General features: G+C 43.8%; 1 protein-coding gene and 2 long non-coding RNA genes across 6 annotated transcripts; 1 reads left to right on the forward strand and 2 right to left on the reverse strand.

Moving 5' to 3' along the window:
- Positions 1 to 799: 799 nt before the first annotated feature.
- Positions 800 to 6221, reverse strand: LOC140578473 (uncharacterized). Its single transcript, XR_011982652.1, has 3 exons — positions 6090 to 6221; positions 1386 to 1499; positions 800 to 1208 (listed from the first exon to the last, which is right to left on the reverse strand). It is a non-coding gene; the product is annotated as an uncharacterized lncRNA (long non-coding RNA).
- On the forward strand, positions 4899 to 12181 carry socs6a (suppressor of cytokine signaling 6a). 3 transcript variants are annotated; one of them, XM_023794599.2, is made up of 3 exons: positions 4899 to 5543; positions 5647 to 5736; positions 7662 to 12181. In XM_023794599.2, exon 3 carries the CDS (start codon positions 7789 to 7791, stop codon positions 9370 to 9372), a length of 1584 nt encoding a protein of 527 aa, XP_023650367.2. In that variant the 5' UTR covers positions 4899 to 5543; positions 5647 to 5736; positions 7662 to 7788; the 3' UTR covers positions 9373 to 12181. The 3 variants fall into 3 exon arrangements, with proteins under 3 accessions (XP_023650367.2, XP_023650366.2, XP_023650368.2); XM_023794598.2 differs by lacking the exon at positions 5647 to 5736; XM_023794600.2 differs by lacking the exons at positions 4899 to 5543; positions 5647 to 5736 and adding an exon at positions 5745 to 5961.
- Positions 12182 to 30099: 17918 nt separating this feature from the next.
- Positions 30100 to 33518, reverse strand: LOC111834924 (uncharacterized). 2 transcript variants are annotated; one of them, XR_011982741.1, is made up of 5 exons: positions 33292 to 33518; positions 32940 to 33034; positions 31495 to 31726; positions 31058 to 31235; positions 30100 to 30935 (listed from the first exon to the last, which is right to left on the reverse strand). It is a non-coding gene; the product is annotated as an uncharacterized lncRNA (long non-coding RNA). The 2 variants fall into 2 exon arrangements; XR_002836101.2 differs by lacking the exon at positions 32940 to 33034.
- Positions 33519 to 72089: the final 38571 nt, after the last annotated feature.

The raw sequence follows: 72089 nt of genomic DNA on the forward strand, positions 1-72089 counted from the left end.
TGCTATGAGAGTGTCAGTTAAACAGCATGGATAAAAAACAATAGCGCACAGTTTATGGCCTAAATTAGTCTAGCGGCAGTAAACACTATTACCCACTTAAAGTAGCAGTGACACTAATTAGGCAGCAGATGAATCATCGAGAACTTGATGTTTAGCTTACATTTCAGATTCCAAGTTATTCACAACATACTTTGAAAATAGTTAGCAGGCTATATGTTTTGTATGAAAATTACTGCTTGTTACAGCTCTGTTCTGCAATCCTAGAGCCATCCATTTTCTGTAACCATTTAACTTATGCAGGGTCATGGGGGGTTTGGATCCTATTCCCGAGGCTGCAGGCATAAGACAGGGAACAATGGGGAGCCAATCCATTGCAGGGCACACACACCTATGGGTAATTTTGTAACTCCAGTTAACCTCGGCATGTTTTGGACTGTGGGGGGGGGGGGGGGGGGGAACTAGAGTACCTGGAGGAAACCCCAGGGGGAGAACATGCAAAATCCACACATATGGAGCCATGGCAGATACTCAAACATTGGTCCCAGAGGTTTGGACGACAGTGCTAATCATACCGCCCCAGGCAATCCTAGACATCCCAAAAAAATCATATCTATATTTTTGACCATTATCATATATATCATTGTCTGCTCTGAGCAATTTCTCATCAGCTGAGTGGTAAGTTAACCACCATTAGATGGTTTAAACAAGTGACACATTCATTACAGCTTTTAAAGAGGGAAACAGAGCCTCGTAGAAAGTTACAACTGGTACAAGGATAAATAACAGTAAATCGCTTTATGATCAAATAAAGTTTGACAAAATGACCGATTCGGCCACTATATCAAGGCATAGAGTTGGTATGGAGGCATTTGTACAGAAAAACACTGTTTAGAAAAGGTATCATTTTATAGTTGCAAAGGAAGTGCCATTACAGATTTGTGGCTTGGTATAAAATGGTCGGATACGGGTTGAAGTGGGTGTTGACATTCCAGCAGCAGCTATGTCAGGTGGGGGATTCGTCTGCGCAGACAGACGCCCTCCCTGTGCGCGTCCTCACACCTGCTGCTGGTTACACAGCTGTTCTTTAGCCGCAACGGCAGCAATGTTCCCGCATGGGGTCTGGAGGCTGCGCTCGTGATCCACAGCCAACCTGAAGAGCACTCTAGCCCCACAGCTTCTGCACCTTCATACGCTTGGTGACCCTCTAGCTGAGCAGAAGATAGTTACATTTCAATTACGATGTTATTAAAGCTGCGAAACAGACACAGGCAGAAATGGGCGAATATGCACACTCCGTACCACACTCCTATCCGATAACCCCAATCTCGTGTTCATATTAGCAAACTAAAGAAGTTGGACAAAGGGATTTTTTATTGCACACCAACCATCTGTGTTGGGGATGCTGACTGAATGTAAATTGGCTCACATCCCCTCAGGTGGGCCGGTGGGAGCGAGTGGGGAGCGATCTCCTCCGAGCGGCGTTCCCTGCTCCATAAAGCCTGGAGCCAATCGGGGGAGAGGAGCAGGTGGCTGTTAGCACGAGCACTGGGGATGATCTGTGTGGCAGTCTACATCCCCCAAGCCACCGGGGGTGTCCCGCTTTGAGGTGTAAGGAGCAGGTAACTAGCTACTCTAATAGAAAAGGAAAAAGCACGCCTTGACCTCCATTACATCGTTTAGTTTCTGATATAACAGCCCAAAGTTTCCAGCAAATCCACAAGGCTCATGGGTAAACCAAACACCACAATTTTTCTAGGATGGACTTAAAAGCCATTTATTTCTAACATTAAATGCAAAGTATCACTTACACATTCAGAGGTGTTTCTTACTTTCAGAGAATAGCTGTTAAAAATTTTAGTTTGTAATACAAGGCTTCAGCCCTGAGAAATGTGTTTAACCTTTACTGCCCCAGCAAAAAAAAATCCAACTATCAGTAGATTTTTTGTGAGTCTACTTAAGATGGAATAATGACATATTCCATCTGGATTTTCGACTAGTAATAGGTATTATTCATACACAGAGGACCAGTGAATAAAATATAAAGGAATATATTTACCAAGCTATTGTGGCACTCGAGAAACAACACGTTTTATCTCCAAGCCCTCAGTATTTGTTAGTGTCAAAACACTTTCTTCTGTAAAGTATTCATGGCTGGGGGCTTGGTACTTTAAATATTCACGAGTTTTCTGGATGCCAGCTTCTAGGCAGATTCCAGCAGGATCCTGCTGAAGCAACACTCTACCAGCCTATTTGTCCTGTAAAACATATGCAAATACTCTCTCTCTCACACACACACAGGTGTGTGTGTGTGTGTGTGTGTAATATATATATATATATATATATATAAAAACACATAGTGTGTGTGAGTATGTATACACACACACACACACACACAAATATTTTTGGATAAACAGAAAATGAATTGTTTGACAAAAGCAATTCTTAAATCAAGTATGGTTTATACCAGGCCTACTCAAATTTTCCCTGTAATGAGATAATTCATTGATAATGCTTTCAAGAAAGGGTACATTTGATTTACCCATGGTCACTGAAATCTCCATTACAGCCTAATATATAATTTTCAGGAATGAATTTTAAAGTTCTTCATTAACATCTCTTCACCTTGGTATAAGGCCAAGGAGACAACAGAGCCTGGAAGGGTTTAGGATGATTCCCTTTAAGGAAGACCCCGCCCCCCACCCCCGATAAACCAGCTTGTCCATTCTGTAATCAGCACAAATATTTCAGCATTCATGCAATTTCTCGACTCCTCAGAAGCTCCTCCAAAGTCCCGCCTTCATAAGCTGTGCTCTAGGCCATCTCCCCTAACCCAGCCTTTTCAAACATTTCCATTTCTATGGCTGTCGTTTAAGTGTGTCTCCTTACATATTTTTTACAGTCATGCGTGGCTCAGCGGGTTCGGCCTCTGTGTCTGTGCTCAGAAGGTCACCATTTCAAATTCCAGGGTTGCAGAATAGCGACATCTCAGTTGGACCCTTGAGCAAGGACCTGAACCCCCTGAAAAATGCCCCAGGGACTCTGGATGGATGAGCAAAAAAAAAAAAACACCTTCTAATATAGCTATTGTACAAATGGCAAATAAAACTCATTTTACTTTTTAATGTTGATGTAGCTGAATTTTAGGTCTGCGGTTGACAGCACGGTGACACCCCAGCAGTCCCGATGCCACAGATAACTGGCAGCTGTCCTGCTTCATAAGTGCCCCATGCATTGCTGAGCTGGGAGCACACGGCTTTGACAGCCCAGGAATATCTCAGAGGAGAGCGTGCCCAGCCAGTGAAAACAAGCAAGCCATCCCAGAAGCCATCACAACCTTATAGCTAGTTCATATGTCAGTCACAAAAATGACCTTCCTGTGTAAATCAGGTATCCCCTTCCTTCAGCACCAAGCATATCCCTTGTTCCCCATCTCTCAGTATATTAGGCCCATTTTATTCATGTCCGTGGTACCTTTGTATTAAATTTTTAAACCTATTAATATGCCTGTTTCTGTATTGTGACTCATTTACCAATTTCTCTGAAGTGAGAACTACAATTGAAAATTACATAGAACCAATATGTGACAAGTGCATGATGCCACTCATAATACAAATGTTATTTGGTAGGTATTTGTCCCATTACCCCACTTTGGAGGTAAAACAGAATAAAATATCCCTTTTTTTGCATTTCACAGAGATAAATTTACAGGCATGTAAAAGGTTTAGTGTTTTGCACCGTAAACTTCTCAATCTACTTATGATTAATACAGTACTAGGTCCTAATAAAGATCCTACTTTTTTTGTCTGAGCTGCAAATAGTTAAGTAAAATATATGTATGTGAGATGAAACCAGTGTCTGTGCTATTAACAGTTGCCCAGATGGACAGACCCCACAGCCTTCAGAGCTTCCAGTGGGTGGTGAAACCTAGATGTTTCAGCTAAGAACACATTTCATGTGCTATCACAAGCAATTGAATATGCATACTAGTTAAAATTACTAGAGCTGCTAACAATAATCCATCTACCCATATTCCAACTGCTAACCTTCGCATTGGGGGGGGGCACAGTCTAATACATGGCACAATACAGGCAATTTGGAGATGCTGATTAGCTTAACTGCACATTTTGGATGGTGGGAGGAAACCACAGGATCCAGTAGAAACCTAGACAACACAAGGAAGACATGCAAACTGCACCCACCCACAAGGAGTGAAAGTGGGATTCAAACCAACCAACCCTGCAGGTATAGCAACAGTACTCAGTACTGAGCCAGCTTGCCACAGTACTTGTACTAATAATACATAAAACTATTTTCAGGATGCTATGTTTGTGTGCCATATACTTTTAAAAACTTACTACGTTTACCTGTCTTACACTATCTTGTTTCGAACTGTTTCTTTGTGTGCACCTTATATAAATGTTGCTACCATATGTGCAAGAATTTCCCCCAGGGATCAGTAAAGTTCATATCTTCTTACACACAAAATACATAATGCACATAGAGCAAAAATGTACACATGTATACACGTCCTATGCTTGAATTTCACATGCAGCATTTTCTTCTTTTTGATGTCATAGGTATGCAAAAAAACGTGTGAAAATATCCCAAACATAATATGCATAAACCCATACACAACGCCTTTAAAAACTATTTTAAATTACTGACGCCAACACTAACCAGTGTACACAATGGAAAATCTACTTATATGTAAGAAATGTTATAGTCCACGGGGATATCGGATGATGTTTTTTTTAGTTAATGTAGTTTTAAGTTAACAAGGTCACGGTTTGGACTGCAACACGCTTGTCCATGTCCAGAATATTGCGTAACTGCATACGTCTCAGAAGAGTAGAAGGGGGTGTAACTGATGACATCATTTTAAGCGCTGTCGTTAAAACCAAAACAAATTAAAACTATAGACGTAGACGTAAGAAACATACCAAACGAATAATTATCAAAATTAAACATGACCCCCTCTAAGGGTACATGGCACTTTGATAGGTGTTTGAGAAGGCAGAAAAAACTCCTTCGAAAATCCAATTATTTTTTTCTACCTGTAAGCCTCCTTTCCCATAATGCAACAGGCGAAGATGAGAAGGGGGGGAAAAGCGACAGAAAAGTCAAACAACTTAACTGGGTCCTGGAGACGTTCAAACCCATAAAGAGTTTAAAGCGTTTATTGTTGATATTGTTAAGTCTTTAAAGAACAAACGCTACTGCTTGACAGCTTCCGCTCTGTCTGTCATCGTTTACCAGAGTTCGCTTCGCTTGTACGTTTAGAGCCGAATTAGCCTAGCATAGCATAGCCTAGCCTCTCATAGTTCAGCCCGTTTCATTTTTAACCTAGCCTAGCTTAGCCCTTCTTATTTTAACATAGCTTAGCTTAGCTCAGCTCAATCCCTCCGCTGGGAAATGAATACGATGGGTACTTAGCCGGCTAGCATTAGCACGGCAGCTTTGGCTCGGGCTCGACTGTCACCCGTAACGTTTAATGAGCACAAAAGATCCCGCATCCCGGGCGCGACAGATGCGGAAGGAGAAGAGTAAGTATCACGGCTTCTAGACCAATATTTTCATCAGAAAACCTGTGCTTTTCGGCCGCCCTGCCCTCACAGAGCTGTCTTTGTGGGGTTTATCCCGCTCTAGGTGTTCGACCACCTTAGGAACAAAGGGACGGTCAAGGTGGCCTGATGTGGTAGCGTACCGACATGGCTTTGGCCGCTAGCAGTCTTGCGGGTACGGGGCCGGCCGCCTCACCGCGTCAGTCCTGCTGTTTTCCCGGAGCTAGAGGCGTCGCAGTTGGTTGTTAGATTATCGAGACTTGGTGTACGGCTGACTTCTTAGCCTGGTCGTTAGCCGCAGGCTGCGGGGCCTGCATACGAGAGCCTTAAAACATTTAAAACGCACGTTGAATGCAAGTTCCATGTTTAGAGACGGGGAGCCGGATGTCACACGGTGTCGGTGAGTGTATATGCCAGTGTAATTAGTGTTGTTCGCGTCTCCTTATGTCCCCAAAATGGAGGTTCGGGTCTGCCGCCCCTGCAGGCCCGACCCTCTCGGTATGAGCACCACTAACTGCCATTGTTAACCTGGGTCATGGCGGCCGTTAGTCCGTGTCCTGGTACGGGTAGATCACCGGGAAGCACTGGCCGTGGAAATGCGTGCTCCCACTTGTCCCGGTTGCATTTGCTGCTTCGGACACGAATCAGTGCTACCATATGAATCACGTTTTATATACAGTGGAGGGGAGCTAGTTAATTGGCTATTGGTAAACAGTATTTAAAGCCCCTTGTGCAAAATTAAATACCCCCAAGTGGAACAGTGACCATGTATGTAAAACATATCTTGTTGTAATTTTGTCGAAAGGGAGAGCTGCGCGTTTGCCTTGTGGCCCAGGCTGCCACTTTGTCTTTGGCTGAAACTGTGAGGTTTCTGCATGGGAATATGACGTCCAGGGCTGGAAATTCCTAAAACCTGATTATTGCGCCGGCCGGTTTTTAATAGTTAGGTGAATTATAGTAGCAGGATCAGAAGCAGCTTTTAAATAACGGATTAGATTGACTCAGCTAGGTAGACCACGAACATAGGGCTCCTCTATGGTGACAGTGGCACTGGCTCTAGATACATACTTTAATGCCTACCGAGTCATACCCAAGTATAGACCGAGTTATTGCATGGCCTCATATGCAAAGCGGTTTAACTTTGAATTTAGGAACTCATTAAAGGTACTGTAACTGTGAACATACAGACTCCTTGGAATATTCTATTTTTCTTGGTTTTTGTAGTAGGAGGAATCTGCACCTATCATAAGCTTCTTTTTTTTTGAGCTGCAAGCATGTACTGTTATTAAATTAATACACACTGGATTATTAAGTACTTTTTTGTTTTGCATGGTAAGATCTCATTCAGAGTAGTACTCTTGTGTCTGACAGTGGAAAGATGTCACAGGTTTGGACTGTGCAAAGTTAAGGGTTCATTGTTAAATTTTGAAGCGAAATTATCCCAGTATTTGCTCGATGTTGTTAGATAAGATGACTCCTTTCTATAGGTGATGTCATGTCAGAATGATGTAATCTGATATCTGACACATTGCAGTATAGGCCCTGTCAGTTTTATTTAATCATTACCCTACACTTAAGGGACATTTACATCCATCCAGACCCTAATGCTTATCCTGTGAGAGCTGCATATTAATCTAACAGCTTGATGTCCATGCACCAACTACTGCAAATTTCTCTTCTCAAGAAGGAACACCTCCACTGTAAATAGTAAACTGATGAGGGTGTATCCATGCACCTTTACTGTGTATTTCTGTCTAAAGTCAACAATATTAATCGACCAAGAACTAAAGCAAACAGACTAGTGGTATTGATCAGCTAGCATGCTGGAAACCTATCGCAGAGATGCATTCCAGTATTACAGTGCTTGTGCTGAATCCATTTAGCCTGTTCTTTATAACAGAGCATGATGCACTTTTATGTATGAGATTAAGGTGTTTTTCTCTTTCACTTTTCTTTGTGTATATACAGTATATGCATTTGTATTATCTGCCAGAAATTCAGTGTAGTGCACTTGTTGGGTATATTATCAGCAGACAGTTTTATTTTTATGTGGGGGGGGACTCATGTGGTATTTTTCTCTCTCTCCCAAATTTCCTGTAGGTGATGGCAGCACAGCTATTTGCATGACAGGCTGTGGGTAACTTAATGAAACAACACTTTGGATAGCATCCTTTAGGCATCATAGCTGACTCGCCCTTCTCCCTCATCATAAGGAGGGACTCTCAGAATGAAGAAGATAAGCCTTAAAACGATCAGAAAGTCATTTAACATAAACAAGGGTAAGGAGGAGGGCGAATTTGTCGTGGTTCAGCCAGCACTGGCTGCTGACTTTGCGAAAGACGATCCGGTTTTTGGAGGTTGCTACAGCAAAGACCTCGCGACCTGTGACCTTAGTGCTGAGGAGGACAAGGGACATAAGAACCGGTCCAAGAGTGAGTCTCTCATGGGTACGCTGAAGCGGCGCCTATCTGTGAAACAGAAACCGAAAGTTAAAGGAAGCTCTCCCTCACTTGGCTCAGTGGACGACGACACGTTTTCTTCTAACTCTGCCCCGATCAGCTTTAACGAAGTAAAAGCCCAGCGCCCCTTAAGATCTACGTCTCTCTGTAGTCATCATTATAGCCCGACCCCTTGGCCGCTTCGGCCTGCCAACTCGGAGGAGACGTGCATCAAACTGGAAACTAAGGTGAAAGCCTTGGTGCATTCGCCTGGCCCCAGTCCAGCTCTCAATGGTGTTCGGAAGGAGTTTCATGACCTACGGATGGACAGGCTTTTCCAAAACCCAAGTAATTCCCTGAAAAACTCTGAACCACAGAGTGACGACTTGCATATAAACATTGAAGACTTGCCTGTGGTTATTGGACTCGCTCCTCAGGACTATATTCAGTACACAATGCCTTTAGATGAGGGAATGTACCCTGTGGAGGGATCACACTCATACTGCTTGGATAGCTCCTCCCCCATGGAAGTGGTGTCACAAGTCGAGAGGGGTTCTCCCTCATTGGCGGACGGACAGATTGACACTGACTTGGTGATATCACCTGACATCTTTATGGAAACGTCTCTTAATGGTCTTCTGATTGGTACCACAGGTGTGGTGCTTCAGAGCTCCAGAGGCAGCGGCCCACCACTCTCACCTTTGCTACCTCCACTCCCTGGCAGCCAGATTCAGAGGAACTTCCGGCGGCTGAGTAGTGCTGACGCTCAGGTCGTGGAAAGAATGAGACACCACCTAAATTTTGATCCCAACTCTGTTCCGGGCGTTGGCAGAGTTTATGATTCTGTTCAGAACAGTGGGCCCACAGTGGTGACAAGCCTCACGGAGGAGCTGAAGAAACTGGCAAAGCAGGGATGGTACTGGGGCCCTATAACTCGCTGGGAGGCGGAGGAAAAACTCGTCAACCTACCAGATGGCTCGTTCTTGGTGCGAGACAGCTCTGATGATCGCTATCTGCTGAGCCTGAGCTTTCGTTCCCAGGGTAAGACGCTTCACACGAGGATTGAACATTCAAACGGCAGGTTCAGTTTTTACGAGCAGCCTGACGTGGAAGGTCATACGTCAATAGTTGACCTCATTGAGCATTCTATAAAAGATTCTGAAAATGGAGCATTTTGCTACTCCAGGTCTCGCTTACCAGGGTCTGCGACATATCCTGTTCGACTGACGAACCCTGTTTCCCGGTTTATGCAAGTGCGTTCACTGCAGTATCTCTGTCGATTTGTTATCCGCCAGTATACACGGATAGATCTCATTCAGAAACTGCCTTTGCCAAACAGAATGAAAGATTACCTGCAGGAGAAGCACTACTGAAATGTTTAAAATGGGACATATTTGCAACTTGCACTTTTTGGGTTCAGTAATAAAATGAAACATGGTTTACAAGCATCCGTTGGTTAAAACATGTTTGGTGCCATCATATCCTTGTGTCAAGATGACCGTTGTATACTGGACTGACAGCATGAAGCTTGAACAGTTTGATTTGTTGTTGCTCAGATCTGACCATGTTAAACAGTAATGGTGTAAAACTAATTTGCCTGCATTTGTATGAAAATTCTCCCAGAAAGCAAAAACTCTAGAAAATTGAGAACTGTGGGGGGGGGACCCATGCATCAGTTCTGTTTTTGACTAAACGCATAACACAAAAAATAATAAAAAAAAAAACCTGTTTACCTTAGTTTACAGGAGCCCAATGGTATGTTTCTAGGTAATTTGAACTTGTTTTCATGAGTCACAACCTGATTCTCCACATTGATTTTATTTTTAAAGACTCATTGTTCAGTGTTACTTTTACATAGTCCTTTACAAATGTAGAAACCAAATACAGGGTTCTCAATTGCAGTTTATTTCTGTAACTCTAAGGGAAACAGAGAAATAAGCAAACTGCTTCTGAAGCCAAAGCTGGTGCGTATCTAATCAGCGTGCAGAATGAATTGAATCTCTCCTTTGTGTATCCTTGATCACCTGGTTGAATTGGACCTGCTTGACAGCTCCTGAAACAATGAGCGATTATTCCTTACAAGATATGAAAAGCACAGCTCTTCCTTTCCGAAGTCGGTTAGCTACCTGCTTATATCAGTGATCAACATCACTGTTGGACACCAAAATATGATTATGATGTTTGTCATCATCCCTACTGAGTGTTTATCCCTGGGTGGGACATGGTGATTAAACGCTTAAAGGCCCTGCGTTTCGCTTAGGGACTGGTTAGGCCGATTAGTGCATGCATTGAATTTAAAGCGCTTAACTTTACATGCTTCCCCAGTAATAAAGGCACACCTTATTCAAAATAAAATGAATTCAGGGAATTTCTTATGTGATGTACTGTTATTTAAATAACTGTATGGTACAAAGAGATTTTTAATAGAATTGGGAATGATCTTGATATTAACTTTGCTGTTCAACTACCCATAAATGTTTCACAGCACTTGCAGAAAGTTTTGTGGGGTGCAGAACAACCCCCTAAATAGACACATTTATTTGAATCCTCTGCTCCTCTAAAATGTCCTCCTTACTACAATTTTTAATGCTTCTCATATTCTCTACAAGTCCTGGATTTCAAATGCTTCTGCGTGTCTGCAGTATTGAAAAGACATACATTGGTAGGATCATTCTGCTGTTAGTGCTATGGGTCTGTCACTAAATGTGGAATGATTGTAGACGCCCAGTTGTTGGACATGCCTAATAGTGTACATCAGAGCATTTATGAAATACTCTTTAGTGTGAAGTTGATCCCCTTGTTTTTTGATGGTTTTGAAATTCATTTTTGGAAGTTCCCTGAGATACAGAATTTAAGGAAAACTCCCCTGTTCTCAAACAACTCTTTAAAGCTGATTGTTCAACATTAGTGTTTATCCTTGAGCAAAATACTGCATTTACTTAGGCCAGGGGTGGCCAATCTTATCCGCAGAGGACCGGTGTGTATGTGGGTTTTCGCGGCAACTCCCTAATTAGATTACTAATTAGAGGACTGATTGGCTGAAGAGTCCTCACATCTGGGTTTGAACAGCTGACCTAAAGGTTATCCCAAAAACCTGCATACACACCGGTCCTTTGCGGATAAGATTGGCCACCCCTGACTTAGGCAAATAACTGATATTCAAATACAATTATATTTTTTCAGGTAGGTGATGCACAAACATTATCCAAAAGGTTTTGGTATTCATTAGCCTGACTTGTATTATTTAAACATCTGTGCAACAACAAATTAAGAAACTGGTACCTAAGTTCTGTGAGATTTATGCCGTACGAGGGAAGGTTGATGTGTTTGTATGGAAATGCCCACTACATTGTTTTTGTTTTGTTTTGTTTTTTTCTTTTCCCAATCCCTTTGGCCACTTATTTGAATTTGGCCTCCAGAATCAAAGTAATTTTTGAAAGTCCAGTACATAGACTGACTGTTAATGGGGCTTTTATATTTAATGCCCAAACTTAACGCTTGGATTATAATTTCTGTGGTTTGGTTTGCATTACATATAACAGCGATTAACGTACAGAAACTTTGGACTTATTTTTAGCTCAAGAAGTCTGTTGAAACTTGAGTCCCCCCCCCTTTCATTAAACAGGGTATTAATTTGCTTGATCACCCAGAGTTGGTAGAATATATTAACTCTTAATAGTAACTTGCTTATTGGGTGTTTTTCCTCTGGGGGGAGGAAGTGCATGCTGAACACATCATTTAAGAAAAAGGAGGATTATAAGCACATGTGTTTAACGGAAGTACAGTATGTTATTGCTGCCTCGGGTTCTGAGTCTCATGAAGCCGTTGCATATGATTACATTGGCTTTTAATTTAGAATAGCCTTTAACTACACAGACGTTGTTGCTCATTTCCAGTCATATTGACTGTTGTGCTACTAACAGTTGACAACATTTGTACGCACAGAAATGGCCTCTTCACAAGCAGTATATCTTCCAAAGTAATGCAAACGGTTTGAAATAAAGAAATGAGCAGCTTCCATCTGCAGAGGTGCTCTCTGAGGGAACTTTCATTGGAGTAATCTTTTTGTAACACCGAGGACCCTCATGTAAAAGAAATGCATTTGTAAAAGTTTTTGTAAAAGTGTACTTGTGTATATAGGTCACTAAAAATGCTGTTTGAAATAAAGTGAATTTTCCGTTATTTCAGTTTTATTAATTTATTATGTTTTGTAACTTAAAGGTGTTTTTTCCATTTGCTTCTGGTTATGATTTGGACAAGTCTAAGGATCCTTTCTGGGTGACTGATGGCAGTTGTTTGACTTCGAAAAGGGGCGTGTGTGTTTAACAAACTGTTGAGGCTGGTGAAACATCATTGGCTGATAGGCACCTAAAGGAAGCTGAGGACTCCAGTGGACCAGTCAGTTTAGTCTGTTAATGAAGCATGTGCCCTTTATTTGATGACACACTAACTGTTTTATTATGTGAATGTGCTTAGGAATAATAGTGACTGAATATTGTAATAAGGAGAACCTGGAATTAAAAATGGAAAACCATGATGTGGCTTTAGGTTAAAGCAAATATAAGTGTGAAATGAAATGAACACCTTACATATTTACTGTACTGTAGTGTTTTGGGTACAGATTACACTTAATTGGACAAACACTGAAATCTGCATTTAACAGCTGGCTGAGATCACCCCATAGTAAAGTCCCCCCGATTGCTGTTGGCTTTGCATTTAATATAACAAGGTGTTGGTTGTTGAAATTGCTGAAGCATAACATTATCAAAACTGTTAAACACTCAACAATTCTGTCCGTTTATCTATTTGTTTGATTGTATGGGTTTGCTTCAGGTCAAAGTTTACAGTGTATAGTATTGAACCGGTCTTGATACTTTGGTTTCTTTTCAGAAACCTGTTGGTGCAGTTTTAAAGTGGAAAAAAAACATTTCAGATGTGTGTTTACACATTTGTGCTGCTCTATTTTCATAATTGCCTTTCTGATAGTAATATATGGCAAAAATGGAATATCACAATTTTGATGTGCGTACACATGATGACTTTAGCTGTAATAGCGGGAGAGTTTGAAAGATCTGCATTTTAGGGAATGCATCAATCAGTATGACAGTCATAAAGCCATTTGTACTTACTAGTTGATCACTCTGGTTTACATTTCGTTGTACGTTACATGTCACCTAACCCCCGCCCTCTTTTTTTTTTTTTTTTTTTTTTTTTAAAAAAAAAAAGAAGAATCTATAGTAATTTCTTGCACATTTTGGATACACTTTTCAGATTTTTTGTATCCGCTGGTACAAAGTATGAATAAACTTATCCGCAAACATTTCATATGTGTACGGTTTGTATGCTCTGTTTAGCGAGTTCAGTTATCGACTTTATAAAATGTTGTTGCAACATATGAGTGCTACTTTCAAAATGCATGCTTAACATTATTAAATTATTTTGATATAAAATAAACCAAGATGCCTCCGGTAAAAATCCTTTAGTAATTTTGCCAATTCCAGCAGAATTCAGTTTTTAAATGAGGTGAATGCTTTTTAAACTTCTTCAACGCGGTATGGCTGTTGAATTAATGTGAATATGTGAGGTTTTTCAGTGCTTAAGGTGAGCAGAAGTTAGCAGCAGATCTGGAATTGCAGTCTGCTTCACATTGTTAGAAGTAAGATTTCATCTTATTGAAGATGGGAAATTCTATCTTACATATATTCTAACCTGAGGGCTGTCAAGCATTTTATGTCTGATTTACAGCTGTGGGGGATATCATGTGTTCTGGAAGTTATTAAAAAAGTTTTTACGCAAAAGTTTGCTCAGTATTCTGAGAGTCACCCTATTCCTTCTATTTCAGTGACACTATAGATAAACACAAGTGTGTTGCTCATGCACACGGTTATAATTCAGAACTTTTGCTTATCTCTGGAGAATATCTGAGCGAGGTACAACTTTCTTCTGAGACACAGCTTTATAGCAGGCTGAAGTGACTTGGCTTAAACAAACGCTCTGCCTGCTGTAGGAGACATAGCCAAAGTAATGAATGGATATGCCATCAGTAGAACTGAAAATGTTCTGAAATTTCAAGATTTCAAAAACTATATAGAGTGTTTGAAATCTACAGTAGCTGTAAAATCGTGGCTACATTTTTACTTCAATGTTGAATCATTTGCTGAAGTTTAAATTAACTTGCCTGTATTTGGGCAGATTTGTTGTTTCTGTGCCTTCCTACCCCCCATAGTGTAGGGACAGTTTGTGGCCAGCAGGGGGCCCCCAATCCTCAAGGGCCCTATGCAAATGTGTGGATTGAATAGTAGTAAACACAGCTGCTGACTATATACATGCATTCAACTTACAGATCTGCTTATCCTGGAAGAGGTCACAGGTTGAACTACATGTAGTTGTAGCACATGTTCTGTGAGCGGTTTTATGGATCCCCCCGTGTGTCGGGTATGAAAATACATCTAGCAGCGTTAGGGGTGACCCTGCTCATGCAGACAATCTTTGCAGCTTGGCATCTGGTTCAAATTGCATGGTGCGGGAGACTAGCAGAGCTGCTGGCTGCCGGCCCTTTGCGTGAATCCCCAGAGGGATGCTTTCCGGCATTACCATCCTGTTGAGTGTGTTTCAGGGGGAGCAGAGGGGAAGGCAGCATCGTTAGGAGACGAGACCCTCGCCAATTAGCAGATTTAGTCACCACGGGCCAACCGAGTGCAGCAGCCTGCAAGGCTGTACATCATGTGCGATTTTATCAAGGGTGCTACACCGACATCAGCAAGCAGCAGTACATCTGCCCAGAATGGTTCACCTAGAGTCTTCCAGCCTGGCACTATGAGTGTGTGCTGCAGTAAGCCTGTGCTTTTTGGATTTTATTCAGACATTTAGGGCCTACGCTATGCTTTATGGAAGTAAGAGCCCAAGTTGGCTAAATAGATAGAGATATAGTTTATTGATCCCAGTCAGGAAATTTTAGATGCTTAGGTGAGAACCTCTACATTCTATCTTTGTTTTACATCATATGACACCAGTTTGATTTCTCGTGCAAATATTTGAATCTGGGATCAGTGGATCACAAGGATGACAGCTCTCCTTCCAGAAATCACGGAGTTGCAGCTGCAATTAGCAGCAAGTCGGCCACCTGCCTCTGCATGTGAGGGCAGGTTTCCTGCTCCTATGGAATAAAAAGCTTCTTCATGGAGTACAGAGGCTAGGGCTCTTACCCTGTTCCTGTGGTTTGGTTCATCCCAAAATGTTCTGCTATCCATGACATAATTTTTATATGACCTTATTGCAGTATGTAGGTAATACAATGAGTTACGCAATCTGAAGAAAAAAAATGGGTCGGGCTCTTTTACTGATTGCTTTATTGCAAAAGGCTAAAACTGACAGTTCAAAATATGAAATTCAGCAACACTTTATTTGATGGGGCACAAATAATTTAGTAGTATACTCTTAATTAATCGGAAATGTTAGCTACGTACTGATCCCATGTTCATTCACCATTAATCAGTCATAACGGTTCATGTATTTCACACTGTTATTACATTTGTTCACGATTTGTACTTGAGTAGTAACTGAGTTTCTACGTTACTTGTCCCCCCTCAAGTTTTGCCTGGAAAAAAACGCATCCAAAGGTAGTTCAAGGCTAAGAACCAAAGGGTTAACATCAGTTGAGGCATTCTAACTAATTCATTTCCTTGTATGACTAATAGCTAATTGACTTAAAACGTTAATACTGCACTGAAGGTCAACCAAGAATTGCAGGGTTACCTTGTCTGATGGCAGCGTGAGCATTAAAGGGCGTTAGCATCGGAACATTCATCAGGCATCTTGTTTGGTGGATTTATGAGGCAAGCCTGCCGTCTGGCACTCTGTGTGGAGTCACATTTGTCATCGGTAAACAAGGCTGAGGAAGGCAGCTACCGTTAAGCAGGGGAACACGCCGCGCGCCATATAGCTTTACAGCGATGTGCCGGGAAATGCTGCCTTTGTCATGTGATCGTATGGCCTGTGAGAACCACTGGCAACAGATGGCCTTTTCCAAGGTGCAGAAGGTTCTCCTCTATTAATCCTTGTGATCCTCTGCCAGCGATCTCATCGGCAGCGAGCTCCGTAATCACCATGGACTGGGCATTGGTCATTAGTGATGGAATTTACGGGTAACGCTATTAATGGAATGAAATGGCAAGTCCTGTCAATTTCATTACTTTTCGTTTTTAATGAACAGCACATAGAGTATTTGACAATGTTGTGATCATCTGCAGTACTTGAATCGTTTTGGGATTGCTTCAGGTTCTGAGCCTGACTGATAGCGATGCCAGAAGGTTAGGTGCAAACAGTTCAGCTCTCTATGCCTTGGACTTGTCAGCAAGTGAGTAAGTGGCAAATTTTTCTTGGGATGTCTTGGTTGGTTTGTTGTGAGTTTCACAAACACTGCAGACAACACCGTCCTGGACCCATGTGCTTCGGCTCCTTGTAGCGCCCAAAAGTAATTAGTTACTTCTCATTGTCATGACAGAGTGAAACTGCAGGGGTAGCTCGGTTGCCTCAAACCTCGAGGGTCACGGGTTCGAATTCCACCTCCACTGTGAATTTTGCATGCTTTCCCTGTGTTGCACAGGTTTTTATTCTGCAGTCTGCAGTTAGGGTAACCGGGGTATTGAAGTTGCCCACAGTAATGTGTGTGTTCTGCAAAAGACTGGCATTCATACCAGGGTGCACCTCAGCCATGTGTCCTGTGAATGGCCAGCATCCTTACCAGAGTGTGCCCTGCGATTGGCCAGCATCTTTACCAGGGTGTACTGTAGCCATGTGCCTTGTGCAAAGCTGCCATCCTTACCAGGGTATACCCTAGCCATATGTCTTGTAAAAGGCTGGCATCATTTAAGGTCCTGTTACCGTGCCCATTTATAAGGTACTTTATCTGAAATACACCGTTAAAACTCCCGGTCATAAATTGTAAACATTATTATAGCTGACATTACATTTATTTACTTAGTGGAAACTTTTATCCAAAGCAATATAGTTCTTTGAGAAAGCAAGGTCAAACAGTCCCCGGATCAATTGGGGTTAAGGGCCCTGCAATCAAATCCAACCAGAGGGTTTGAACTGGCAACCTTCTAATCCCAGGCATTGAGGCCTAATCCTCAGGGCCACACAGTGCCTCATAATCCTTCCACAGCCTAGGTGACAGAGGAGAAGATTCCAGAATGTCTGCTACCAGCCCACATCTGGAGCCCGCAGGCTGATGGGTGACAGAGAGAGACTCGTGACGGCACTGTGACAGCGACAATGTTTTGTTCCTCCTCCAGCGATGGGCTCATTTTTCATGCTGGAGGAAGAACAGGTGGCTGCAGTCAGGAAATGGATCGGAAGCATTTCAAACGAGTGTTTGGCTCCATCCTTCACAGGCCGCCCCGCTACCCGTCCTTCATGAGGCTCCATGCTGGGCCTCAGCACCTCTCCAGGCCTGACTGTGCCTCCCGGCCTAACCGACCTGCCTGTTTATTAATTATAACATTTTAAAGTACTACTGCAAAGTGGTTGGAAGATGGATGGATGGTCTTGAATGTATTAAAGCATTAAACAGAAGAATAAAATAAACATGGAATATATTTTCTTCAGTTTGTTGTGTCAGTTTGCTACACGTGATCCTAAACGTAAGTCTGCACTGTCTCTCCACCCATGTGCTTCCCTGCTCTCCACTCTGCCCATGCACCTCCCTCCCTGCCTCTCCGCCCATGCACCTCCCTCCCCGCCTCTCCGCCCATGCACCTCCCTCCCCGCCTCTCCGCCCATGCACCTCCCTCCCCGCCTCTCCGCCCATGCACCTCCCTCCCCGCCTCTCCGCCCATGCACCTCCCTCCCCGCCTCTCCGCCCATGCACCTCCCTCCCCGCCTCTCCGCCCATGTACCTCCCTCCCCGCCTCTCCGCCCATGCACCTCCCTCCCCGCCTCTCCGCCCATGCACCTCCCTCCCCGTCTCTCCGCCCATGCACCTCCCTCCCCGCCTCTCCGCCCATGTACCTCCCTCCCCGCCTCTCCGCCCATGCACCTCCCTCCCCGCCTCTCCGCCCATGCACCTCCCTCCCCGTCTCTCCGCCCATGCACCTCCCTCCCCGCCTCTCCGCCCATGCACCTCCCTCCCTGCCTCTCTGCCCATGCGTATCTCTGCTCTCTGCCTGTGCACCTCTATTCCTGTCTTTCCACCCATGCACCTCCCTCCCCGTCTCTCTCCTATGCACCTCCCTCCCCACCTCTCTGCCTGTGTGCTTCCCTGCTTGCCTTTTTGCCCGTGTACCTCCCTCCCTGTCTTTCTGTCCGTGCACCTCCCTCCCTGTCTCTCTGTTCGTGTGCCTCCTTTCTTGTTTCTCCCCCCGTGTACCTCCCTCCCCGTCTCTGCCCATGCACCTCCTACCTTGTCTTTTCACTTGTGCACCTTCTTCCCTGCTCTCCTTTCTACCTGTGCACCTCCTTCCCTATCTCTCCGCTCGTGCACCTCTTTCCCTGTCTCTCTGCCCGTCTGCCTCCCTCCCCACATTTTTTACCCATGAGCCTCTCTCCCTGATGCCAGCCCATCTCTGTGGTGACTCTCCTCCAGCACCTCTGGTGATCTGGGGATCTCTCCTTCAGCAAAAGCCCTTCACAACAGCCCCTGAATGATATTGCTCCAAATCTGCTGCCATGGCAATGTAGCCCCCTGCCCCCCTCGCATGCCACTCTCACATTGTTTAAAGAGCCAAACTCACTGACAGGCTCCATTTCTCAGTAAATGCTCTCAGTGGCCTAATGCATTGGGGATCTCTACCGTGGGGAAAAAAATAAATAAACAAATTAAAAGAAAGACAATTATTATTATGTAATTCTGTCTGAATGTTGCCCCCATTCCCACATACATTTTTATAATTGGGATCTTCATTTATTGTGACACTGCCCCTTAAATTTGCATCTTCATTTAACCGCTCAGCATTAAATTGATAAAAAACAAAAAAATATGGATTCTTATCAATATGCATGACCATGGTAAATTTTTAAAAGTGCTTTTACAGTGATCTGAGAAGAGAAAATAATTTTATGCTTCAGCAACTTAATTGTATCATGATATAACGCATTTAAAAATAAGTATAATTATAAAAGAAATATAAACTATAACAACAATTATAATATAATTTTTAAGTGATCATCACTGTATAGGCAATACCCCAACCACCATCAAGACCACATCAACAATAACAGTAAAACGACATGATACCACACAATGAAACATTTTACAGTCATAGGTCACATGACCATGCTAACCAACATCTGTGCAAATTTCCACCTTCAAATCCGCTACCGGTTAAACACAGTTAATTGGTAAATTTAGAATACTATATACGCAACTAGCTGAAAGCAGTTTGACGTCTTTGTTATATGTGAATTTTAAACTTCATTTTTGTTTTCCACACTGACACAAAACAGTGGTGTAATTACCATACGGGGTCAGACAAATCAATTCATGAATATAACCGTGGAAAAAAAGTTGCAAGCGCTGATTACGATTAAGTCTGGCCATCATCCATTAAAGAAAATTCCTGGAGTTACTGCCAAGCTGCCCGCAGTTCCTGAGCAGTGATGACTCACAGGATCTGGAGAAAAGGCGTTCATGGAGAAATATCACTGCTTCTTTCTATAAATGTCTGGAGAGCGATTCAACACTCTGTCGGGAATACTTAACTCTTACGCACTGCGATGTTAGGAAATGAATCATATAAGATGCTAGAACCTCTGACAAAACGTTTATTGTTTTAATTTTAGCAGTAATGATCGTAAGCAATATTAATATTAAAGTCAAAGTAGGCTATTCAATTATAACAAGAACAGAAGCTACATATCTGCAGATAAATTTTAATAAAAATATCATCTAAGTCACTTGTGTATTTGTTTCTCCGCCCGTGTACCTCCCTCCCTGTCTCTGCCCATGCACCTCCTTCCTTGTCTTTTCACTTCTGCACCTCCTTCCCTATCTCTCCGCTCGTGTTTAACATAAACTTTGGAAGCAAAGATACAGTTTTAGAGCAGTGTCACGCACTGTGACTCCACTGAAGACAGCATGCACAAGATCATGATGCAGAAGAAGTTCTGAGCAGTGTGACCCAAGTGGTGCCTTACATATAGGGGGGGGGGGGGGTCAGTGCTCGTGGGGGTCTCTGAGAAGTCACACGCTTCCTAGTGGAAGATGGAGGAACTGAATCCATAGTTTTGCAGTGGAAGCAGTTGTGTTAATGAGAATATGAAAAAAATGGGCATCGTGTAATTTAGCAAGAACGTCTGCCGGGTGAGTGAAGAAAATCTTGCATCTTCTGAGTGCAAACAAAAATATGACTCCCACCTGAACAGCCATGGAGGTGCTACACCATTGCATTAGTGTCCAGCGAAGCTGTAGGAAAAATGGGCTTTTCTTTTTTAAAACATAGAATGATATGGGATGTTTCATGTCTACTCTACCATCGATCCATCCATCTTCTGTAACTGGTTGTCCTATACAGGGTCCATGAAGCAGGATTTCTCAGTTCGCTGGGTAAACTTAAGTTAGATTGTCCAATAAGAGTTTAGGTAAAGATCATTCCTATTGGATGATCATGACTTCTAGCTTAAGCTCATCATGTAATACTTCCCCAGGACCATGGTGCAACATACAGACAGCAAAAGGCAGCGGGAGGGGTTCTTAGTACTGAAAGTGCAAGACCCAGGTCTGTGTGAAACTGATCAGCGGGGTTGAATGAATTGGTTTATCTACATAGTGCAATGTGCACGCCAACAATTAGTAATACAGCAGTGTCATAATGGAGTGGAATAACAATCGATAAGTAAAAAATCATGTGTAAAAGGATACCTCATCCCATAAATGGAACTGTCCGTACAACCCCGCCACGTCACAAATGGTATAGTCCAAATAACAACGACTGTTTGTGTTGAGTCACCCTTTGTGTTGAGTTTGCATATTCTGCCTGTGTTCGTACAGGCTTCCTCTGGCTTCCTCCCACAGTCCAAATATGGTGTAGGCGGATAGGTGTTTGTAGCATGTGTGAGCGTAATCCCTGCTGTGGACTGGTGTCCTGTCACACATGCCCCGTACATTCTGGGATAGGCTGCTGACTCATGGTGACAGTGATATGTTCTCCAATCAATAAAAAATACGATCATGTACATTACATTTTTCTGAATTAAAAATTAAAAACTTTATGTATACAAGAAAATCTCAAAATCATTCCATGAATAAAAGAAAATTGAATAAAACCCTAAAAAAGATCTTCTATAACTGTAGAAATTATTATTATTATTACATGCTTTCTACAAATAATGGGATTTAACTATGCCTCCCTATTATGCTCATTTTCACTGTTCATAATTTTATTTTTATAGTCTACTAAAATAGATTTACATGCTTCAGTGTTCCAAAAACACGTTAATTTTCTCATACTGTACTCATACTCTCATGCTGTATTCTATTTGTCTGAAAGGCTCTGTTAGAGGTTTAAACCCCACCCCCCGATGAGTCCAGCGTGCTCTGATTGGTTAGCTTGCCCTACACGTTCCGCCCTTATCTTGCAGTATGTAGACAGATTCCTGCAGATATATAGAATGAATCAGCAAATCAACATCTGATATGGTTCCAAAGAGAACATTCAGATACTCTTCCAAACACAAAACTCAGTATCCTCAGCGGAATCTAATATGACAAACATACAAGATGTGAGTATTTAATATTGATTATCTCCAGTGAAGGAGCATCGACTCCTGTTTTTCCTACTTATATTTGCATTATCTGGGCATGCTGGATACTGATCTACACTGCAAGAGGTTAGATGAGGAAAACAGTGCGATTCATACCACAAACCCCCCAAAAACAAACTGCATACGATCCCAGACACTACAGTACAGAAGAGAGCCTTCACACCAGTACTTGTTACATGGTAATCAGAGGGAATCGCTTTGTGGCCACCCAGATAAAGAAAAAAACATCACAATTAAACAATAATCGATATACATGGAGATAGTTAGCATCTTTGAATAGCAGGCTGAAGGCTAATGATGAAGCTGCAACACACTAACACTGTCCCTTCTGGCAACTGAACAAAGTGTGAAGAAATTAAAATGAGACAAAATAAATTAAATAAATAAATAAATAAAAACCTTCATATGAAGAAAAAAAAATGTGGCCTAACTTGTCAAACTGACCGAACACTTTTTGTAAATCGAGCATCGATACATACAGATGTGGACAAATTTGTTGGTACCCATCGACAAAAAAAGAACCCACACCTGTCTCTGAAATAACTTGAAACTGACAAAAGTTAATGGCATCCAATATTGTTTATTCCATGTTTAACACAAATCAAACATTGCTTTTGAGGTTTGATTCAAATGAATGTCTTGCGTAATAAAACAAATGAAAATGGCACGGACAAAAAAGATGGTAGTCTTAATTTAATATTATGTGGCACCACCTTTTGCAGCAATCAGTGCCAACAAGTGATCTCTGTACCTCACAATGAGACGTCTGCATGTAGTTTGGCCCACTCTTCCTGAGCAAACTGCTCAAGCTGTCTCAGGTTTGAAGGGCGGCGTCTCCACACTGCAATCTTCAGATCTTTCCATAGATGTTCAATATGATCAGGGCTCATGGAGGGCCATTTAAGAAGAGTCCAGTGTTTTTTCCAGCCATTCTTGAGTGCTTTTAGCTGTATGTTTTAGGTCATTATCCCGTTGGAGGACCCATGACCTGCGACTTAGGCCGAGCTTTTTGACACTGGGCAGTATGTTTCATTCCAGAATTCCTTGGTAGTCTTAAGACTTCATTGTGTCCTGCACAGATTCATGCCCACAGACATGAATCTGTGCAAATGTGACAAAAAGCTCCAGTTTTGTCTCAACAGTCCAATGGACATTTTCCCAGAAAGGTTAGTCAATGTGCATTTTAGCAAATTCCAAACTGTTTTTTTTACATTCAATGATGGAGCCCATTATTGTTCAAAAGGCGACGGATGGTGCAATCAGACAGTGACGTACCTCGACCTTGGACCTCAGCTTGAATGGTTTTGGATGGTTTTCTTGGCTCTTTTTCTACCATCCGCACTATCCTTATGATCATCCTGTGGTTACATTTCCTCTTGCATCCACGTCCTAGGAGGCTGACTACAGTCCCATGGACCTTGTTCTTTTTAATAATATTTGCAGCTGTAGTCACCGCAACATGAAGCTGCTTGGAGATGGTCTTATAGTCTTTACCTTGAACATGGTTATCTACAATTTTCTTTCTGAGCTCCTCAGACAGCTCTTCTCTGGTCAATGTTCAGTGTGGTTCCCATAATGATACCAAACTACGCAGTGGCAAATTTTCTCCTTTTTAATAGGCTGAATGACTGATAAAAAGATTGACAACACGTGTGACACTAATTAAGGTTAAACATGATTATAATGCAATGATTTATGATTTTTTTTAGGGGTACCAACAAATCACTCCGTGCTATTTTAGCATATCTTTTTTAAAATTAACAAATCATTTCATTTCACAATTTTATTGGTTTACTCTATCACATATCAAAGGCATGCAGGTATACATGACACAATTGCTTTTAATTTCATCACTTTTCAATGACTTGTAAGGGTACCAACAAATTTGTCGATGCCTGTATGTATATCATTACCCAGGTTTAAAATCCAGGGCTGCACTGCTTTTCCTGTTCAATCCAGCATGGTTGGCCATTACGATAGACATCAGTTCTGGGTAATTTTCCTGGTGAAATCCGTGTCATGCTACACAGCAGCTCTAAACGAGTAATTCTTGAAGGACATGTAAATGTAAGTAATTAACTCATGTATGATTTATCTTTTATTTTTATGGGTGGCCCTGGTGCCTTCTCGCGGATTCTGCTTTCTGAATAATATATTCCTGTTGTGTTGAATAAGTCGAGCAACAAGCCATGCAATAATAATGATCTTTGGGATCAGATGTAACCGAGCTAAAATAATTCTGTTTGAGGCTGACAGTTAAATGTCGACAGCTGTCAGATGACACATCTTTTGGGAGGTTGATAGATAAAAAGAAAGTGTTTTACTTTGCTTATTAATTCAATAAATTGCCCTCGTCTGGGGGCTTTATTGTCCGGAGCCATGTGAATGTACGCAAAGTGGGTTTTTTTTTTAACATGACGGCACATAATTCGGTTTCAGCAAAGAATCCTTGATGAAAAGCTAATAAAACAAGCTTTTTATCTCCATGGAAGCGTAACTTGTGCTTGTTCGGTAACTCAGCTGTGTGAGTTTGAGCACGCACAATGACGGGAAGTGATCTCCAACCGGTTCTCCTCAAGCTGATCGAGTGGCATCACATGTGGAAACCCACGGCCATCTTTCCATCTTCGTTTTCGTCGATGGCTTCTCTTGATCTTCAGCTCTCCACACCCAAGAAGGACCAACCCTAGAATGTTCCTCAAAGAATGACATGAGCCCCAGGTCCAGGGAAGGGGGAGGGGTGAGGTCTCCATTCAGCATGGTGGTCTGGCATGTGCTCTATATCCTCGTTTCCATTTAATGTGTCAGGAGACCAAGCATAGCTCATGGCTGTTAGCAGCCTGTCCTACAAAACACAGAGGGGTAAAACTATCTCATGTACTAATCAAAATCTACCCTGATTCAGAAGATTATAAAATACAGACTTTAATCTATAGCACCTAAACACTCCTGTATTATTCAAAATATGCCCTGATTCAGAAGATTATACAATACATGCTTTAATCTATAGTTTCTAAATATTCCTTGACATTTTAATCAATTGCACAGTTCAAAGTAATCAGAATGGGTTTTCATGGCTTCAATAGAGAGAAAATTACTGTTGTTCACCGTACCTCACATGTTTAACAATAACATGTAACATGGTTAATGACAAAAGATGACTACAAAATCCATGTCTAGACAGTTAGAAAAGGAGAGTGTTTGTGGATTTTGTAATAACAATGATTTTATCCAAAAAGAAGACTGAAAACAGACATTTGGAAAACAACTGCAACCTAAAATTTTGCCATAAAGCTGCGAGCTTTGTTATGACAAGATAATTGGATAGCGATGGTATCTAATCGTGACAGAAACACTTCCTGACTCTATCCCATTTGATGCCGATAGGCAGCTATTTCACGTTTCACTCATTTTTTAGCTCCAGCAAATACAGCCTGACGTTGACAATTAACATCCCAGTGCTATTTAAGGAATTATTTATTAACTTGACTTGGAGTGTATTTTCATGATGAAATTTATTGTGCTTGTATCATTTTCACAACACATCCGTTTCGCTATAGTTACATGTGGACAATAATTATATTTGCAATAAATATGGATTTTTTAAAAGATAAAGTGTTAATCTGTTACATTTTTATGTTTTTTCCCTGTTGATATATATCCACACATATTAATTCTGCATGACTCTTTTGCCCATTTGGATAAATAAACGTAGATAGTGACCTTCCAATTATTTACCAGTCGAGTTAAAGGGTGGCATATCTGAATTTAATTAGGCTCGTTAAACAGAGTGGCTGCAAATGTGAAGTCCCCACGTCCAAAACGCTGACAGCCAGTGAGGCTGTTTGAGTCCGTGAGTGAGAGATGGTGGCGTTTGTTCAGGTATCCAGCCAGCTTAAAGCCACAGTTGATGCCTGTCTGGCTCACACACACACACACATTCTTACACATTATATTAAAATTGCAGGGCCTTGGCTCACTGTTCAAAAAGTTAAATCTTCCAAAAGAGTATTTCATTTATGCATTTATTTCCTGCTATATGAGAGTGGTGATAATTTGAAGCTTAAGTTATTTACAGTTACCATTAATGCTTATGTAATACATTTGGCCAGAATGATGGGTTTTCCTGCCAAACGAACATGAAATATTCAGCTGTATTCTGTAAAACACCCACATGTTGGGCGCCTTTTCCTTTCAGCGGACGGATATGTAACAGGACTATATACGACCGATGATTTCGTTTAAATATGCTTAAGCGTTTAACTCCGTAAACCCCTTAAGAAGGCTGTGGATTTAATCCGGAATGGGGCTAAGAAATGGTGGTGACGTTTCATTCACCATGACCTACCATGTTTGGGCCACCCCTGCTAAGTGAAGACAGCTCTGATTTTCTGTGATAGCAATACAGCCTGACGGTGTGAGATATCCGCTGTGACCAGACCTTTTCCCTGGAGTCCACCTGACAAGTCACAACTGTGACGAGAGATGGGGGGTCTCTCTGCCTGAACTGAAAAAACAAACCCCTTTTTGAGTTTTGAGCTTTGGGCTCCATTGATCTGGAGAATCAAGGATCCAAAACAACTGACATCAAGCTAAAAATGCACTAAGTACAGGTGTAGTTTGTCTGGCATATTAGTATTTACACATGTAGGACGTTACCCACAATCTGCTTTTAGAGGGGATTTGTCGTTGTGATTTTCTTCTGTTAAGCATCATTTGTCCCCTAGATGTCCGCGTTTATCAACTGATGTCAGTCAATACGTTCAGAGGTGCATTTCTGAAGAAAATTACAGTTAATCAAGCAAGCAAATTAAAGTCAGTACAGTAGTACACACAAGAGACCCTGAAAACAACATGAATAGCATATGTATGTTCTACACAGTCTAAGCATAGCAGTGGTCTATTTTCACAACATTACTAGAAAAAAAGAACAGTATTCCACACCTTAATAATTATAAACATTAACGTGGGTACTTTCTGCATAGATACAAATTTATATATGTAAAGGGTTTTAAAAAATGCACACTGCCTGTTACTGTGTGTGACAGTCTGGTCTTACTGTCGCATGACAGGTGACACCAGTCAAAAGCAACACCTTGATGCACTCCACGAATGCCCACGTTTCCAGCGTGAGGTGTAGATGGCACTATCAGAGCATAGCAGAGTCTTATCAGCAAAAGGCATCCATTATGTGATGTTCCACTGCGTCTGGCAGCAGCTTTATAAGCACATTGTTTGAATACAATCCACATATTTGCAGAGGGCATTATTTATCAGATAATTTAACGTCAACATTTTTTTTCATAGCCCAGTAATTCCAGCAGTAAGGTTGGTCTCTTGTGTGACTAACTGGGTGTGTCGCATATGTTCGTGCCATTTGCATTTTTTCTCAGTTTGATGGCTCGAATCATTCTACAGGCTGCTTGGATGCGCTCTAACTGCAGCCCCTGTAGTCTACTGCAAATGTCCAGCATAGTGTGTGTTATTAAGCTGGCCCATGTCACATTTGTAGGATTATTAATGTCTTGCATCTTATCAGCACAAACCTGCCCGCAGACTTGAGTATAAGTGAGCATAACCTTCCAATTTACAATTTAGGGGAGTCTGTGTTGGAGGGAACTCAATGAAAGCTATTAATTTCATATGCTGTTAGTTTTTCCTTTGAACGTAATAAGCTAAACGTCAGTTGTCTCACATAAAAACAACTCTCTGCTCTACCCCTCAGCAACCAAGCTAAACAACCCACCAGTATTTAGTGCTTGAAAAACGATCAGATCCACAACAACATCAACACCTAATTAGTACCTGCCCAGCACCCTCACATATGAATCACAACTCCAGCGGACTGTCGTCTCTCGCAGTGAAAGTCTCCTCCTCCTACCCTCCCCCCACCCCGTCCCCCCACCCCCAGCCGCTCCCTAAAATCACACAGCAATATAGAGCCGGCGTGGGTGGTTTTTAGAAATAAATAAATATATATATAGTCCCCCAAGCACAGGGCTGACATATCTTCAAATTCATAACTATCAAACGTTATTCTGGAAAATGAAACACATTTCACCAGAAAGTTTGAACCGATTCCAGCAAGGAGTCATTCTTGATTATTTCCAAGGAAATTTTACCAAACAGATAGATTAACCAACAAATTCAAACAATCATTTACTTTCAAACAGTATTCTCATTAGGTCTTGACGGTCAAATAGCTTTTTGTCTGTTATTTGTTTGAGATGTTTACTTCATTTATCTCATTTTATCAGGATTGCCTTCCTATGCTATCTATTTTTTTCCTCACCACCTGAAGCTAAAAGCTAATGGAGAATATAATGGCTAGGTTTTGTGCCAGGCATTGTAAAATTTCACTTTTCCTAATTGTGGAGTTTCATTTTTATTTCCGTTTGAAAAAGGTAAAGGAGACTTTGTGACTCATGAGTTTACAATACTCAGCAACATTACTCCTGCGCACCTTTTTATGACTGAAATTACAGCTTCCATCTTTGGGAGAAATGTTCTTAGCAATGTGAATGTCAAGTGCAAAAGCTGTCTTTTGAACAGACTTACTGAAACCGATTTTTCCCTTTTAAAAGATAAATATATAGAGAGAAACTTCTCTGTTTTATGCACATTTCTCAGCATTTCTTTCATCAAGCCACACTTCCGGTTGTCATTATCTGATTCATCACTGAGACTGAATGAGATGTGCATCAGGTTTTCTGGTAGCTATTGACCGGTGTCCATTTTTCGTTGCTTGGATGCTGATTTATTTGCTCTCCTTCTATTTCCTCTCTGTCTTTGTTTCTGATCACTTCAGTGGATCCCTGCTGCCTCTTGAACATTATTAACACTCTTTTTTTATTATTACACCAGTGTTAGCCCAGCTCCTTACCACTACTCTCTCATTCTTTCTCTCTCCTTCAGCCCCCTGAGATCATATCCACTCGAATCTCTCACGTCTCAGTCATATCCCCCCCTAATTCTCAGCCTTTTTATGCCAAGCGATGAAATGCTTGGTAATATAATATTGTAGCGTTTTGTCACCTAGCAGTGAAGCTAAAACATGGTAAGTCTCCATAAGCCAAATGCCACCCTACAGAACTCATTCTAAAGTGCATCTCTTTAAAAACAAATGATACTGTATCTAGTTTTCCCAGCTATCGCAGTCACTGTCAGACAAAAGAGTACAGCCCTGGTACAGTTTTTAGACTAAATGCTACATTTACCTACATCTAGGGTACAATTGTCAAACCCTTGACAGTACAGCTCCAGTGACAAGTCATTGTACCCTCAGAGGTACAAATTGGTACTTCTTTTCTGACAGTGTATAGAATTACACAACAGGCACATCTCAATTTTTTCATTTTGAAACGTTCATCAGCACACATATTTTTGCATTCAAATTACTGGCACAGTGCAATTTGGAAAATAACATCATGGTGAGTATAAAAAATGATGACACTCAAAAGGCGGAAATAAGTAATTTCTATCTTTGTAAAATGTCTTTGGGCCTGCAGCTTACTGATGATTCCTCTTGGCTACCGGTCACTGTGCAGCCCTCTATCTGGTACCGAGGCTGGGCAGGCTTTCATTACGGAAGGGGCCTTTGTGCCAGTTGTGTGCCGCTGATATTCATTTTCACAGAATCTCAAATGGGTTTCATGCTGGTTGGGGTGACTGCATGGAGAAACAAGCTGTCCAGATACAGCAGCAACCATCTGATATACTTACATCATTAGCATAGTCGTCCATGCCACGTTTTGACACATCTGATTATCATACATTTGTGTGTGCATGAGTATTTTTGTGTACGTGTGTGAGTGTACAAGCTCTTCATATATGCTGAGGGCATCTCTGCCTAGAACATGGAGCTGCACCAGCAGATCCATGTCCAGGAGTAATCTGCACACGTTTTCCTGGTGTTAAGGAATCTTGAGGGAGGAGTATGCATAGTGGGGCCCAGTCAAGCAGCAAGTAGTGGAAACCAAATTACCATCCAGTGATATGAGCAGAGGTGTGAAGTTCAGGTTCAGAAAGTACAAATTCAGTCCAAGGTTTTGTTTCAACCAACCAAATAGTATATAGAGTCACACAACTGTTGGTTGAAACTCTGGTTATGAGTAAGTTTGTAAACTATTAAATATTTCTGTCATGAATTCTGATTTGTGTGATGTATTATTTATCAGTCTCTCAGGAACACCCCCCGAATTCCTGTCCCATACTGACTATCCTAATACACCAATCCAATGAAATCATTTCTCTCAATGCATTCAGATGGTAAATACAAGATTTTCTCCAATTCCAAAATGTCCAAAAAATGCAAATGGCATGCTCTGTTCCACCTTTATTATTACCTTTATTTATTGTTCGTTGTTGCATGCATATTAATGTGTTTTGAATCATATGTTTAAATTTGAATATATGTTTAAATGTTCACGGCATGGCAAAACACAGCATGTAAAAATGTACTTCTTCCATTAATCCTCTATAAAGTATAAAATTATGATTATCGCTGTAATAACACTCTTTTTGTTTAAAGGGCATTTAATATCTATAATTACTATGTATCATAAATCCCACCAGAATGTCAAATTTAGCAGCCCCCCCTGTGTGATAAATGGTGGGGGGTGGTGGATGTGGGGAGAGTTTATTTCTTTAAATAATTCATGCATATTTTATATATATATATCTTATATATTTCAATGCTTTTATGCTTTTTTCCTGACCATCCCATACTGGGTCTTTAAACTCTAAAACTCAAGAAATACATGATTTACTGAAAACATTGCATTAACGGCATATCTATGTGTTTCCTTTATATTATGTAAGTATTCAGATAACATGTTTTCCGTAGCATAGATGTGAGCTGGTGCTGTGAAAATATACTGCAACTAAAAATTTGTTTACTACAACGGCTGGACCTCGGTTTAGGTGAGTGAAAATCAACCTGTGATGTAGTTTGAATGCATCCATAGGTAACCTGCAACTCAAGCCGCAGAAGTTTGGGGAATTCGCCCGGCCTGGAAGGCACTTTGCATTCTGAAGCACGTCCCTGTTCTGCGATTGTGGCACCTTGTTCACTTTGCTTCACGTCAGAATCTTGACTTCTTCGTCCCTTTGTTATTCCACAGTAAACAACACGTCAGCCTTGGGACTCTGCAATGTGCAGGGACAATTGTCCCCCCTGCCCAAAAATGATTAAAGATGATGTTTTCCATACTCTGCATTGTGCACCAAGATGAAAGCACGTACAATACTCTGTTGACAGGTTAAGACCAGTGCATTCCATTAATTGAAGGTACCTACTTTTACAGCAGACACAGGACCTGCTGCACGTTCTTCGCACTAAGTCCGTGTCCCATTTTGCCGAAGTGTGTTGTTTTACCAAAACTGCCACTGTCTTTAATTTCTGCATGTCAGTAATGAATCAGAGGTCCAGTGACATGGCTCTCTCTCCATGTTGTCATGAATATTTTATGTTCAACTGTAAAGGTAAATGTTATATTTCAGGTTCAGTGGTAAGGTCCTTGTTGATTTATGTTGTTCAGAATCTCATTCCTTACTAACATGTGAAAAAACAAGTTGATTTGAAAACATGTTGATGACAAAAATCACCCTGTTGCCACTTGAGGCAACACAATGTTTGACATGTTTAGCAGTTGTTAAGTAAACACTTTATCACAACAGAAAATAGTAAATACTTCATTAAAATCTTAACATCTGGAATGTAGAAAGGCTCGCACTTTGTGGAGAATAATTATGTGGGGACCATCGCAGACAGGCTGACTTGCTCTCAAAGGTTGACGCTGAAGTGCTTATAACAACATGAGGTTTCTTCACAAGGCTGCTATGTCACCCTCCTGCTGCGCCTTAAGGGACCAAAGGCAAGAGGCATTTCTGTCGTGTAGAACGTCTGACTTCCAGTGGGCCAGGCCAAGTCTCTAGAGGAGAGTGGATTCCAAGCCCTTGAAATACCTGTTAAGTAAGCCACAAGGGTTATTATGCACAGTAACTGATTTGTTTATATATGTAAACACAGTAAATAGGTATCCATTCGGACAGCAAAAAAATATGAATTTTTCCTGGCATGTAGCGTATTCAGCAGATTTTCAGAAACTTTGCAATAAATAAAAATCAAGAGTTTCCCAGCTTTCCATATAACACCAGATTTCCAGAGTCTCTGACACTATATTTCTTTTTGTTTAAAAGACAGAGGAAAAATAGAAGTGGTGGAGATAGTGCAAGCGCAGAGACAATGATGAGGTAAGAAGGAACGTCATGATATTAAAGTAATTGCCCGGGGGAAATACGTCAGAATAAGGGCGTGAAGTTGCGGGTAGTACGCATGCGGGGTCTAAGTTAACCCGCTGCGCAGATGCCGCCTTTTAGACTGAATGATATCAGCATTAGACGTGCTTTCTTCTTTTTAATAATTAGTGCAGGCGCGCTTATATGATGTGCCTGTCAGACTCGGTAATTTTACCAAACACTAATCTTGCAATTTTTGAGCGCAAAACAGAGATCATTTCACAGATTATCTAATCATTTTAAATGAAGAATTACAATAAACTGTTTTTCACAGGAGGCTTGGTGATAAATAAATTACAAATATTTAATAATTAATAAATCCTTAATAATTGATGTGTCTTTTTCTATAATGTACTGTCGCAACATATCAGTATGGTTACAAATAGCAGAATTTCCCCTAGTATGAATAAGTAAGCGGCTAAATATAGCTGGTTAGTCGTCGTCTTTAAAGTCAAGTAAATATGACCGGGTTACAGTTTGTCCTACCAGTTCCAGACTAACTAGAAGTACAGCAGTTTTACGGTGTCATTTCCGGCATATAAGTGCAGAGCATAAACTGGCTTATCAGTAAAACTCAGCTTATCAGCGGCTGCGGTAAATTTGAAAGCTGCTCCCGTATAGTAGTAGTAATATTTACAGGAAAACACAATACAGGAAATGTATGGCGGTTTTATTACAGTCAGTACGAAGCTGCCGAGATTTAAAACAAACAGATTAAGAAACTTAAATATGCATTGGATTCACGAAGCCACACAAATTCGTTTATATGAAATTCTACCCCAAAGTGAACAGTGTTTAATATAATAATAATAATAATAATAATTATTATTATTAATCATCATAATAATATTAATAATTTCACAACGTTACGGCGAGGTACCTGTCTTTACACTTAATCTTCTACGACGTTCACTCATCTCTGAAAGTCTGGTATATGATTATTGTCCATTTTTAAGCTCCTTTAAACTTCCTTTTCTGAAAATTAGGCATTTAAACAACAAGTACGTGTACAGTAAGAATCACATTTACTAAGTTTGCATGGCTATAGTCTGTATATATGTTGACTTTGTGAATAGGTACGATAATAAAACACTACTTCCCAATGATAACTAGACTATTATTAACTAGGTGTTATGAAAGATTTTGAGAGTTTGATAATTTTTGTTAAAAAAACTATGAAATTAGCCAATTTAAGTGACTTTTACTATACAAACTGTTAGCTAATCAAATACCTTGTGGACAATGTGTCTTGCATTGACCGAACGTTGCTCTTCCTTCTGGCCTCACAGTAAATTGCTCTAAACACTCAGCACATATTTTCCTTTCTGTGACCACAATATTCAGCCTAATCAGTGCCCGTCTACCCATTAGGTGACATACTGTATGCGGCCGCCTACGGCGCCACCCTCTGGAGGGATGCTGCCTTAGCATTTATTTTGGCTTATTACACGGCTCTCTGGAATGCTTGATTCTGATTGGTCAGTTGAGACATTTGCAGGTTCATTATTTTCAAATAATAACCGCTCCAAAGTAATAACGCATAGTCACGTGGTACTATATCGTTTCGCGGAAAGATAAAAATGTTATTTTAAAACAAATATGCCAATAAAATGTTTCAAATTCATATTCATGTCCATGTCATTTTCCTTATGTGGCAAGTAGCCGTGTAATAAGCGGGATAATGTACAGGCAGCCGGTAGTTATCGCGAAATAAGCCCCTTCAGTGTGATACAAGACCCTCCGCTTCGCGTCGGGTCCTGATCACACTGTCGGGGCTTATTTCTGCGATAACTACCGGCTGCCTGTACATTATCCCTTACATAGCCGTTGACCAGTACTCAGTCTAATTCAGAAGGTGATGCGTCTGTCCTCAGGTTTCATAGCACTGCCTGGACAGGTTCATATGATATATATTCGTATAAAATAGCAGGAACAGGGACTGATTTAATTTGCAACAAAAATCACAGCCATCATTGAAGCACAGGGAGTATGTAATGATTTGATATTTATAGTGCTATGAATGGATTTGGTTTGCTGATGACTGTGCCGTGCATTTTACAGGCTGTTTTGCAGATTTGGGCCCAGGTGGAGGGAAACATTATTTAATGATTCATATTTAACGATTCATATTTAACGCTCAGTTAATGTTAGATCTCAGCTGACGTGGCAGCTAGCTCTGCTCCCTGGTAATTACATGCCGGGCATTCTTGTTCATCTCCTGTTTTTCTACATCGTTCCACCTTACGCAGACTTGATGGACAAATCTGCAGAAATCCAGAGGCAGAATTGAGAGCCAGTGACTTTGAAAGTGAGGGGACTTTTCCATAATTAAATATGTGAATATTTGTAGCTGACAATCCCCGGCGCCAGCTGCAGATTGCCGGCGTTGTTGTCCCACAGGGAAGCTTCCAAGCTGTTGCCCCCACCCCTGTTCAAAAACCCCGACTAACATATTCAAGGAGTCTCCCGTCTCATTTGAGGGCTGCTCAGTGTTTTTTTCTTTTCTTTTCTTTTGCTTAATTTGATTTAAAGTAGGAACTGGGTGTCATATGCACTGGAGGAGTGCACCATCCCAACGGATGGCGAGTGTTTGGCTTACAATTAAAAGGGCATTTCTATATTCTCATATCAATATCCCTGTTTGATTGCGGTGATAACTATCCCAAATTCCTAGAGCTCAGAGAAGCAGGCTTCATCTGACAGCAAGTGCTCAGAGATTCAGGCTTGATCTGCTCTAAATCACACCTCAATGTGTTTATGTTTCCGGAGCATATTCTGAACAGTATGAATATAACAATAGCTGAGGCAGCACCAAGAGCACAATGTAACATGCAAGTGGAGCTTCCAGAATCTTCTCTATTTTAGGAATACTTTATAGTTTTTCAACCAGCGATTTAGGCATTTTTAACAGCTGCATAGTTTATATATAGATAATAGTGCGTTGTGCCAGTCTTGTGCTTTTAGTCTGCTTTTATGTTACAGATAATAAATAAACCCCAGCTGGAAAATGGATGGATGGATGAAATCTGGGGAGATGACACAGAAACAAAATAAACTCCTGTCGCTCTGATTAGTTTCAGACACTGCTGAGAAATCCACCTTCTCTTTTACCACCGATTTTGACTTTGTGTTAGTTTCTGCTGTTTCTCTATGGATGCCTGCTCCCCCCAGACAACAGATATTCTTAATATACTTGACATGGAAAATTGCATATTTGCTGAAGGGCAGCTGGATTGGGGAGGGGGGGGGTGTGTGGACTGAAAGCTCTCAGGAGGACAACATAATTGTTGGAAGCAAGATGGGCAGTTGATGAGAACGGGAGGTTTTTATGGGACGGAAGTGCAGACATCTGTGCAGGTGTTTGGTGACCTTCAGTGGGATAACTTCACTGCCACCTAGGCAGGTTTTGGCGACCTTCTTCAGTGGAGTAACTTCACTGCCACCTGCGCAGGTGTTTTTCAACCTTTAGTAAAGTAACTTCACTGCCACCTGTGCTGGTGCTTTGTGACCATCTTTTGTGGAGTAACTTCACTGCCACCTGTGCAGAGGTTTGGCAACCTTCACAGTTAATGACTGTAGAGCTGTGATCCTTAGGCTTGTGTTTGAAAACATGGACATGATGAGATTAGATGAATAGATTGAGAGAGAGAGAGAGAGAGATAGAGTAGAGCCTGCGTCAGCGACAGCCTGTGAAAACTAGATCTGAAAAGAAAAATGCCCCTTTAAAAATCATTTAAACAGTTTGAGATCAACAATAACGCTTTTAATTCATGAACTACAGGATATTCAGTTCAATAATGCTCTATAAATAATTGGTCATGTTTAAATACAGTGTATTAATGAATGTGCTACATTTTGCTGTAATTCTGGCATGAATAGCAGCAAACAGCATGTGACAATGACGCAGGCTGGGTTGCAGCATTTACCTTATCACAATAACCAATTTTTACCCTAATCCAGGCTCATCATGTATGTGCTGTTGCCAGAAAGATCCAGTTAATCACTGTCTCCTGGCTATAGATCCACGTGTTTTGCACTCTGTCATCGGTCCAGTGCGGTTGGCTCCTGACATCCTTTTCTGACATATCGAGTCAAATAGCTGCTTGGCAGACGGGCCAGCGCCAGGGGTCAGTGTTGAGTTGACGATCCCGACTCCATCCTGTTGGTGTCTCTCGGCTCCAGGTGGTCCTTGCACATCTGGCCAGCTTAAGCTGATAAGCAGGAACACCCAGGTCTCAGACAGGCCGGTATTTGGGAGGTCGTTTTCCTCTGGCTGACATCACGAGGGAGCCGCACGAGGCGCTGGGTGCAAATCGCTGGCACTCACAGCCTTTTTAGGAACCGTCATGCATCCGCGGGGGGGCTTAAATCTGTTTTGAATGTGTAATGGAGAGGGCACTGTGCCAAAAAGCTAACCAGATGAGTCCACAGATTAAAAAATTCAGGCCAGTAAATGTCCACTTGGGGAACCACCAAACGCAAAACAGGCCAGGCCGGCTGAGGTAATAAAGTCATGGGCTTCACTCAGTCCTTTGTCATTTATGACCCTTTTGTCTAGCGTTACTTATAAGGCAAAATGTGTATGCAAGTGGTGCTGAAATAATCCTGTATGAGAAAGAATGAGCAACAAAAAGTGAGGCTGGACCGTTGAGCTGAACATTCCATGCTTCACCACACAAAAACACGCGCTAACCATTTGGTGGAAATAATTATTATTATTATTGACAACCATTCAGAGATTTGCCTGTGTGGGTCTAGATGCATTTGACTGTAATCTTAAGAAAGTAAAAGGCAGGATGCTGGGTGACACTCCCTCATTTGCGTAGCTCTTAGCATTAGCTGTTAGACATTAGCATTAGCTGTTAGTGTTAGCTAGCTGGCTGTGGCACGGAAGAAACCATCTCATTACTTGGCAAAACTACTTCTGACTTATAATTGGTGAAGTTTGGTGATATAATGTATTGTTACTCTGAGATCTGAATAAATAAGTTTTATCGGAAAACATACAGAAAGCTAAGGCAATGTATAAAGTAAAGTTTTGTATTAATTCTTTATTTAAAAACAAATTCCCCATCATTCAGTGAGATACATAAAAAAGGCAAATGCTCCCTTGTATAGATTGGTGAGGGGTATGTCGCTTTCCTGTGTAACTGCTCAAACCAGCTCATTTGCTGTCCGTAAGTGCTGGAAGTTAGGATGACTTTCATTCGCATTGGTTGAATCTCTGCCGCCGTGAAACGTGTTGTTTTTCCCTGCCCACCTTGCTGTCTCCTGCCATTATCAGAAGTACAGCGGGGATCTTCCCTTGAGGTTTTCTTTGTTATTTCTGAAAGCGAGGGAGAGACAGGCATCATTTACATCACACACCGCTCAGTCTAAATGTATTCCAGCCATGAATTCCTGCAAAACATGCTCTACGGAATAAAGCCAGGACAATCAAGCTGGCTACGTGCTGCTTTCCAAAGGTACATTTTTGCATTTAACAGTTTTGGAACAGACTCATTCTGACTCATTTTCATCTGGCAAATTGAAGTAAACCTGTCCCTAGAGGTTTTTAGGGTTCATTCTTCATTCTTAATGCGCGTCAAAGAGCAGTTAGTTGATGGCACACAGTCTCAGAGTGCTGAGGATGGACATTCAGCAAAGCGATCTCTCTGAAACCTCAGTGGCTGAACTGGTGAAGTAACATGTTTGTATGACGCGAGAAAGAACTAAGAGCATCGCGGTGGCCGATCATCAACGTGCTCAGGTCTGTGGTGGCTTGCTGGTGCGATTGCTGCTCACATTGAGCTACCCCTCCATCCATCCATCCATCCATCCATCCATCCATCCCCTAATCGCTTATGCTGGTCACTGTCACGGATTTCGCTGTTACTCCTTGCTATAAACACTGCCTCCTGTATAGTTTGTGGACAAAAAGCAGCTGCTACCAACCTCCTTGTTCTGATTACCAGAAGAGTGCTTCTCCCTCTTGACATCTGTTTATGGGATCCGTGATGAGACTAAGGATCTTTGTCTTGTGGTGTTTTTCTGGAGCAACCACATGGCACTCAAAGGAGCCTGAGTGCCACAGCGCCATCTGGGTCTGCCTCTCTGCAAGTGCGGCCTCCCAGCACTCCTGTCTGTCCCACGCCAGTCCCACACGAGCCGTTTATTATACTCCTTTTTATAGACTGTGACCCATCATCCCCGTTTCACCATCAGGTCACACCAGCAGGCTTTGTGGCCGGCCCCCCCAAAAACACCCGTGTAAGTACGGATGTGAATGATCAGCCCGGCAATATTCATATCCATAAGATAACCTTTGGGCTTCCTCAAATCCGATGTACAATTTACCATTTCAAAATATTATTCATTGAATGATCACAATAAGTGAAAAAGGAGGAACATCCTGCATTTCAAAGATCTTTATTCGCTTAGTATGTTAGCCAGTCAAGGAATTTATCTTGGTGGCTGTGCAACAATGTAACATACAAGACAGTTCAGAACAACTTAATTAACTATGTACTCCAGAAAAGTTGACTTTCTTTGTTATTTATTTATCTTTTTATATATTCCTATTCCTAAGACAATATTGCACATTGAATACATGATAGATTTTTAAGTGTCTCTGTTTCTGAGGATTTTGAGGCCTGTTCAGTCTCAGTATATAACAACATCTGAACACCGTTCACAAAAAAAAAAAAAGCATTGACATGACAGAAGAGTCCCCCAGAATAAACAGAAATAGTATAAGTAATCCAGTTTGTGTTTTCTGTGCTTAATGCCTCTGGATGCTGGAATAGCACTGTCAGGATTACACTGACTGAGTCCCTTGCAGGAGCTTCTGTTCTTTTTACTGTAAAATTGTACTATAATATTTCAGAGGGGATGCTCAATTTGTAGTGTAATGACATGGTAATCTGTTGCGCAAAATCTGTCATCTGTGCCTGAAGGACACAAAAATTACACACGCTCCTTCTGAAGGAAAGCCACTCGCTATAGTTATGTATTTCCCATGAAATATTGCGGTAATTATTTTATCTGAGGATGGTAGTAAAATATTTTTGCATAATGATTTTGAAATAAAACCATTGTTATATTTAGTTAACTCCATTTATGGTTCTTGTTTTATTACAGTGATTAAAAAAAAAAACAGCATAATGTCCAATATATTTTGTATACTGTAACAGATGTCAACGTGATCAGATTTTGATTTGCATTAACTGACACTATAACACGGCTTTAAGCTGATATTACAGGTAGTGAGAGATTAGGAGGGAATCTAAATACCAAGAACACAAAGATCGTGCTTGTGGTCTTGGCAAGACCGGTCTTTCTAACTTGCCTTCCAAGAATGAACTAAGGGTTCAACGACACATGGGATTGGTCTCGTTCGGCGAGGACGCAACCGATGTATCGTTGATATTTGGGGTGGAGCAAGACGAACATCCGGTGATTTTTACCATCCTCTGTACTTGTGTTCTGGTCTTTGGTAATGGAAGATGACGTAAAGTGGGTACACGAAAACACAAGTATGGTCAAATACATATACTGAAATTCCTCCCATGAGAGAAACCTCTGTGTGCTGGGCCCAGTGTGTACCGGCTATGAGTTTCCTGTCCACGCCATGTTGGTTTTGGTAAGGTGTGCCTGGTAACGCCCTCTAGCCAGCCAATCATTTCGGTCCCTTTACTCATGTGACATCGGCTCTCCCGGCTGAAGGCTCCCATCGACGCACTCTGTAGTTCACAGACATTACGCTGCTCCAGTGCGCTGAGTGCGAACTGTAAGTAGAGGCAGCCTCACAGTCACAGACTGAAGGTTCACTGCAGATGGAAGGATATACTTGTAACAAAATTAACCACACAAACCACACAAAATACCAAAAAGTATAATAAACTTTTTCTACTGCTTCATATGTAACACTTATAAAAAGTATAAATAAATTACTCTGACTTACATATTTATTTGCGTTGCCATGGCATATACGTACTATAAAGTCAAGTGTGTGACATGATGAGTATTTGGTATGACAAATTTTTGTTGTGCTTATTGGTCTCTGTAACATTTTGGCACAACTTTTTTGCTGTTTTGGTGAGAGAAAACCGAAGTACGGATGTTTGCAGATTCTTCTCTCAGAGGAATCAGAGATTACCCTCCCTTAGCGTCTGTCTGTGGAAGGTGGTGGTGGGGGGGAGGGGGTGTTCCCCCATTTGTGCATTTTAAATCGAGTGAGACTCTGAGGGAGTCGTTTGTTTAAGGAGGTGATCAGAGGGCTTGGTGTCTTCAAAGCAAACTTCTAACACGGAGCGCTACCGTTAATCGACATGAATAAAAAATGCACGCAGGAATCTCTGCTTGCAGAAGGCAGATCATATTTAGCACCCCCGAGGGGTGAAAGAAAAAAAAAACACCCCCAAACAGGGAAAAAAAAGCTGAGGCTGTAGCAGGCAGCATTGGAGATGCTCTCGGGAGATTTGACGAGGGTGTTTTTGTTCTCCAGCTCTGAAATGCTGCATCGCTCTGAGCTGGATTCTCCTGCAGAGCCTCCATGGTACAGAGAAAGCGAGGCATCATTATTACCGATTCCCATCGAAAGCACGAATAATCTCATAGCTGAGACAGAATGATTGATACTCTTCATCACCACCCCTCCCCCACTAATTAAATTCCAAATAACTGGCAAGCTCTACCATCCATACCGGAGAATTTAGCAGCACACCGGCGAGAGACACAAAGACAGCCCCGACACACCGCTGTGGGTAATGTTCACAGACAGCAGTGGCCGGACGGGCGACATTTCCCCCAAGAGTTATATCACAGTTTGATGTTCTTCCGCCACATATTTATAAACCCATTGTGCTGTAATAAATAGCCATCCAGTAGGAAAACACTGACCTCAAACCATAACAGTAAGGATGCGACAAAATCAGTAAATTTATTTTTTTTATGCATTCATTGGCTCACAGTCTGCCAGTCAAGTCCTATGTGTACAGTAGGATACTCCTAAAATGTACCTGTTGTAAATGATATCTTAAGCAAGTTTTGATTTGTTTGAAATGAACATGGTCGATTTAATAATATTTTTATTAAGCAAAAATTTTAATGAATGATTAAATTTTGATTAAGGTGATTACACGTACATGTTTTTTGGTAGCTGTAATTACGGATTTATGGCCTTAATACCTGACTTTATTTACCCCCTGACGTGCGGCGTGCCATTTCCTACCTTAATGCCCCCCTCCTCTTTGCTGGCCACTCTGTCAGCATCTTTGCTCCCTCCCCATTCACACTCATCGCTTTCCTTCCCACAGCTCCCTCCTCGACGAGCACGATGGTCCCCCTCGGAACCTGGGCTAAGCACTTTCTTACGGCGGAGTCCGACAGCGGGGCTCATCACCACCGCGCCCTGATCCTCCTCCCCTGCAGTCCGCATGCTCCTCAGCCGCGCTTCATATTTACCACATCAAAGACACGGTAAATTGCTCCCTAATTCAGTTTACAGATTCTGCACAGCCTGCACAAAAGCCCCGCTTAATTTCCCAGGAAAGTGAGGTATTTATCTTGAAACATTATTAAAGGCCCCGTTTGTGTTTTGTTTGTGAGATGCAGTTTTTGCTGAGGCCGTTAAACCCCATGCAGCAAATCGTGCTCCCCCCCCACTCCCCATTGCTGAACATTTGATATCATCTATAGCTCAACCAGATGTCAGGTCCCATGATGCTTTGCACAAATACCTTAACTCAGCAAAAAAAACAAAAAAAAACAGACAAAAACAAACAGATTAAACATAGTCATTGTTGTCATAAAATGTGTCAAATATTTTTCATGGCATGTTTTTACATCAGTACGAGGTATTTGATGCTTAATGAGGCTTACATAATTTCCAAGGCATAATAATCTATATTAAAATTGCACCTACTAATAATGCTGGACTTTGGATATTAAAGAGGGATTCTTTAACGTGTGACACGGCCGCATCTGATCAGACGGAGCTGCATGCATAGGAGCACAGGCCCGTGGCTCCTGCAGACGCCCGTTCAGATGCCTGCAATCCCATATCCTCTTGTCACAAAGCAGGTTTTTATGCAGAGACTCGCCCCGGTGGCACCTGGTTATGGGACGAAGAGTCAACTTAATTAACCCCTTAACCGCACTGCACATGTGCATGGCAGTAGGACACTTTGACACTGCAGACCTAAACGGGACAGATCCAGTGCTGAATATGATTCATATTGTAGCAGTAAAGTGGCACCTACACCTGCCAGATAACTACAGAGGTAACTGACCCTGGATTCATTTCTCTGTCCTGAACTTTCATCACACGTAAAATTAGCTTTCAGGGATGCCGGACCCGCGCGGGTTTCCTGGATTGAGCAGCAGTGCAGCCCTTTCCCTTTAAACACTTTTAATGTGCGGCTTCAAAGTGCGATCGCAGAGAAATTCACTTACACACGGCCTTTTAAGCAATTTCTTTTTTAGCCTTCACAAAACAAAAAGGTTTCCTCCACTGGGACAAATGGCAGATCATGTGGTCCCCACATGTGGGAGGTGCCTTTCGCAGCGTTTAATATATTCGTTCATTAATATTCATTACAGCCCCCACAATCCCCTCCCTCCGCCCATGTAACTACTGCAGGAAGTGAGATTGCATTTGCCTTGAGAGAATATCTTTATGATTTTTACTTAATAGCAGTCAAAAAACACCTTAGTGAGACATCTAAGGAATGCTAAATTTAGTGTGATGAAAAGCCCCCCCCCCCACTGTGAAGGCGGGGGCCAGCGTGGCGGAGGGGGCCAGCGTCGGCGTCCGGAGAGACCAGAGGGCAGGCTGGGTTGTGGCGGTCGTTGATGCCCCAGCACTGAGGCAGAGTCAAACGAAATGGCCTGCTGTTTGTCACATTTATTTCTTAAATTTTTTTTACCAGTTGTCATTATTGTGATTTTCTCATTCAGGGGGCCAGAGTGTGGCTCACCGGGTTAGGATGCTGGGCTTATGATGAGAAGGTTGTTGGTTTGAATTCCAGGTCAGAGTGATGTCACAGTTAGGCCTCAGAGGAAAACCCTTAAATCATCCCCACCCAATGATTCCTGGCAATATGTGACCCCCAATCTGCATGTCTCAAGGTGGGACAGGCAAAATGACAGCGTCCACCCCATAGTGAATAAAGCAGCACTTGTCACTTTGCATTGGTGGGCACACCATAGCAAGAAGAGCATCTCAGATCTGTCCTCTTTTCCTCCCCCCCTAAACTTCTCTTGCTTAATTAACAAGGTTGGCAGTGGGATAGCTGTCTATTACAGAACCATCCCAGAGCTGTAAATGCAGAAGAACAGATGTTCAATGTAATATAGAGCCGCCGAGAGTTTTAATGCAGACCATAAACGGAGTGAAAAAAAAGGAGCTTTCTCTCATATCCTATGCACCTTTATTGCCTGAAATCATTTTTAAGAAGATTTATGAGATGAAATGATTCAGCATGTTGATCAAGATCTGCTGTCAAAACAATTGCTTTTAAGTTTGAAGATATATTGCAGTGCTACACAGAGCAGTCGACAGCTCCAATCAACTGCTTTCAATTTAAAACAGGAAAAAAAACCCTCACATACACTTTATTTCCCCTCCTTGTGTATTATTGCAGGCCTGGAAGCATTATTTGAACTGGAATAATATTCAGGTTTATAAATGTGTGCTGCTATGTAGAGAACAGAATTTCTGCTTCTATTCTGCAAAGGATTCATCTGATTGAGGAGAAAAAAAATCTCATACTTCAGAATAGCTTAGAATAGTACTTCACAAAGCTGTAAATATTTCAAAGAGCCGTGTTAAGTTAAATGTTTTGTATAGAAGCATGCATGCTCAATTTAAATGCTTCAGAGATTACCTAAAGCACTGATTAAATAAATGAGTATTTAAACATTGGAATTTAATATCATATCATCTTGAATTTTGTTTAAACAATGTTTAAATAGTCTTCCATCCATCCATGCATGCATGCATCCATCCATCCATGCATCCATAATCACTGAAGATGAAGCTCTCTCAGGCTACTCAGACTGAGATAGAGGGGACCCTGGTAGAGATGCCAGGGCATGTCAGGAAACAGTCTCAAACAGGCAATTTGAAGACACTAATTTGCAGATACCTCATGGCTCTGGAGGGCAGGTGCAGCAGCCGGGGAGTGGGAATCAAAACCTACAAACTGCAGGTGTGAGGCCTCCTGGAAAGGAGAGCAGTTCCTCAATGTCCTCCAATGGCCTCAGAAATTCCGGCAGTTCTGTATTCATACAGCTGTATGTGAGGTCTGTCACTTGTGATACAGTACCAGTCAAAAGTTTGGATGCACCTACCCATTGAAAGGTGTACTGTTCTTTACATTATAGAACAAGTTTAAAGTCATCAAAACTATAAAATAAGGAATTATGCACTGACCAAAACAGTATTAAACAAAGTAATACTAAAAGTAATTTGTTGGGAGGGGCAGCTCTGTGGGTTGGGACTCAGCAGGTTGCTGGTTCAAATCCCTGAACCAGCAGAATGATCCCACCATTGGGCCCTTGAGCGAGGCCTTTAATCAGAGTGCGAATTGCCCCTCCATAATGGGGGGGTACTGCCTTCATAACACTACCGCTACCGCGTCAATATGAATAGTCGCCACCAGGATCAATGTTAAGAGTGAAAGATGCACGAGGGGTGTTTACTAACATGTATGCAACACACGGTCATGGTCTGGACATGCGACACAATGAGAATCAATACAGAAGATCTCATTATCCTTATCCCTATCCAAAAGAATTTGGTTTTGATAACTCGCAAGAATTATCCTAGAAGAAGTATATTAGTAAAAGTAATAAGCCTATACATTTACAAACAGCCTGGTCTGGTCCAGCAGCCTGGTGTTATTCCTGCCCTCAGCAGAAGCTCCAACAGCCTTCAGAAATAAATATTTGCCTATTAGGCTAATATCTGTGTTGATGATACAGTAGATCTTAAAGTTCAGCCTAATTTCTAACTCACCTCTTGGTCCTGCACACTGTCCTCATCCTGCCATCTCCATGCTGCCTGCTCACTGTCCTGCACACTGTCCTGCACACTGTCCTCATCCTGCCATCTCCCTGCTGCCTGCGCACTGTCCTCATCCTGCCATCTCCCTGCTGCCTGCACACTGTCCTCATCCTGCCATCTCCCTGCTGCCTGCGCACTGTCCTCATCCTGCCATCTTCCTGCTCACTGTCTTCATCCTGCCATCTTCCTGCTGCCTGCACACTGTCCTCATCCTGCCATCTCTCTGCTGCCTGCGCACTGTCCTCATCCTGCCATCTCCCTGCTGCCTGCTCACTGTCCTCATCCTGCCATCTTCCTGCTCACTGTCTTCATCCTGCCATCTTCCTGCTGCCTGCACACTGTCCTCATCCTGCCATCTTCCTGCTGCCTGCTCACTGTCCTTATCCTGCCATCTTCCTGCTGCCTGCACACTGTCCTCATCCTGCCATCTTCCTGCTGCCTGCTCACTGTCCTCATCCTGCCATCTTCCTGCTGCCTGCTCACTGTCCTCATCCTGCCATCTCCCTGCTGCCTGCTCACTGTCCTCATCCTGCCATCTTCCTGCTCACTGTCTTTATCCTGCCATCTTCCTGCTGCCTGCACACTGTCCTCATCCTGCCATCTCCCTGCTGCCTGCTCACTGTCCTTATCCTGCCATCTTCCTGCTGCCTGCACACTGTCCTCATCCTGCCATCTTCCTGCTGCCTGCTCACTGTCCTCATCCTGCCATCTCCCTGCTGCCTGCACACTGTCCTCATCCTGCCATCTTCCTGCTCACTGTCCTCATCCTGCCATCTTCCTGCTGCCTGCACACTGTCTTCATCCTGCCATCTTCCTGCTGCCTGCTCACTGTCCTCATCCTGCCATCTTCCTGCTGCCTGCACACTGTCCTCATCCTGCCATCTTCCTGCTGCCTGCTCACTGTCCTCATCCTGCCATCTCCCTGCTGCTGCACACTGTCCTCATCCTGCCATCTCCCTGCTGCCTGCTCACTGTCCTCATCCTGCCATCTCCCTGCTGCCTGCACACTGTCCTCATCCTGCCATCTTCCTGCTGCCTGCACACTGTCCTCATCCTGCCATCTCCCTGCTGCCTGCTCACTGTCCTCATCCTGCCATCTTCCTGCTGCCTGCTCACTGTCCTCATCCTGCCATCTCCCTGCTGCCTGCACACTGTCCTCATCCTGCCATCTCCCTGCTGCTGCACACTGTCCTCATCCTGCCATCTCCCTGCTGCCTGCACACTGTCCTCATCCTGCCATCTTCCTGCTGCCTGCTCACTGTCCTCATCCTGCCATCTCCCTGCTGCCTGCACACTGTCCTCATCCTGCCATCTTCCTGCTGCCTGCACACTGTCTTCATCCTGCCATCTTCCTGCTGCCTGCTCACTGTCCTCATCCTGCCATCTTCCTGCTGCCTGCACACTGTCCTCATCCTGCCATCTTCCTGCTGCCTGCTCACTGTCCTCATCCTGCCATCTCCCTGCTGCTGCACACTGTCCTCATCCTGCCATCTCCCTGCTGCCTGCTCACTGTCCTCATCCTGCCATCTCCCTGCTGCCTGCACACTGTCCTCATCCTGCCATCTTCCTGCTGCCTGCACACTGTCCTCATCCTGCCATCTCCCTGCTGCCTGCTCACTGTCCTCATCCTGCCATCTCCCTGCTGCCTGCACACTGTCCTCATCCTGCCATCTCCCTGCTGCCTGCACACTGTCCTCATCCTGCCATCTTCCTGCTGCCTGCTCACTGTCCTCATCCTGCCATCTCCCTGCTGCCTGCACACTGTCCTCATCCTGCCATCTCCCTGCTGCCTGCTCACTGTCCTCATCCTGCCATCTCCCTGCTGCCTGCACACTGTCCTCATCCTGCCATCTCCCTGCTGCCTGCACACTGTCCTCATCCTGCCATCTCCCTGCTGCCTGCTCACTGTCCTCATCCTGCCATCTTCCTGCTCACTGTCCTCATCCTGCCATCTTCCTGCTGCCTGCACACTGTCTTCATCCTGCCATCTTCCTGCTGCCTGCTCACTGTCCTCATCCTGCCATCTCCCTGCTGCCTGCACACTGTCTTCATCCTGCCATCTTCCTGCTGCCTGCTCACTGTCCTCATCCTGCCATCTTCCTGCTGCCTGCACACTGTCCTCATCCTGCCATCTTCCTGCTGCCTGCTCACTGTCCTCATCCTGCCATCTCCCTGCTGCCTGCACACTGTCCTCATCCTGCCATCTCCCTGCTGCCTGCACACTGTCCTCATCCTGCCATCTTCCTGCTGCCTGCTCACTGTCCTCATCCTGCCATCTTCCTGCTCACTGTCCTCATCCTGCCATCTCCCTGCTGCCTGCTCACTGTCCTCATCCTGCCATCTTCCTGCTGCCTGCTCACTGTCCTCATCCTGCCATCTTCCTGCTGCCTGCTCACTGTCCTCATCCTGCCATCTCCCTGCTGCCTGCTCACTGTCCTCATCCTGTCATCTCCCTGCTGCCTGCACACTGTCCTCATCCTGCCATCTCCCTGCTGCCTGCACACTGTCCTCATCCTGCCATCTCCCTGCTGCCTGCTCACTGTCCTCATCCTGCCATCTTCCTGCTCACTGTCCTCATCCTGTCATCTCCCTGCACACTGTCCTCATCCTGCCATCTCCCTGCTGCCTGCACACTGTCCTCATCCTGCCATCTCCCTGCTGCCTGCACACTGTCCTCATCCTGCCATCTCCCTGCTGCCTGCACACTGTCCTCATCCTGCCATCTTCCTGCTGCCTGCTCACTGTCCTCATCCTGCCATCTCCCTGCTGCCTGCACACTGTCCTCATCCTGCCATCTCCCTGCTGCCTGCTCACTGTCCTCATCCTGCCATCTTCCTGCTGCCTGCTCACTGTCCTCATCCTGCCATCTTCCTGCACACTGTCCTCATCCTGCCATCTCCCTGCTGCCAGCTCACTGTCCTCATCCTGCCATCTCCCTGCTGCCTGCTCACTGTCCTCATCCTGCCATCTTCCTGCTCACTGTCCTCATCCTGCCATCTCCCCGCTGCCTGCACACTGTCCTCATCCTGCCATCTCCCTGCTGCCTGCTCGCTGTCCTCATCCTGCCATCTTCCTGCTGCCTGCTCACTGTCCTCATCCTGCCATCTTCCTGCACACTGTCCTCATCCTGCCATCTCCCTGCTGCCTGCTCACTGTCCTCATCCTGTCATCTCCCTGCTGCCTGCACACTGTCCTCATCCTGCCATCTCCCTGCTGCCTGCACACTGTCCTCATCCTGCCATCTTCCTGCTGCCTGCTCACTGTCCTCATCCTGCCATCTTCCTGCACACTGTCCTCATCCTGCCATCTCCCTGCACACTGTCCTCATCCTGCCATCTCCCTGCACACTGTCCTCATCCTGCCATCTCCCTGCTGCCTGCACACTGTCCTCATCCTGCCATCTCCCTGCTGCCTGCTCGCTGTCCTCATCCTGCCATCTTCCTGCTGCCTGCTCACTGTCCTCATCCTGCCATCTTCCTGCACACTGTCCTCATCCTGCCATCTCCCTGCTGCCTGCTCACTGTCCTCATCCTGCCATCTTCCTGCTGCCTGCTCACTGTCCTCATCCTGTCATCTTCCTGCTGCCTGCACACTGTCCTCATCCTGCCATCTTCCTGCTGCCTGCTCACTGTCCTCATCCTGCCATCTTCCTGCACACTGTCCTCATCCTGTCATCTCCCTGCACACTGTCCTCATCCTGTCATCTCCCTGCACACTGTCCTCATCCTGCCATCTCCCTGCTGCCTGCTCACTGTCCTCATCCTGCCATCTTCCTGCTCACTGTCCTCATCCTGTCATCTCCCTGCACACTGTCCTCATCCTGCCATCTCCCTGCTGCCTGCACACTGTCCTCATCCTGCCATCTCCCTGCTGCCTGCTCGCTGTCCTCATCCTGCCATCTCCCTGCTGCCTGCACACTGTCCTCATCCTGCCATCTTCCTGCTGCCTGCTCACTGTCCTCATCCTGCCATCTCCCTGCTGCCTGCTCACTGTCCTCATCCTGCCATCTCCCTGCTGCCTGCTCACTGTCCTCATCCTGTCATCTCCCTGCACACTGTCCTCATCCTGCCATCTCCCTGCTGCCTGCACACTGTCCTCATCCTGCCATCTCCCTGCTGCCTGCTCGCTGTCCTCATCCTGCCATCTTCCTGCTGCCTGCTCACTGTCCTCATCCTGCCATCTTCCTGCACACTGTCCTCATCCTGCCATCTCCCTGCTGCCTGCTCACTGTCCTCATCCTGCCATCTTCCTGCTGCCTGCTCACTGTCCTCATCCTGTCATCTCCCTGCTGCCTGCACACTGTCCTCATCCTGCCATCTCCCTGCTGCCTGCACACTGTCCTCATCCTGCCATCTTCCTGCTGCCTGCTCACTGTCCTCATCCTGCCATCTTCCTGCTGCCTGCACACTGTCCTCATCCTGCCATCTCCCTGCTGCCTGCTCACTGTCCTCATCCTGCCATCTTCCTGCTGCCTGCTCACTGTCCTCATCCTGCCATCTTCCTGCTGCCTGCACACTGTCCTCATCCTGCCATCTCCCTGCTGCCTGCTCACTGTCCTCATCCTGCCATCTTCCTGCACACTGTCCTCATCCTGTCATCTCCCTGCACACTGTCCTCATCCTACCATCTTCCTGCTGCCTGCACACTGTCCTCATCCTGCCATCTCCCTGCTGCCTGCTCACTGTCCTCATCCTGCCATCTTCCTGCTGCCTGCACACTGTCCTCATCCTGCCATCTTCCTGCTGCCTGCTCACTGTCCTCATCCTGCCATCTTCCTGCTGCCTGCACACTGTCCTCATCCTGCCATCTTCCTGCTGCCTGCACACTGTCCTCATCCTGCCATCTTCCTGCTGCCTGCACACTGTCCTCATCCTGCCATCTTCCTGCTGCCTGCTCACTGTCCTCATCCTGCCATCTCCCTGCTCCCTGCTCCTGTGCCTCTCCTGCCTTCTGCTGATCACCACTTTCCTTCATACACATTGTTTGCAAAACTGCGCCTATACTTTTAGTGTAATGTTCTGTAGCTCTTAACACTAATATTTCCTACTTACTCTTCTTTTACCACCAAAAAAGAGTCTGATGTCTCCATCTTTCCGTTGTCCAAACTTATGATTGTGGGGGGATATTTTATCAAAACCTCCCTCAATGGTACAACAGTACAGTCCTTTAAGAGTAACTATCACAGTGGTAGCGGAACAGCAGATATCAGGTTCTGTCTGCCTGGCTTGTACATCGCTTTGGACAGAAGTATCTGCTGAATAAATGTAAATGTAAGTCAGGGCTGATGTTGGAGGGTCATGATAAAACTGGTAAGGTGTATGTGATGTGTATGTGATGTCAAACATCAAAATGTGCAAAGGCTAATTCCATACAGTGCTGTATAGTTAGAAGGAATCTTATGTCCTGCTAAATTTTTTATGAGGGGACAAAAATCCTTACCGTGAGTTGAATTGAAACCTGTATTTCAGCTGGTGTGACTGGGGAGTACAAAATGAATTGCTTTACAAAGCTTTTAGAGACCCTCCCTGTCTTTTCTTTATATGGTCCTTTCATCTAGTTTCACAGTCTACTTTTAAAGCCAGAGACGTTCCCGTTTGCACTGAGAGACTTTTGGGACTTGAACACATAACCTTCAGGTTACAAATCCATGTCATTAAACGCTTTATTACCCATTGCACCTCAGCCTGACCTATCGCAGATGTTACATTAGATATTACCTTTTTAAATTATTTATGTCAGATGCTGCTCAGGAATAATCTACATACTTATTTGCAGTTGAGCTTAATTTGTCAGAAACATGAGAGCGAGAGTCTCTGGGGGGATTTGATCCTGGTGGCTTTCGTCACAGGCCCAATGCCATAACCTCCATCCCTCCGCTCACATCGAAATACCCGCACCTCCCAGTAACATGAGGCGGGGGCCAGGAAGCCATATAATTAAAATGAAATCATTTCATCCCAGCTACAAGGTGCTAAGCGTAGCACAATAGCTTCAGAAAAATGAAATAATTCTGACAGCAAAGACTTTTTCAAGCACGCACTTGAAAAACCAAACGCGTAATAACAGTCCTCAGCGTGTTAAAATGTCCCTGAACTGTAACGCGTATAAACAACACCTGGAAAGACTAAGCATATGCATCCCAGCCCCAGTCACTGCCCGCTATTGCTAAGGGCACAGTGAAACAGCCTAAAGGCGCCTGTGGTTTTACCAAAACGTAACAGGCAATCCGGGCCTGGATCTGAATTCATTTCCAAACCTGTCTTTCTATGGCTACAGAATGGATGCAAATCCTCTATATTCATGCATTCTTTAATGTAGAATGTCACCCTCTCCACAATGAAGCTGAAAAAGACTCTTTCATGTGCCTTTATTCAGTATGGTGGTCTTCGTTAAGGGAGTCGGTTGAATCGGGAATTCAAATCAACATGATGATCAACAGATACACACGTATAGAGATACACACACAGTCACACAGACACAGATACCGACCCAGACGCAAACTTTAGTGGTACAGGCTTGCAGAAATTAATCAGGCTAAAATTAAAAGAACTATCTGAGGATATTTGTAAAAAAGAGCTGCTGGTGCTCTTGACAGAACATTTCGTAAGCCTTCAGCCATTCATGGTTGGACAGAAAATGCAAATGTTGAATATATAATAGATTTGTTACACTTCCCTGGAGTGATTGTACAATATGCAAATCACGCAAAAACAGCCCTTAAAATTACTGCATGAGCTCACCAACAACGAGAACGTGACAAACACACAAACAGGACACAAACAGGGCGATGTGCCCCTGGAAGATCCGGGAAGACCATCATGCCGTGAACATGTAACTTTTCAGCATGGATGAGAAATTCTGTGTTTGCCAAAAACAAAACAAATCTAAGAAATTTTGCAGTCAGAAGACTTGACCTGAAGTAAGCAACTCATGCAAGATGTGACCCAAAAATGTCAAAGACATAAAGCAGAAAAATGCCTCTAAGCTGACCAGCAGCTTCACAAATGGTCTGTTTCAAATCATTGCTATTTTCAGAGGTACCACAAGTTACTAAATCTAAGGAAAAACATTTTTTTTTAAATATTTTGTCTGTGTATTCCATACAGACAGACAGAAGCATGTCTGTTGTTAGTCAAAATCTACTCAACTTGGATTTATGACAATCACAAACTTTAGGCAGAAAAAAAACAAAATTTAAAAAATTATAAATATAAATAGACCACAATTTATCTTTGTATAACACTTCCGTTTCTTGTTAATGAAGGGATTCTTTCTTGCTTTATGGGACTTCAGTCCTGCTTCTCTGAGCCTGTTATGAACTGTCCTAGCAGTGCACTTCACACCTGCACTTAATGTTTCATTTGGGGACCAGATTGTCCCCAAAGTGTAGTAATACCTGAAACTTCCGTACCTTTAGGGACATTTTTAGGTGACCACTTGGATAACCTCAATTTTATAAAAACCCGTGAATGCAATCAAAAATATAAAAATGCCAAAGTACTTATGGTTAAAATTATGTTTGGGATTAGGATTTTCACCATTCAAAATAAATGGAAGGTCCCCATTTAGATAGGTACGCCAAAGTGTGTGTATGCACATAGTACCAGTCAAAAATTTGGACACATCTACCTATAGAAGGGTTTATTTGTACTATGCTATCATGCCATCTACATTTTAGAATAAAGACATTAAAACTATAAAATAATAATTACGCACTAACCAAAAAAAGTATTAAACAAAAATAATTTAAAAACCAGGGCTAGTATGCATAAAACTTCTCAGATTAAAATTTCACTCTTAAATGCGTCACAATTCTAAGAGTGAGGTGATTTTGCTCCTACTCCCAGACTTAAGAATAAGTGGCATGCATAAACATTCTTAGGAGAGCTAGTTAGGAGTTAGGAGTTGAATGAAGACAGCTGAACTACGCGCACCCAGACGGAGATTGCACACTTTCCGTCAAAGAAAGGACGTCCTGCAGATGTACGACAGTAATGAATTGATAAAAAGGTACAGGCTCGATCATGTGGGCGTTCTTTTTGTTACCAACCTAATTAGGACCCGGATACAATCTCCTACGTCACCTAACAATGCACTTACTGTTGAACTGAAGGTGATAATGATGTTACGTTTTTGGCAACTGGAAAAATATAATAATAATAATAATTATTATTATTATTATCATCATCATCATCTATTATAGCGAGGGTCATAAGAGCAATTTAAGTAATGACACAAACCTGTAGCTTTCATGCTTGCTTTATAAACTGTGATTTCCTTCCGCTAGGTTGATAAAACATTATACCACCATTTTTCACATTCCTCTGCTGAACGCCTTGTCCGAGGTGACGCAGCATTTACGGAGCTTGCAATAGCCTCCTAAGCTTTTCTTGTCCGTGCTTGTAACAGCTGGGCCAAACTTTCCTCGCACTACCTCCTTCCATTTAAGCACCAACTGTGCCAAAAGAACCGTTTTGCTTGTCGTCCAGTTTGGTTTTCTTTTAGAATCCAATGTCTTGCTATGAGTTTTGCATTTGACCCATAATTTATACAACATGTGCATCTATTAGTGGAAATTGATTTGCTAGGTAGATATTCGTACAACCAATTAAAGGTATGATCACAGAAAGGTATATTGTATAAAGCTCTACATTAACGATTTAATGTCACTAATATATACACCGTGCAGGTCCTCTATTGGTTGAACTCAGTATTTGGGGCAGGATTTTATTTGTAGTCCACATTTCACAACACTTAAATGCTGGCTCCGTCAGCACTTACTGTAGGAATTGGGCTTAGACTTTGCTGAAAGTTACTTTTAGCAGCTTTATACAATGCTCTTAGGTCCTACTTTTTGCTAAGATTTTTTTAACTCTAAAGTCCAAGTGTACTACCATTCTTAAGACCATTCTTAGGAAGTTTTATGCATACCGGCCCAGCTCTGTACCATGATGGCTTGGCTGCATACCGTGACGGCCGGGCCGTGTACCATGAAGACCTGGCCGTGTACCAAGGCAGCTTAGCTGTTTACCGTGACGACCGGGCTGTGTACCATGACGACCGGACTGTGTACCATGATAGCCGGGCTGTGTACTATGATAGCCTGGCTGTGTACCATGATAGCCGGGCTGTGTACCATGACGACCGGACTGTGTACCATGATAGCGTGGCTGTGTACCATGATAGCCTGGCTGTGTACCATGATGGCCTGGCTGTGTACCATGATGGCCTGGCTGTGTACCATGACGACTGGACTGTGTACCATGATAGCCTGGCTGTGTACCATGATGGCCTGACTGTGTACCATGATGGCCTGGCTGTGTACCATGATGGCCTGACTGTGTACCATAACGACCGGGCTGTGTACCATGATGGCCTGGCTGTGTACCATGATGGCCTGACTGTGTACCATGATGGCCTGACTGTGTACCATGATGGCCTGGCTGTGTACTGTACCATGATGGCCTGGCTGTGTACCATAACGACCGGGCTGTGTACCATGATGGCCTGGCTGTGTACCATGATGGCCTGGCTGTGTACCATGACGTCCTGGCCATGTGCTCTCTCTCTAATTCTTTTCATTTCTCCTTCATCACCCAAAGATCTCTTGGACTGCCGGGTCTGTGCCGGACAGCAGCGAATCTGGACTTCCTGCTTTGACTGAGGGCCCGGGGAAGAATGGGGGGGGGGGGGCTCTTTCCTCAAGTCTGGATCCCTCTGAGGATTTCTTCTCCAAACGATTAGATTTTTTTTCCACCGTAGCCAGCACTGGGTCTGCTCCCGTGGGGGGTGGGGGAGGGGCTGTGCTTATGAGCGTGTCTGCTAATGTCCTCATGGCATGTTCCCGCTTGCTACAGAGCTGAGCTCAAATCTCCAACAATAAAGAAGGTACACGTCTGGGCCAAATGCGCCTCGAACCCGCGGACATTCATATTCTGCCCCGGTCACTTTCATTTACCGGAGAGCGAGGGAGGAGGGGGGTTATAAATGAAAAAAGCTTAAAGCTTGGAGCGGGGCGGGGAGCACTGCACAGCGGGTAATGCTGACGGAATGGCTCCTTTTACCGGACCCCTGATTTTACACAGAAGGGGCCTATTCTGCTTTTTCACAGACCTGAGTGCACATTCAAAGTAACTCCACAAAAAAACCTTTTATCCTGAAACCGGGTGTTAATGTCGCCAAATGAACATAAGACATTTAGACACGAGACCTTTACCTCTTTGTCACTGACCATTTGCTGCTGTTCTACCTGTTCCAGAAGTATGTCCAAGTACAGGCAGTCCCTGTGTTAAGAACATCCGACATACAGACAACTTGTACTTACAAACAGACCGCCATTAATCTTCTATTACATTAAAAATTCAGGTTAAATACAATGATTCATAACAACGAGCGCACACGCTAATTTGTGAAGCTGGTGAAAACATTTTGTGGCTTTGGTGGTTTGTTGGTTCAAGGTACAGTATAGTATAGTACAGTACAGTACTGTATGTAGTTACTCTTATTATTACTGCATAATTATTATTGTTATTATGTACTGTATTACTATTTTCCTGACTTACCTACAAATTCGACTTGAATAAAGACTTCTCTCTTGTTCGTAACTAGGGGACTGTCTGTATGTGCGAAGGGTACACTGTATGTATGTTCTAAATGTCTCGAGTATGCCTGGAGTATGTCCCAATTATACTATGATTATGTTAGGAGTATGTTGTGCGAATGTCGTATGTTGCAACCACAGACTGATCTTATGTTAGCTTACATTTGACTGACACCATAATGACATTGTTACTACAAACACTATTAAAATTTCTCTTAATTTCTCATTTTGAGTAAGCTGAATGAACTAAAAATGCACTCCGGGCGGATCTCATCCACCCCCGGGGCCCGGCCACCGAGGAGCTTTTTAACCACCTCAGCGCCCTCCGCCCCAGAGATAGAGGAGTCCACACCCAAGTCCCTATACTCTGCTTCCACATTGGAAGGCGTGTCGGTGGGATTGGTCTTCGAAGTACTCCTTCCACCAACCCAAAAGGTCCCGAGTTGAGGTCAGCAGCACCCCATCCCCACCATAAACAGTGTTGATGTTGCACCGCTTTCCCGCCCGGAGCTGCCGGATGGTGGACCAGAATTGCCGCAAAGTCGTCCGGAAGTCGTTTTCCATGGCCTCACCAAACTCCTCCCAAACCCAAGTTTTTGCCACAACGACCGCCAAAGCCGCACTCCACTTGGCCTGCCGGTACCTGTCAGCTGCCTCTGGAGTCCCACAGGCTAAAAAAGCCCGATAGGACTCCTTCTTCAGCTTGGCGGCATCCCTCACCTCCGGTGTCCACCAGCGGGTTCGCGGATTGCCGCCGCGACAGGCACCGACCACCTTACGGCCACAGCTCTGGTCAGCCGCCTCCACAATGGTGGCACTGAACAAGGCCCATTTGGACTCAATGTCCCCCGCCTACCCCGGGACATGGGAGAAGTTCTGCTGGAGGTAGGAGTTGAAACTCCTCCTGACAGGGGATTCCGGCAGACGTTCCCAGCAGACCCTCACTATACACTTGGGCCTGCCAGGCCTGGCCGGCTTCCTCCCCCACCAGCGGAGCCAACCCACCACCAGGTAGTGATCAGCTGACAGCTCCGCCCCTCTCTTCACCCGAGTGTCCAAGACATGCGGCCGCAAGTCCGATGACACGACTACAAAGTCGATCATCGAACTGTGGCCTAGGGTGTCCTGGTGCCAAGTGCACATATGAACACCCTTATGCCTGAACTTGGTGTTCATTATGGACAATCTGTGACGAGCACAGAAGTCCAACAACAAAACACCACTTGGGTTCAGACTGGGGGGGCCGTTCCTCCCAATCACATCACTCCAGGTCTCACTGTCATTGCCCATGTGAGCATTGAAGTCCCCCAGCAGAACAAGAGAATCCCCAGAAGGAGTGCTCTCCAACACCCCTTCCAGGGTCTCTAAAAAGGGTGTGTATCGTGAACTGCCACTTGGCGCATAAGCGCAAACAACAGTCAGGCCCCGTCCCCCTATCCGAAGACGAAGGGAGGCTACCCTCTCGTCCACCGCGGTAAACCCCAATGTACAGGCGCCCAGCCAGGGGGCAATAAGTATGCCCACCCCCGCTTGGCGCATCTCCCCGTGAGCAACTCCAGAGTGGAAGAGGGTCCAACCCCCTTCGAGGAGACTGGTTCCAGAGCCCAGGCCATGCGTCGAGGTGAGCCCGACTATGTCTAGCCGGAACTTCACAACCTCGCGCACCAGCTCAGGCTCCTTCCCCATCAGAGAGGTGACATTCCATGTCCCAAGAGCTAGCTTCTGCAGCCGAGGATCGGACCCCCAAGGTTAAAAAAAAATTATTTGTTCTGCTCCAATCGTCCACTCCTTCCGTGTGCCACGCCCCCTCATTAACCCCGTGTGGAATCCCTGTGTGATCATCTGTTTCTGGTTGTTGTCATTAGTTTCAGTTTGTTTCCCCAGTCCAGTCATTGTATTGTCTGTCTCCGTTTTGCCCGATACCCTGACATCTGCGCCTTTGTCTCCATTCCATCCCCGCTCGGCCCGACAATATTATTATAATTAAGTGTATTAATGGTTTATTATTAATATTAAAATAATAAATCTTTATTTTTAAATGTATTTTATTATATAATAATAATTACTGTTACTGTCTATCATTGTCTAAATGTATTTTTACTGTCTAAATATATGTATTCAGCTAGTGTAAACATGCACGATGCTATCATAGCTACTGTAATGCGAGGCTGAGACTGAAGCGTTACCTTTTGTTTCCGCTGAGAGACGTGCCGCGTGACTCATTTCCCCACGCATACAATTAGTTATCTTAGGTCGGCGTTCACGGTTTGACTTCTGAGATTCAGATCCAGTACTAGGTAATTTTTTTCTCAACTGGTTGGTTCGACTTTTAAGACATTTGAGTTCTAATGAGTTCGAGAACTGAGGTATCACTGTGTATGCTTCGAGGGCAATAATATCATACTTCACTGTATATGGTGACATCATAACCCAAAACTGGACCATTGGTTACACCGGTTTAATGTTTTTCTAAAAATGTTCAGTGAATGTTGCTAGACACAGTTTTAGCTAAAAATAAAAATGCCTGGAACATTTATGCCCTTTAAGAATCCTCTACTTTAAAAATGGATGTTATACAGATGCATAATTCACTCGGATCATATATAGCACTTACGTACTTGTGTACACTGGCCACTTAATCTGATACGCTGAGATTCTGACATTGTCATTTTGACACACGTTGCTGTACCCTTTTCCCAGTTCCTGTTTGAATTTCCCTGTGATCCCCATGATGGCAAAGCAGCTCTTTATTTTCTCTCTTTCTGCAATTCCCCATCCTCAGCTTAGGTCCCACCTCCATCCAGTCTGCATCACCTGCATCACTGTGCTGTGACACCGGGAGACCCCTTGCCCTGCTTATTCACTGGTTCTACATGCACGTTGTGCATTACTTCAAACACTGCATGATCTTCGTACAGTATGAGCCATGCACTGTGTGTAGGTGTCATCTATGATTCTCTCTGTCTATACACAGCAAAATACCACAAAATAATTTTCTTGCATGTTCTAAATTTATGGTTAAATAAAACGTGATTGATGTCTCTGTCTGTGGAGCTGTCACCTTCTATGATGACTTGGATCTTGGATTTTATTAAACTAATTAATATGTTGACCACCAGGACTGTGGTCCTAGACTTTTGGTATCTGCACTGTTCCTCACCCCAGGGGGACTGGCACGCAGCTCCAATGGGACTGAACTCACACACTCACTCTGACTAGACCCACGTGAATCCCCACTGAACGAGATCCCGTAAACATGGACAACCTCGTCCTTTTTGCCCTGACTAAGTTCACACGCAGAATGCTTATATGTGCAAAACATGATTTATTGTGAAAGGAAATGGGCTACATATTCATTTTCAGTCTCAGTTTAATTATCTCAGTCCTAACATAGTATGCTGTACCATTACACAGAGATACTTAGCTAGGGAAATCTTCAGAAAGACACTTAAGAGCCACGCCATTAAATTTCCAGCTTACTATCAGACCTCTGATCTGGTTCTTCATTGATTCACTGCCATATTTTCAGAAAATAACAACTGTAGCATCTATATCTACCTCCCGGTTGGAGTTTTAAGGAAGCGTCTACAGTACAGGCAGGGAGTCTCTCACTAGCTACAGCTCCTGCTGGGTGTTGGGTAGGGAAGTCTTTGAGTAATCAGAATAAGCCTTAACTAACTAGTGTATCTTGAACACGACTACCATGAGACAGCCAGTGAAGGCGGGCACTACTGATAACCAAAGGTGGATATTCAAGGTCCAGAAAGTAAAAATCCAGATCAAGATTTTGTTTCAAACAACTCTGTGACTGTGTCTCTTTATACGCAGCTGGTTGGTTGAAACAAAATCTTGGTCTGGATTTTCACTTTCTGGACGTGAGCTATCCACCTCTGCTAATCACAGCTACTGAGGAATCCCATAGAAAAATGCTCAGTGCTGTTCCCTCCTGCAAATACCCCAAATCCCCCGCCCCCCAAAAAAGGGGGATGTGTAAGCTTTTCATACACTGAATAAATGTGACCAAACTGGGTTTGACTGGACAGAAATTCACGGTCTGTGTGGTTCTGGAAGGATATGCTAGATACAGGAGAGAAGATCTCCTGTGCTGCTGTGCTGTCGAGCCCACAGTACTGATAACTGCGATCTCACAGAGGTGACATAGCATCCCCACAGTCAAAGATGCTGCCGACTGAAGGCACTGCGAGGGGAGGGGTTTCTGAAGAGCAGGACGCTCTCAGACAGGAGCGGGAACTGTGGAAGCCTCACCGGGCATCTGAACACCTTGTGAGGAAAGACGTGTATCAGAGTGCAGCAGAAGTAACGCAACCTACACTACAGTTCAGCAGCCCCACAGACTCCTGGGAAATGATAAAGGAGGCAGATCTCAGAGCATCACCCATGATGCAGCATACAGAGCAGTGAACAAGGCCTGCGTGTGCTTCCTGAAGAACATCAAACGCTACAAGCAGCAGGTCAGCACGATCTGAACTGGGATACCTCAGTGCCAGGCATGACATTATAAAATTATAGCTTTACATTACATACTGTGGCATTTGCGCTGAAGTTGGAACCTGTCATGTATACAAAAGCAAATTTGACTGACATATCAGACTACATATGACAAATTTATGATTTGGGTTCATGTGCATCAACTGCAAGCACATGAGAACATTAACAGCAAGGACAGCACTAGCCTGAACTAACAGAACTAACTGGCAGTGGTGGATGGAGTGACTTCTCCTCTGCCAGAGAAAATGGCACCTTGGACCTTCTTGATAAAGGTCATCATGGACTTTAGCGTACGTTGGTTGTGTGTGATTATCACAAGGGTTCCGTTACATGGTCGGCAAGATCAAGGCCGTTTCCCTTGTTTGATGCTCAGCAGATTTCTGCAGTAGAATGACACTGAAAAATATGCCCTGAATTTGTAGGTGTGGAGTTTATGTCAATGGGGGATGAACAACGCTAAGAATTTTTCATTCTATGAATGTTTACTGAATGTGACGGTTAAGGTATGGAAACGTTTAAAGTATCCAGGTTTCCTGATGTTCCCAGAATGTTATCCCACCGCTACAACTAAGACTATTAACGCAACAAAGGAAGGGCATGTTAGAGCAGTGGGTAACACACTCACTTTACAGCACAAAGGTGGCGAATTCAAGGGTGGATGGTGTATTAGCAGTATATACACATATGGCAGTCTTATAAAATATTACTTTATTATGAAACAATATTTCTCAACATTATTTGTGTTAAAAGGATGTTCAGGTAATAATGTTATCGTGCTGCCATTGAGAGAACATTTGTTAAAATAAACATGTCAAAGTAAGAACACTCTCTGCCAACTTTGAGAGGACCTTCACGTAACGTTGGCTGATGTTCTGAGAACATTCCCTGTCAGCTGGATAAACTGAGAAGCTGAGACTTCAGACGTGACTGGCTGGTGCTGGAGACGACCACAGCAAGGAAATACAATTTCCTCCGATTACCAATAAAGGAGAAGCAGAGGCCCGTATGAGATATTTTATTACTTTCTTGAGACTTCCTTGGACTGACTAGTAATGGATCTTTTAGACTTTAGTTGAGAAAAACCAGAACAGGATCAACCAGTCGTAGTGGGAGTGGCTTCGTGCATCTTTCAAATGCATGATGAACTTGAGTGACTAAGAGACGCGGAACTGGGGAAGCTCTGGGCTTCGGCCCGGGCACGAAAAACCAGAGAGTGAGAATTAAAACCCAGGCAGAAGCTCTTGCTGTTACTCTCAAGCTCCATCAGCAAATTATTGCCAAAATGACCAAGACCTCCAATCGCATCAGATAGATGCTGCTGTGACATTTTCCATCCATCTTCCACACGGTTTGGTTGGTCTGCTTTTTACCGTCATGTAACAAACACGTAAGTTACCATCTTTAATATCATCTAATCGTTTCATTTATAGAAATTATTTAGTTATTTGCAAAAAAAGAGATACAAATACAACTGTCTGTATATTTCCTAATTGATTTTACACTCAATGCTCTTTATATTAATCCATCCATCCATACTTCTTCTGTAACTGCTTATCCTATTTAGGGTCGTCCAGAGCCCATCCCAGAGACTGTGGGTGCAAGGCAAGGAACAACCTTGGATGGGGGGGGGGCAGCCCATTGCAGGGCACACTCACACCCCAGTCCTGAATATTAATATTAATTTAATTACACATTCTCCTATTTTCCTTCCTTCTATATTTTTCTTTCACCCTATTTGCACCTCTGCCCAAGACAAATTAACACTGTGTCACCTTTTGGTTTAAAGTGAATCTTTTTTTTCCCTGTTTTTGTTTCATATCACCCACAAGTGACACAAAACCCTGGCTGTCAGACACCCCAGGTTTCTCTCTCCTACCTTTCTATTCCCCCGATGAGGTGATAGTTTGGTTAGCTGTGCAAATTCAAAATTAGCACTATAAGTATCCATAATCTTTTGAGTACTGCTTACATTCAGTTCACACTGTCTAAATTGTCGGTCCAAATCTCAGGTCTTTTGCACATTGCACTTAATTAAATTGCAAAGCACAATCGTTTTTACCTTATCACTAATGTATAGATTATTTACAGCTAAACATTTCATATATTTTTTTATTTTATATTGTTATTTTTCTATATTTTGTTATCATGCACAGCTGCTCGGAGTGACCAGGGTTACATTTCACTACATGTTGTATGTGTACAACTGTGTATGTTACGAGTAAACCACTTGAATCTTGAATCACTTAGTATCAAAATACTGGTCTCCTACAACACATGTGTAACATGACTACTAACACTAAAAGAACACCTAATGTCCAACATCTCCAGTGCAACACCTCATGTCCAACACCTCCAGTGCAACACCCCATGTCCAACACCTCCAGTGCAACACCACATGTCCCACACCTCCAGTGCAACACCTCATGTCCAACATCTCCAGTGCAACACCTCATGTCCAACACCTCCAGTGCAACACCCCATGTCCAACACTTCCAGTGCAACACCCCATGTCCAACACCTCCAGTGCAACACCTCGTGTCCCACACCTCCAGTGCAACACCTCATGTCCAACATCTCCAGTGCAACACCTCATGTCCAACACCTCCAGTGCAACACCTCATGTCCAACACCTCCAGTGCAAGGGCATAGGGACCAAATCAGCCCTGCATCCCCTGCCCCTCTGTAAGACACCCAGCACCCCCCACAATATGGGTAGGGGCATGTCCCTATCATCCATACCAAAATCTACGTTCTTGCTCCACTGGCACAGACATCCGACGGCATGGGGAACATGGTCCTCCAGCATCTCACAGCACTTCTGAAGCCCAAGCACTGCTACACCAGAGGTCTCAAACTACCAGCCATGTTACCTGTTTTTAATTCATTATTAAATTTGGTCATTCCCACATTGTGACCTGCATAGCCTTGGTTTTGTTACAGATTGGTGGAAAACACGTTACATTGTTTTTTTTTTTCCTCTCTTGTTTCTCTTTCAGCTCAGGTGGCCCCTTGGGAGTTTGAGATCCCTGCACTGCAGTCTGCATAGCTATCCAGTACCTGCTGCCGGAGCGACATGGTGAGGATTCTCTTCTTGACGTCGGTGCCTTTAACAGCACCCAGCCTTCCTCATAGGGGCAAAAGCTCCAGGTGATGCAGGTCACCGTGGCTTGATTACACCACAGAGCAGCAGTGTTTCATCCACATCAATAGCTGTGCGTCTGATGTGGTGCTGAGCATGGCGGTGACGCCCCAGGGGACAATACAGTCACCGTCCCCGTTTACACCGCAGACATCTGGGATGACTCTGGCTGGGGCCACCTTCAGAAGTCCTCTGAAGATTCTCCGATTGTGGGAAGAGGAATAGAACAGCTCAATGTCACAGATATAAAGATGCACTGCAAGTGCTTCAGGCTGGGGCTACTACCACCTTACCTGCTGTCTTCTTCCCTGTGATTTAGTGGTGTTCACATCTCCATCAGTGTTATTTTTGGACATCTAGCATGATCTCTACCAATCTTCATCTTCATACCAGGTTATGAAATATGATTCCAGTTTGCCTATATCAGTGTTTCCCAACCCGGCCCTCGGGGACCCCCAGACTGGTAGGGACGAGGACTACCTGGGAATCCCCGAATACCAGTTTTGGAGAGACACTGGCTTATGGAATTACTGCATTGACTGACTGATATTAAAAAAAAACTCCAGTGCTAAGTTCCTGCCTAATCTTACTTTTTAAATATCATTCGCTTGATGATGCTGGGCCAGGAACTATTTCCATAACAAATGCTAACTGAACGTCTCTGTATGTGAATTCACCTCCAGCAGCCACCACGATCAAGGCTTTGACAGCTCTCACTGTTTAATTAACAGGAAGCTGGCCCGCACAAAAGAGAGAGTCTTTGTGAATATTTCACCTGAGGTGCCGCACCAGGATGTTAACCCATGGCAGCAAACCGCTAAAAATACACGTGAAAGAGCTCCTCTTCCGCCTGGAACCTAAAACAAACAAATTTCCAGGACATACAGCAATAATAGTCTCACAGCACATCTGTGCCAGAACGACAAATTAAACACTCCACACGCAAAGGGAAACTATTCGTTTTAATGATTGTTCTGCTATTACCAGGATGTAAGATTAACTTCAGGCTGATCATTAACTCAGGTGTTTAATCAGCTGTCATCATGCCTCAGTGGCTAATGATGCCCTAATTTAATCAGCGGCAAATCGTGGTTTCAATAACTAGAGCAGCAGAAAGACAGAGATTGGAGAAACTAACACCCTTATTAGGAACAGCATTCATAAACTCTGCTAATCAATGTAATTAATCTATTTATGTAACGTTGTTTACCCTTGCTGATCACTTTAAAAGAGAATTAAAACATGTGCCAGCCAATCAAATCTTACCATTTTAGAGATCATTATCTATTAGAACAGTAAAGATTGCATGTTTCTTTTAAATTAAATTTCCTTACCTGAAAGTGCACACACCAATTCTGATGAAACAATGTTTTTTTTTTTTTTTGCTCATATTGTATTTGCTGTTTGTTGTGTTTGATTTAATAAAAAACTATGAGAGAAAATATTTCCCATCTGCCAAGAAAAACGGATGCCTCACAATTTTTGCTGACTAGGAAATATAGAAGAGTCACAGAAAAATTTATCAGTCTTATAAAAGTTTCATCGAGCAGTGATTAACTTTCTTCGTGCGATAGGAAGAGAAACGCTTTTTATAATGACTGTAATGCATTACAGTGGCTCAGTGGGCAGCACTGTCCCTATGCACCACCTGGGCCACGGGTTCGAATTCGTATCTCTGGTGTCCCTTTGCATTTGTTCACCGTGTTGCTCAGGTTTCCTCTGGGTTTTCTGGTTTCATCCTGCAGCCCAAGGACCTGCAGTAAGGCTAACTGGTGTCTAAAAGGCCCATAAAGTGTGAGTGTGTGCATGTATGTGCCCTGTGATAGACTGGCATCCCACCCAGGGTGTCCCTTACCTCGTGCCCTGTCATAGACTGACATCCTACCCAGGGTGTCCCTTACCTCGTGCCCTGTCATAGACTGACATCCTACCCAGGGTGTCCCTTACCTCGTGCCCTGTCATAGACTGACATCCTACCCAGGGTGTCCCTTACCTCGTGCCCTGTCATAGACTGACATCCTACCCAGGGTGTCCCTTACCTCGTGCCCTGTCATAGACTGACATCCTACCCAGGGTGTCCCTTACCTCGTGCCCTGTCATAGACTGACATCCTACCCAGGGTGTCCCTTACCTCGTGCCCTGTCATAGACTGACTTCCTACCCAGGGTGTCCCTTACCTCGTGCCCTGTCATAGACTGACTTCCTACCCAGGGTGTCCCTTACCTCGTGCCCTGTCATAGACTGACATCCTACGCAGGGTGTCCCTTACCTCGTGCCCTGTCATAGACTGACTTCCTACCCAGGGTGTCCCTTACCTCGTGCCCTGTCATAGACTGACTTCCTACCCAGGGTGTCCCTTACCTCGTGCCCTGTCATAGACTGACATCCTACCCAGGGTGTCCCTTACCTCGTGCCCTGTCATAGACTGACATCCTACCCAGGGTGTCCCTTACCTCGTGCCCTGTCATAGACTGACTTCCTACCCAGGGTGTCCCTTACCTCGTGCCCTGTCATAGACTGACATCCTACGCAGGGTGTCCCTTACCTCGTGCCCTGTCATAGACTGACATCCTACCCAGGGTGTCCCTTACCTCGTGCCCTGTCATAGACTGACATCCTACCCAGGGTGTCCCTTACCTCGTGCCCTGTCATAGACTGACTTCCTACCCAGGGTGTCCCTTACCTCGTGCCCTGTCATAGACTGACATCCTACCCAGGGTGTCCCTTACCTCGTGCCCTGTCATAGACTGACATCCTACCCAGGGTGTCCCTTACCTCGTGCCCTGTCATAGACTGACTTCCTACCCAGGGTGTCCCTTACCTCGTGCCCTGTCATAGACTGACTTCCTACCCAGGGTGTCCCTTACCTCGTGCCCTGTCATAGACTGACTTCCTACCCAGGGTGTCCCTTACCTCGTGCCCTGTCATAGACTGACTTCCTACCCAGGGTGTCCCTTACCTCGTGCCCTGTCATAGACTGACATCCTACGCAGGGTGTCCCTTACCTCGTGCCCTGTCATAGACTGACTTCCTACCCAGAGTGTCCCTTACCTCGTGCCCTGTCATAGACTGACATCCTACCCAGGGTGTCCCTTACCTCGTGCCCTGTCATAGACTGACATCCTACCCAGGGTGTCCCTTACCTCGTGCCCTGTCAAAGACTGACATCCTACCCAGGGTGTCCCTTACCTCGTGCCCTGTCATAGACTGACTTCCTACCCAGGGTGTCCCTTACCTCGTGCCCTGTCATAGACTGACATCCTACCCAGGGTGTCCCCTGCCTCGTGCCCTGTCATAGACTGACATCCTACCCAGGGTGTCCCTTACCTCGTGCCCTGTCATAGACTGACATCCTACCCAGGGTGTCCCCTGCCTCGTGCCCTGTCATAGACTGACATCCTACCCAGGGTGTCCCCTGCCTCGTGCCCTGTCATAGACTGACTTCCTACCCAGGGTGTCCCTTACCTCGTGCCCTGTCATAGACTGACATCCTACCCAGGGTGTCCCTTACCTCGTGCCCTGTCATAGACTGACTTCCTACCCAGGGTGTCCCTTACCTCGTGCCCTGTCATAGACTGACATCCTACCCAGGGTGTCCCTTACCTCGTGCCCTGTCATAGACTGACTTCCTACCCAGGGTGTCCCTTACCTCGTGTCCTGTCATAGACTGACATCCTACCCAGGGTGTCCCTTACCTCGTGCCCTGTCATAGACTGACATCCTACCCAGGGTGTCCCTTACCTCGTGCCCTGTCATAGACTGACTTCCTACCCAGGGTGTCCCTTACCTCGTGCCCTGTCATAGACTGACATCCTACCCAGGGTGTCCCTTACCTCGTGCCCTGTCATAGACTGACTTCCTGTCCAAGGTGTTCCCCATGTTGTGTCTGATGACAGACTGGCATCCCATCCAGGGTTTTATCCAGATTTAAACAACAACAATGTTTGCTTGACAACAAGGGAATTTACATAATCTTACAGGATTACATTCTCAGTGTTAAATAAAGCTTCCAGTGCTGGTGTGGTCCTCTCGGTACTTATATCATTAATGGGATGCAAAGGTGAAAATGGAATCAGCAAAATAAATAATGTAAAGGTACTTGTAGGAGCAAGTTAAACCAGTGGCTAATACATTCTCCTAAAATGTAATATAAGTAGCATGACCAAAATATAAATTGCTATCACTGGTATTTAGTAAAATTGTTCCAAAGTTTGCAGTGTGATATGGCACAAAATGGAACATTCCATATAATAAGCCATTTTCAATTGAACAATAATGTCCGTGTGTTTTCTGCTGAACATGTCATTTCTTCCGACTCGCATAACAATTACACCAAATGACTGCTCATGGCTGTGTAAGATTATTAAACTTCGAATAACGGCTCTGCTGGCTTTCTGATGGGATCTTTCTGCGAGGACCCACTAAGTCTCTCTGCAGTTCTTACTGATGTTTTCTCTGCCTAAAAACCCAACCATCTGCCGCTACCCCCAGAAGATTTCCATCTCCGCGCACCACATGCATCCATAAATCAGTAATAAAAGGGGAAAGATTATGGTGCTTCAGACCAGCGTGCAGGCACACTGCACCCGGCCTGTGAGAAGACAAGCATGCAGTGGCTTCATGCTCATGATCCTAAATCCCAGCGTTGATGCCCATGCCCAGATACGGCCACAAGTGTTTTCAGAAGGAAGGAGGAGAGGCGATGTGTAAATAATAAATAAAATCACCTGGGTGGGTGTGTGGGCGTGTGTATGCCAGGAAGACACTACACTAGAGCCGGAAGGGGACCTTCAAACAGGCTTTGATTGAGCTTCAGCTCTCAGAGACGATGGTGCCTCTCCATTTAGCTCACAAATCAGCTTTGGTTAATGCGGGACATTATAATATGCACTCGATATTAATACTAAATTCCGAGCATGTCTAACGTAATGATAAATGCTAGTGTGCTTATAAAGCAGCACGCTAACACGCACGCGACGCGGCCTCTTTTAATGACGGGAAAGTCGCGGGGACTGCCCACAGATTCAGCCTGTCCCCATACTGATTATTTATAAGCGAATCATTACATCACTCACAAGTCAACCAGTTCAAAGCGCAACGGTGGAAACGGTTACAGGAAGTCTTCTGCGATTCGGGCATGCAGGCTGAAAGAATATGCATCCTGTTCTTATTTGTGTTTATGAACAGCTCTTAAGAGTAGTCTAAATGATTCATTCCTTAAAATGCAAAATGTTTGTTGTGATTTACAGTGTAAGTGTGAGAGTCCAGACATTTTATCTTTAGGTAGGTCCTCCAGCTCCTGCCTGCAGTTAGCAGACTTGTTTTCCATAAAGTCCCTTCTGCCAAACAAACAAACCGTCACAGAAGCACCCAGACTGCTTTCCTGCGCTGCCGTAATGATGAAGGTTTTCATCCGTGTCTAAACACCCTGATTCATTTTATCTTTTGCTTACATTTCTACAGTCTCCGAACACAGAAACACTAAGTGACACATTTTAAAATTTTACTTCCCATTTCCCCTACTTTGGGAGACAGTGTTTCCTGAACCACTGATTATACAGCGACACATTCTTACACATTTAAATATACATTGGAGGGTAAGATACCTGGTTCCACAATGACCCAGAACCCGGTAAAATGCTTCCTTATACAGTACCTGATAGTTGCCAAATCTTTAAACCTGAGCCATTTCACGTTACCCTATGATGTGTATGGCTTGAATTCAGGGACTGGATCCTCCTAAGGCTTCATTCAAAGACCGAATGCATCACATCGACGCAACAAGACTGTGTCCCATTTCGAAGGCAACTTCAAATACAGTCTAGAAATGCATCCTCCTTTTGCCCAAAGGTGGCTCCTTCACAGCCCAACATATGGCAAAATTCATTGCATTGACCTTTGAATGACGCAGCTTACAAAAGCTACATTGACTGTCAAGGATGCATCCCCTGAATTTGGACACAGCTTGTGTAATCAGTTGCAATGGCCTCAACAAAACAGTGATCCAGAATCCAAGACAGTGATAATTATTACGAATATGTGAGGCCACATGAACAAAGTGTGACAGAAATCACCTGTCATCAGTCAGATCTTTGTTTTGCTTTATGTATGATAACATATGATACATATGATAAGAGAGCCGTATCAGAGGACCATCCATCCATCTTCTTTATCTATTAGAAAGCAGATCCCTTGGACATTTCTACTAGTTGGATTATTCATGTGGACATTCGTAGAAGCAATTATAGAGCAATACAATGACTGTAACAGTGGTATAAGGCCATATCATTAAATACAAACCACACAATGAGTTTTTTTCTATATGCATTCTGTCCCTGTAGTAATCAGTACAGTGCCTTATACAGTATGTCTGTATATCTTTGTAAAGGACCGCATTACCCATCAACCCTGCCCAGAGCCAATCGAAATAGAGCTATGCTATGTTATCCTACCAAACTCTGCTTTTAAAAGGTTTAATGAAAATATATTACCAAATATCATAGCATCTCCTTTGTTCTTTTGTATGAGTGCTAACACATCACATGCCTTGATGCCCTTTGACTGGATACTTGACCTGAATTTCTAAAATAGACATATGCATGTGCTCTATGCATTTTGCCAGGTTGCCTTTATAGACACACTAATAAGAGTAAATACAAAATTATTAAAAGTTTGTACACTATATGTCCATGTTTTAAATTTTGACATGAACATCGTAGGTGAAGTTTAGCATAATTGCTAGCAGCTGTTCTACCTTATGATTATATAATATAATGTTAATATTCGAAAATGGTCTTCAGCATGGAACATGTGGAGGTGAGATCGACGGGCCAGGATTGCACGCTGGGAAATATGACTTTTCATACCTAAAATCCCCATGAGCTCTTGTCTTGCAATACAGCTCCTGCAGAAAAAGAATGAGGTGCAGTTTGTGCTGGACGTGTGCTGCACCAGCAGAACTCCATGCAGAAATATCACTACAGCCAGTCTGTATCCACCATTAGATTTCAATCCATCATGCTGTATCTGCTCTGCAGGCTGGCCAGCTGCAATTCTTTCACGCAACGCGCTGATTTTTTGTTTTTCGTCTACAATATAAACATTAAAAATGTCAATACTCTGTTAATAATACATCATGCGCCGATACACGGCGGTCGGCTCTGCCCTGTTCAGGAAGGGCTCAACCCACATCGCTGTGTCTCATTCCGGCTTATTGAAATGGCAGAGAATGAATCACATTCACACTGTACTCGCAGTAATGGCTGTTATGAATATCGGAACTTCCACCGATGGTTGTATATTGCGAAAGCCGCAGAGATATTAAACAAAGCTCTCTTCTCTTTTTTGGGAAGGAAAGATGTGATCATTTTTCACCCCTGGAGCTCTAATCTATTTTTCTCGGCACAGAGGGGAGTGTGATAGTGAAGCAGCCTCGCTTTGGCCCTGCTTCCAGTCAGAACACATTACCTCCGCATAGCCCATGTCTTTCATTAAGCATTTCACAAGAATCTCTGCAATCACCATATATATATTTTTTAGGTATTATTGTGTTTATTTTGGGGGGGGGGGGGGCAAGGGGGGGGATCATGTGATCCAATCAAAATCATAGTTATCCCCAGTTTTGGAAAGTGTTTCAGAAAGCAGGATTTCTTTCTTAGTCAGATAACTTGTTGGATTTAAGGTAGTCTGGGCTAAACGGACTTTATCTCCATTCACTTCCATTTAGCCCAGGCTACCATAAATCTGTCAAGTTATTTAGTTTAGCAAGAAATCCTGCTTTTTGGAAGCCTCCCTGTTTGAGACCCACATGTGAGCTTCACCGCTGGTGCCTCGGGCAAACTTCAGAGACTAATTCCACATTGTATTGAACGATGCATCATGTCCTGCACTCTGCATAGTCCTTGTGTTGTGGGGGGGGGGGGGGGGGGGGGGAGCACAGTTTGTCTCGTTGGCGCCCCCTCATGAGATGGTGCCCTCAGTCCATGTCACTAGACTGTTGACCCACACTGGTTATCCCCATACAGCAGTGTCTCGCCATGACAGATCGACATTCATGGGACACACCCTCACCAACAGTCTCACAGACAATCATGAGGAGGACGTCTTTGTACTGTGTTTGCATACTAAAGTCGGGACAAATCACTGCAGCAACAAGTGCTTTTCGCAGCGATTAATCAAGGCTCACATAATTAGACTTGTGTAGCAGCACAAGTTATATGTTTCATTCATTTATTTTCCACTGCAGACAAATCCAGTGTCTGCTTTAATTTGTGGCAGATTTAGGAACCGCAGTCTGAAGTGGCAACTCAGTGTTATTCGTGTGACCGCTGCCCTTTCATGTTTCGAACCAACAAGCCTAACAGAGTGATTTGGTATGATAGAAATCGATTAGCGCCTCCCTTGTGCCCCCCCAAGACTCATATACTGTGATTTTACCTTGAAGCATTAGCTTCGATGAAGGAGAATTTCTGGGTAATCATAGAGGACCAAAGTTCAAACTCGAACAAGAGAAGAAAATAGGGGAAAAAACCCATTTCTACTTGAAAGAATTGGCTACTTGCTACAAGACTGATGGTGAGGCAGGTGCTACGCGCAGCGCTGCTTCCTAGAAACGCACTTTAGCTCTAAGCAAATGGCTCAGTCCATTTCAGAAAGCAAAAGACCTCCAAGACTTGTTTCGAATAAAGTTTCTGTCTTGAAAGAGAAAATCTTCACCTGGCCAAGGGGTGAAATG

This window comes from Paramormyrops kingsleyae, chromosome 15, assembly GCF_048594095.1.
Source record: "Paramormyrops kingsleyae isolate MSU_618 chromosome 15, PKINGS_0.4, whole genome shotgun sequence".
Lineage (NCBI taxonomy): Eukaryota > Metazoa > Chordata > Actinopteri > Osteoglossiformes > Mormyridae > Paramormyrops > Paramormyrops kingsleyae.

Coding starts and splice junctions, on each gene's coding strand:
- socs6a (XM_023794599.2), top strand. CDS start 7,789: ATGAAGAAGATAAGCCTTAAAACGATCAGAAAGTCATTTAACATAAAC.